Source organism: Rhea pennata, chromosome 5 (assembly GCF_028389875.1).
Source record: "Rhea pennata isolate bPtePen1 chromosome 5, bPtePen1.pri, whole genome shotgun sequence".
NCBI classification, from domain to species: Eukaryota; Metazoa; Chordata; class Aves; order Rheiformes; family Rheidae; genus Rhea; species Rhea pennata.
In genome coordinates, this window is record NC_084667.1 from 7,868,633 (window position 1) to 7,940,721 (window position 72,089).

At 40.7% G+C, this 72,089-nt stretch overlaps 2 protein-coding genes and 1 long non-coding RNA gene across 4 annotated transcripts; all 3 read right to left on the reverse strand.

Annotated features, from left to right (window-relative positions):
- Window positions 1-40,629: 40,629 nt before the first annotated feature.
- GJD2 (gap junction protein delta 2) lies at window positions 40,630-42,212 on the reverse strand. The gene is made up of 2 exons (XM_062577175.1): window positions 42,142-42,212; window positions 40,630-41,473 (listed from the first exon to the last, which is right to left on the reverse strand). The coding sequence occupies exons 1-2, from the start codon at window positions 42,210-42,212 to the stop codon at window positions 40,630-40,632; spliced, it is 915 nt and encodes a 304-aa protein (XP_062433159.1).
- A 9,164-nt stretch (window positions 42,213-51,376) lies between these two features.
- Window positions 51,377-55,209, reverse strand: LOC134141212 (uncharacterized). 2 transcript variants are annotated; one of them, XR_009958557.1, is made up of 3 exons: window positions 54,787-55,209; window positions 52,721-52,968; window positions 51,377-52,594 (listed from the first exon to the last, which is right to left on the reverse strand). It is a non-coding gene; the product is annotated as an uncharacterized LOC134141212 (long non-coding RNA). The 2 variants fall into 2 exon arrangements; XR_009958558.1 differs by lacking the exon at window positions 52,721-52,968.
- A 7,724-nt stretch (window positions 55,210-62,933) lies between these two features.
- ACTC1 (actin alpha cardiac muscle 1) lies at window positions 62,934-67,860 on the reverse strand. Its single transcript, XM_062578024.1, has 7 exons — window positions 67,758-67,860; window positions 67,502-67,650; window positions 66,103-66,427; window positions 65,352-65,513; window positions 65,044-65,235; window positions 63,625-63,806; window positions 62,934-63,266 (listed from the first exon to the last, which is right to left on the reverse strand). Exons 2-7 carry the CDS (start codon window positions 67,628-67,630, stop codon window positions 63,123-63,125), a joined length of 1,134 nt encoding a protein of 377 aa, XP_062434008.1. The 5' UTR covers window positions 67,631-67,650; window positions 67,758-67,860; the 3' UTR covers window positions 62,934-63,122.
- Between the last annotated feature and the right edge of the window lie 4,229 nt (window positions 67,861-72,089).

Genomic DNA, 72,089 nt, shown 5'->3' on the forward strand with positions numbered 1-72,089 from the left:
TCAAAAATGGTAACTTGCTTCTTGCTAACTTGAAAATATGAGTGTGAGTAGGGAGAGACACAAGATCTTACACTGGCTGCCTTCTGGACCATGCAGTGCATTTTGAATTGCCCTATTTAAATTATAAGTTCCTTGAGACTTAAACTATTATTTCTTCTTCATTGTTTTGTGCACGATCAGGCACCTGTCAGTGCTCAGTAAGCAACAGTACATAACACCTACCCTCGGAGAGGGTCAATGTAACAGAAACAACCATAGATATGTCACTGATACATTAGTAAAGCTCTGCCCTGCCATAGGGTAAGTATATCCTTATACATCTGTCAGAGCAACTCCACTCTCAACTTCAGCTTTGTCTTTTTCAAGATTTGGTCGATGAATGAAGCTTGCAGGCTTCACCCTGTGAAATTAAACCTTAAGACCATAAATGAGGTTGGCACACTCACCAGACCCTATTTTACATTTTATTGCTTGCTAGTTAAAGTTATTCCAAGTGCAGAGTTTTTCTTAAGAGGCTAAATTGCAACATATGCCCAAAAAGATACCATGATGAATATTCCAACACAGCATAAACCTGGAAAACTGTAATTTGTCATTAAATGAATTTATTTCTAGGGTGTTACAGTACAAGCAGAGACAAGGACCAAAGGGAGGTCCATCTGGTAACATGACGATTATGTCTTTTAGCTGTAATAACTTATAAGTGACTCTCAGGATCTGTACCATTTGAGTGGTAGAGGCAGAAACAAACATTTCCAAAAACTGGTAGCGCATTCCTGTAGAGCTTTTACATACATACACAGCTGCCATTCTCAAGCTGTAATACATATTTATTTAAATTCTAAAAAAAAAAACAAAACCCAAATAATGTCACTAAATAACTTACAGCAGAGAACAAATTACACTAACCTTTGCACTTGAGAGCTTTTATAGAACTGATATTCTATAAAATATAAAAATTTTCCAATGTTCTGAATATTGTTTGGGTAGATAAAGCTACTTTCTTAAAGAAAGTTTACAAACTGTGTGGAGTTGAGCATGCTTGTTATGTGTATCACATAGCCCTTTGGGAGACAGGCTGCTTAGACAAGGATATCATCTTCAGTAGCATCTAAGTCCTAATTTTAAAATGGGACTAAATCCAGGAAGGACGTAGGGGACAGATATACCATGCAGTGCAGAGATTCTCGAACCAAGATGTAGGGCTTATTAGTTTATTTAAGCTCGGTGCTGTATCTCCAGTTAGACTATGTCTGAGTCCAGAGCTAGGTTGAATTCTGAGTCATGCTGCTATGCAGACCTGCCTATAGGTGCTTAATTTGCAACTTAAGTGAAATTTAGCACTTCAATTCAAAAATGCAATTCTGCAAACCTCCAACTCACCTGCCACTCAGTTTTCAAGGTGCTCAGTCTATCTGCACCCTACTATTCAATGTTTGAGTTCAGCTCACACTCTGAGTTCAACTTCTGTATCAAAACTTCTCCGTTTCTATAGGGACAGAAATCTCAATGCTTATCTGAAATCTGAGCATCCTAAAAGTCCTGAATTTAAATACTCTTCCTCTGGCTTCAAGGGGGAACTTGAGTCAATCATTCCCTGATGCACCTAAGGCATAATTGGTTTTTAGGCTTCTCATAAAATTGCCACCACTTTCTTTTATAAAAAGATGTCCCGCTTTTCCCCCAAAAGACACACTCACTTTGTGACAGAGATTAATTAAATTCTGAGATTATTCAGACTAACATCAGCCCTAAGAGAAAGCCTAAACTACCCCTGTTCTTGGACACAGACCGCTTTCTACTTTTCCTTTGAAGCTAAGCCACTGTTCAGGGTGTATTGCAGAAGCAAGCTGTGATCTATTACCTGTGAAGTATGTAACCAAACTCTACATCTTGCTAGATATTTGTATGAATGGCATCAGCTGTGAATTAACCACAAGTATAAGTGGACAGGCGTTGTGTGCTGTATAGGTGATATTACTACAGAAAAAAATCAATAGCTACCACTTACAGGTTTTCAAGCAATTCAGATTTCAAATAGCATTAGCATTATTTTGTATAAATTCCACGTTTTATTAACAAGACCTGACAGTCCTGACAGCTGGTGCTTTGGAGCACTCTTGCATGGTATTCTTTAGTGACCTTGGTGAACCTTTTAAATCACTTCAGCTCTGTTTTGAAGAACAGATTGTCCACTCTGAATATATAACCTGCACTGCTAATACGACAGCCTTCTTGGCCGGCTTCTCTATCCCAATTTCTGAACATCTGTTGTTGAGAAAATCTAAGTCATCATGAGGATATTGCACAAACTTAAAGGCAACCACTTTCAAAAGAATATAATTTGCCTTATTTCCCATGTAACATATTGAGGAGAAAACATATTTTTTCCTAATTCCTATAGCAGTACATGTTGCAAAATGAAATTATAGCCTGTTCCGGTCAGGCAAATGTATCAACGAAATCAGCACTCTCTGAAACTATTACAGAAACACATCCTAGAAAAAGGAAATTTTGGTTCCTTCACAGTCTTAATTACTTGCTTAATTTCATTGTTGTTTCCATGCCAGCTAGCAGTGTCCCTCCTTGCAGTCTTGTGCTCTTTCCTGAGAATCAGACCCATCTTTGTCTGTTACTATAGAGTTATGATTTTGGGACTACTGCCCAGCCTATCAGCAGACTGTCTTCTCTTCTTTATCTGCCCAGTATATACTAAGTGCTCAAAAATCCCATTAACCAGAATTGAGGCAAAACTACTAACTGAACAAATAATTATGACTGCCAGCAGGGAGAGCAGAGACCTGCTTATAATTGCTTGTTTCACTGAGTACATGGATGTTAACAAGACTCAATCTGGGCCAACTATGTTGTAGCTTCTGACAGGTGTGATACGGGATTGTTGACATTGGCAAATCTCTGTGGTACAACTACTCCAGTCAACCTTGAAAAAGCTGATGTCAGCATTCACTACTGCGACCTTGATATATACCCTTCTCATGTTCCCCGCTCTTCCTTGAGAAGCTGATCTTTAATCACGTCTGCTCATATTCCAGCTAAATCTCTGGCTTACTTGATTTTGTTGATGTTTTTGTTTGCTTCTTTCTCAGTATGACTGTTGATGCAAACTTTTGCTGACTACCTTGGTTTATAACCATTTTTCTGATGTCCACAAGAGACCTGGAGCTTGCCTGAAAAATGATCCATATGTCAGAATTTATCATCCATTTGAAGTATCTCCCCTCCCTTATCCCAAAGATAAGGAAATACAATTTCTCCATTGCTTTAAAGATTCATTTGCTGCCTTTGACAGAGCTGGTGTTGCCATACCTACAGTAGCATTTACATCCGGGCTTTCTGCAGGACCTACACCTGCAGCCAAACCTGTGCAAGCAGAGTGACATAACTTTGGGGTCAAGGTCGCTTCGCCTGACTGTACACCCTTCCGGCACAGTGAGCTTGGGTCTACGTGCAGAAGGCATACACTTAGCAGCCTCGTGACATTTAGAAATGGACTTGGGTTCCCAATGTGTTTAGGTATTTTTGACAAGCATTCTAGATCAGTCTGTCTCCTTAAATTCAGTTTTGTGTCCAGAAAAAATAATACAATAGAGTGGAAAATAAGAGAATATAACTTTTCCTGACATCAGAATCCAATGAATAAAAACATTTCCCACTCTTTTTTTATCACAGGTATTTATGGATTTCTTTGAGAAGATTGCTTTCTGTTTGTTCATGACTGTAAGCACAGTGATTTCCTCAAGAATGATTAATGTTTACAGTAACTCAGGATCTTTGGGGGTGACATTTCATTTCTCTTTATCAAGTCTGAACAATTTCTTGTGAGTACACAAGATCTGGAAGTGTTGGTTAGTTGTGGTTATTGCACAAGGCTATTTCCATTCTCTGGCCTAGTGCCAAGTGGAAATGCTTGTAATCAAAAAATTTAACCCAAAATTTCACAGGAGGATGGTGATTTGGGTGCCAAATATGATCATTTCAAAGTAGACTGGCTCCAAAAAAAAACCAAAAAACAAACAAACAAAAAAACCAGTGTTTAGCATATCTTAAAAATCAAGCACTTTAAATGTATTCCTGTTTGGCACTATATCTACAGCAAATGGAAGTTCATAATCACTTCCTAAAGTATATAACTTGGCTTCAACAGACAGTCATTTCAGGAAAATTCAATTAATCGAATGTCAATAGAAAGCTCTTTCAAATGGGGCATAAATTTGGCTGAAATAAACATGCTTTTCTTACAGAGAAATGTTTGAGGAATATTTCTTCTTCCTTTGCCAAGTTCTGATATTTATTGACCTTCAGGTGAGTGTAGAGTAGAGTGCAGTTAATGCTGCTGCAGTTTTACCATGCAATTGGGACTCCCTGCACTTAAAAAAAAGACAAACGATACATAATGACCAAAGGCATTTTGTGCGGTAAATTCCATAATTTGGAACACACTGGTTTGAACTCCTACACAATATGAAGGACCTATTTCTTCCCTAGTATTTGAAATGTGTCAGGAATGAGACCATTATTACACATAATTAAAAATAATTATTAAAATACACATTGGAAGCTTTAGCAAAGGCAATGAAACTATTCCCCACACCGCTAGCAGATGCGCAAGAAACTTTTACTGTTCAGAGAATGTAGTAAGTGACTTAAGTGAAATACTTGCCTTACACAGCAGTCTTTCATAGCATATTATAGCTAGTAATCTACCCAGGATGAGAGCCAAAGAAGGATTAACCCCTCGCGGAGAGACGTTCTATTTTAGGCGGCAGGCACAAATGCCGAGCGACTGAGCACACGGAGCTTTGTGCAATATGCCGCTGCAGCTTGCTGCCTGGTGAAAAGGAATGCTATAATTTGTCTTAAGCTCATAATACCGTGTTGATGCATCACACCTGTCAAGCTGGCGTTAGCGTAGTAAAACCGGTAAATCAGATGCGTCTTCCAAAATCTGTCTTTGGTGACCCTTGCAGTTAAAAAAAAAAATAGCTACAGCTTTACAGCAGCATTCTTTCAGTGTAGGAAGAATTAGATTACTGTCTCCATAGGTCCTACATTTACAAGAAAGAACCTAGGTTTGCTAACTAATCAAACATTTTATTCCTTTATTAAACTGCCTACTGACAGCAGTGGCTCTGCTCCCCAGGGAACTCTGCTTTAGTCCTTGTACTGGCTGAGACAGAGGTTGGAAAATATTTCTTGTGTCGTGGGTTTGTGTGCAACCCTTTTAAACTGTTTTCTGCAGCAATATTTCTGTCTAATCTTATATACTTTTGATAACACTGCAGATCTTAGAGACACAGGCCACGAGAGCTTTTGTTTTCAGAGCTAGCTTAAAAATTGAAAAGATTAAACTTTCCCAGAAATATAACCCTCCCCCCCCCCCAAGATTGCAGGTCTGTTTAACCAGTTATTCATCAGTAGCACGGCTGATTCTAAACTACCTGAACAAACAGGGTCACGGTGTGTGCCCGTGCGCCCTAAGACCGCGGTCCAGCATAACCACAGGGGCTCAGAAAAGCCACCTAACTACCAAGGGAAATGTGCAGAGTGAGTGGGGAACTATATAGCTCTAAAATTCTTGGTATGCTACCTTAAAAGCATTTTTGATCAGTATTTCTTAGATAGAGTCAGGAAAACTGATTTATAGACCAAAAAAAGTCAGCTTGAGAATAAAGTGTTTTATGGTACTTTGTACATGTGTACTTGATGTACACATCAATCCCTGTTCATTTATTCTGGTTGTACTTTGCTATTATTGATTTTAAAGCTTAGCATAGAGTGTTCTCTGACATGTTAATGATCAGTCAAGGTCCCTGTTTGGTATGAGTTATCCTAATTCCACTGACAGTTTAAATGAGCTGAAAACTTCAGCCTTTATCTGCTTGTGTGTGTCATTAAAATATGCATGGAAATGAATCAGGCTATTTTTAGATACTTTTACATGTTCTTTCATATATTAAATGTATTTTCTATAGAAACATTTCTCCTTTTAGTGCAGCAGAGGAATGAACAGCTATTCCATATTTCCCTTTAACTTCATGAATGAATGTGCGTGCATCTTCATGAATGAATGTCACATTTAGTTCACATCAGTCCTGCTTCTCCATGCTCTGAATACACAATTATTAATGCCTTCACATAGTTTTCTTCTATTTTTCCACCGTTTTATCTCTTCACAAAAGTTAGCGAGTTTACCTTTGTACCACTGCAGTGGGCTTATTCTTACCTTACAGATAAATAAACTGGGTACAGATACATTAATGTCAAAATTTTACACTAATTTGGATACCCAGTTTCAAACAATTTCACAAAGGATTTATCATTCTATGCTATCGTCTGTGTACAAACACAGGCCTTTGCTTTTAATTGCAGCTGTAAATGCCCCACGTGTCCAGTCAGATGCTCAGGAACTTCAGAAATGAATAATCACATGTGGAAACCCAGTTTAAATGTACGTTACCCAGAAACTATGTGAGTTGAATAGATGTAATCCAGATCTTTAGCGTGACCATCCTTATTTTTCTTCTCACTTACCCATTCCACTTTATATTTCTTGCAAAGTCTCCAACAAATGGAACAGTTATCCCACAGACAGCAAACTAGTTCAGCCGCAGCGCAGATCTACCTGGTGCACCGAAATAGGCATGGCTGAGGGGAAAACGGTGTGTGAGCATGTCATTTTAGATCAGAACTCCATAGGTTACAAAACTAGGAGAGCCCATCTAGATCATCTAGCCTGACAACCTTCATAGAAACAGGCCACGGGAACGGCCCGGAATGAATTCTCCTTTCATAATGCATAAGTACAGAGGAATAGAATTAAAAATGTGCAGGCAACTTTCATTCTGAAGTTCCACAATTTTGAATGCTTGTTTTTGCCATGTAGAGCTTTTTAAAAGCAAGAGGAGGGGTGCAACCATTTCATATTTAATTCCTAGTTGTTGGGCTTTTTTAAAGCAATGAGAAATTCCATCAGAATAATCTATAAATACCTTCCCGATTCGATTTCCTTCCCTCTAGGGCGTGTAAAGTAATGGCTCTGCACTGTGGCGGTGAAGGGACTGTGTTGTTCTACTACAGTAGGCGCCAGGAGAGGAAGACTATGGAAGCATTGCACAAGACAGGGAGCTATGTGGCCGGTGGGGCTGTGAATGAGGCTAGGGAATTGCACATGGGGCCATGCTTCCGGCTAGGATAGCGGCAGAGAGCGGGATTTGTTATACTTTCTTCTCTGCATGCCATAGTTTTTGTGGTCTCAGTCTGCGGCACGTGTTCCTTGGAACGATGCCCACCTCCACCATTATTTTGCTATTTTATTTACTTATAGAGTGTTTCTAAGTCACTTACAAGTTCCAGTGGCAAATGCCTACACAATTATAGCATTTATAAGCGATATTACTAGGTTAGTTTCACCTAAGGAGGTATCCGGTAGACAGATTGTTTCCCTGCTGTAGCAAGCACTAAAACTTGGCAATCTCTTCTGCGCGTATTAAATATCAGAACTGTGTGTCAGCGGCGCATCAGCACAGGGCAGGCTGAGCGCGGCGAGCGGCAGGAGGAACCCCTTCTCCTCCGCGCGTCAGCCGAGCGGGCAGCTCTGCAGAGGTCTCTTGGGCCGCGGGCATCGCTCGGGGAACGCGCGCAGCAGCAGGGCATCCGCCCAGCACGGGTATTAGTCACGATATTAAAAGCTTGGAATCGTGGGCCGAGTTCCACGCTCAGGCACGCTTGGATCTGCAATTGAGTAGTTAGATGCTTTTCAGATCTGAGCGTGTGCGTAATCTATTTTTCTCATCCAAATGTCTTTTATTCCAGTCAGCTATGAATTTTGAACTGAGCTATGTAGCTTTGACTTGCAAAAGGTAGAGGCAAGAGAGGGAAAGGGCAGCATAAAACCCCTGGTACCCCAAATATCTTTTTCTCTACGGTCATCGTGCACTTAATTCTGTGGAAGTATCAGCGCTGCACTTGCGGGGTGGGTGACAGCCATGCCTGACTCTTTCTTACCGCTGCTCTGAAGAGATCTTTCTTATTGCTGCTATTAATCTGACAGCAGAGCTGGAGGGACCAATTCAAACTTAAGAGCTAAATTTAACCTGAAATGATCAATACCCTGGAACTTGCCATGTCCCAAATGATTAAGCCGAATAGCGGCCTCACGTATTCTGAGCTTACGTTGCAAACCGCTGTTTACTAATTCTATCAGGGAGAGAGTGTATTTCCTCCTCCTCACCCACTCCTAGTGGATAAGCCCGTGCTAATGATTTTGACATTCAGTGTTCAGAGAAATCAATATTTAGCAATATACGGGGAAAGGCTCTTTAGAGCCAAGCAAGAGAATATTTCGAAACTCTGTGGTAAGAAAAAACCTCTTTTTTTTTTTAATCCAAAAGTGAGATGCCTTTACCACCAGCAAATGAATTTTAAATGTTAGTATTTGCTCCTGACTCATAAATCCTTGAATGGCACAGTGTGCACAGAGCTGTGCGTACTGCAAGCTTAGGGGTCCATCCATCCACACACAGCTTAATGCAAGATCAGGATGTTGGCTATTTTCCAATCACCACCCTAGAATGGATCTAAAAGTCGTCATGTCACTAGTTCTGGCAGCTCATCTTAGGGCAACATTAAAAAATGGGCTTTGGAGTCTAAGCAGTGTGCCAGTCAGTTTGGATGAAGTTTTTTCTATGGGTTAGATTATTTTTTTATATGTTATAGTGGGTTTTGTAATCCTATGTACTTCCTGCATCTGCGTGGCACCTGCTATTAAATGATGGAATTATGCAAGGAAGGGCTGCTTTTTCAGTGTTAGTATAAAACTGGAAGCTAAGAGCAAGCTTGCTTCTATGCTATTCCATGCTGTTTTTACATTATTGACCCCATGGAAACAGATTATTTGAAGAAGTAGTGATTTTTTTTTCATGCTTTATCTCACCTGGCTGTTTGCCTTATCTCAGATCTTGCTGTAAATGTTCATTTCAAATGAACATGTTCAAATGTAACTTTACTGAAGGTAAAGAAAAACTGTGTTGTATCTCATATGTCAATAAAAAAGCCTGTCAATAAAACTCATAGAAAATGAAGAAATAATAGCTCTAATTTAGCTCCTAAATTGGCACTTCTAAAATGGAATAGAAATCGGGTAGCTTTCTGGGCAGTTGTGGATATGTTTTAATACCGTCACAGAGCATTTAGATTCCAAAGGGATAGCCACTGTAATGTTTATACTGTGCACAAAACCAAAGCATCAGACCTCAGGAGAATCACACATCACTAGTTCTTACAATCTGGTGACCTATAATTCTTTTTCTTTCTTAGCTACAAACAGTAGGCCAGACTCTGGTCCAGATAAAGCACTTTTATGTGCAGTGCTGGCACCAATGGTATTAAAAAAAAAATAGGTTTTGATGAAAAGAGATGGTTCTAACTATGTGTTTTTCTGAATCATGGCCATAGGCATGCACTCTTACCCTGCCGAAATCAATCAAAGATGTAGTAATGGCTTCTTTGAAAGACAAATAAGACTGTCCTGTGAACGGAGATGAAGGAAAATTTACTCCTGAATTCAATGAACTGAATTCAATGGAGTTTCAACACTTTCAGAGTATCAGAAATTTTTAAAAATTTTCAGAGTCAGTGTACATGTATATGTATATTCTCCTATCCAAAAAAATAGAAAAAAAATATTTAAATGAAACAATATATAATTGTCTGCTTCTATGTCTGTCTATATAGAAGCAAAAATTCTTCTATAACTTCACACTGAAATTAAAGCAGATGTAACTGTATCTAAATACACTTACAGTAAATGTGTAAAATGCATCATTATTATTATTTTAAATCTAGATCCAGATTGTCAGAAAATTGTAATGCAAATCTGCCTTGGCAGAATGGCATTGGCAGCAATTTTAGCACAAAAACAAGGTTGAACACTATGTGTCTTTGCTGAGAAAACAGAGGCTTTTGTAACAAAAGGGAGAAGCCAAGGATGGACTGGAAGTTCAGCCCCAGCCTTGTTTTTGTCTTCAGTCATTACTTTAACGTGCAGTTGCTGGGCCAACTGCAGTAGCAACTGGCTGGCCTGCTGCCCACTTTTGCTTCTCTTTGTTGTGATATGACTGACGTGGTACTCTGATGCCTCTGTGACAACTGATGTTAGCTATTCTTCCTCTTTGAATAGCTAGTATGGAAACTGTATGGAAGAGACTTTAAATACAACCTAAAAAAGATAGGGAAAAGGCCTGCGGATAAGGACCACCTGTGGACTGTAGCACAGTGAATTCCCCCCCCCAAAAAAAGATTTCCTTGAAACCTTTGCCTCGGCACGTACCAGTGTATTTACAAGAAGGGTGTCCACTTCTGAGCACTGTCACCCTTCAAAGCTGGCAGCCATTTAAATATTTTATTGTACTAGAAAATAATGCTTTCTGCTGAGCTTTCTAACTGGCTTTGTCACATGGCTGCCCGGTGATGAAAGTCCAGCAAGAGCTAAATTCCTCTTTCTGATTTACAAATGAGCAAGCCCTTCAAGATACGACTCTGCTATCTCGGTTTCAGTCGGAGCATGCATAACTTTCATTAGCCAGAGCATCCAGCTCCTGTCCTTCTCTTACTTCACTAAAAGTCAGCACCAGAACTGTGTTAGTGTGAAAGTGCTCAGCTGCTGATGCCTTTAAAACATCCCCACTTGGCTTTTTATATTTGCAGCATAAATAAGAGCTAAAAGCAAGTCCACAACAAGTCACCTCCTTCTGCAGAATCTCACAAAACCTTAATGGTAACATAAATCCAGACCTCTTCCTGCATGCTGAACAGCCCTGAGAGATACTGTGCCTTTCTGAATCAAGGACCATCCTTGAGTTTTCCAGAGTAGCACCTGTACTCAGCCCTCTTTATTTATGCTAGTAATCACCCAGCTTCCTAATTTGACTGACCACCTAAATCTGTATTTCCACAGCTCATAATGCAGAACCTTGCAGAGATATTAGAGCACATCCCACTGAGAAGCGGAGTTCTGCTCAAGCAGAAGCCTTGGCTAATACTGCTATTGAGCTGTGAGCTATTGAGTTAGCTCACAGAGTCACACCATGCCTTGTAAACATAACCTTTAAAAGACCAAATATCACCCTGGTACAGTCAATAGCAAAAAGAACTCTTTCAAACCTAACAAGGCCAGGATCTCACCATAAATATGCCTCAGCCATTTAAGTGGGTGGTAAGCAAGCAAAGTCCTTTCTTAAAGCAAAATCACTATCTTGTGGTGATGCTTAATGTTTTTGCAGGGTCAGCAAAAGATCTGTAGCCTCTAGGCTCTCAGAAATACCTCAGAGAGACATAACCGTGCAAGGCTTTAAAGAAGATTTAGCTAGCACATGCTTGGTATTCTGCACAGAGGTGAGTTTCACCTTGGAGTGCCTAAAGACAGGGATTTAGTTCCCTAAATATAGATAGTCACTACTGAAAAACCGGGTTAATAACAACAGAAGTTTGAAAAAGCATTTGAAATTCGAGTTCTGTTTCTTGGAGTCTGTGTTCCGTGTAAGTGCTCTTAGCCCCACCCCGAACTGGAAGTGCGTCTCCACGAGGAGCGCCGGGAGCCTGCTACAACTTACATCTGTGTCTGCCAGAAGATTCTGACCGAGAGGTTTAACGGCTCGTGGTTCTGCATATGTTTCTGTCAACATGATCCCGGGCTCCAACTGCGTCCTGCAGAGGAATGCTCGAGCACACGAGAGCTGCAGCTGAGCCGCACCGCGACAAAGGCGACGCTGGCACACTGATCCAGTTCTAGAATGGAAACAACATCTTAATTCACCTTCTAGAAAGCAAAATTTCACTGTTTGCATAGAAGGTGTGATTGCAACCAGACTGTTATCATATGTTTTTACATAAGGCAGCAAGTGAATTTAATAGGACTTCACCAATTATTGTTTATTAATCTATTCGAAAGAGTCTGTTGCACAAATTAATGTTCTGGTAGAACTTTCTTTACCGTGTTATTGTTTTACCTGCTCTATCTTTTGGCCAAAATTCCTGTTGTTTTGCTATATGCGGAAGACCCCAATCTCCTTAACAGTTAGCCACGTTAAAACTATGGGAACCTACAATATTCTATAAGGCGTAAAGAGAAATAAACACCCCAGATTTTATGTTCCCTCATCCCATTTGAAGATGTGATATTACAAACTCAGACCTCAGCACAAAGTGCTTGATAGTTTGATAAGACTTTTTAGCCTTTTAATAAGGCCAAGCCAATATCTCAGTCAAAATCAGTCAGAACTCAACAGTTTGGGCTGAGATTTGGGGTTTTTTTTGACTCAAAACCTGGGTTGTAAGTCACTAATAATAAATAAATCCATCTGTCATGCCATTCTGATCCCACTGCCTACTGATAATGAAAAGAGAAGCATCCTCCTGGGCAGAGCAGGTGCTGGTGAAAAAAAAAGCGACCAGTCTGAGCCCCAGCCCATGGTTGTGTCCCGCTGGGTTAAGTTACAAAGTAATCCAAATTATTCACTGTGTGGGTGGGAGGAGGGAGAGGCTCGTGCCTTACTTTCTCCTTAGGCTTCTCATGAGTCTAACGCTGCCTCTCCTTGAATATGAATACGCTGAAGACGCTTATCAGCAAATCTGACTCTAAACAGCAACTGAGAGATATTCATGACGACAGCAGCTGCGAAGTTGTTAAAAATATACAAAATTTCATTGCGAGGGTGGAGAGACTGCCTGTGCTGGACAGAGACAGAAATCCTAGCAGCCCAGTATTTTTGGCCATAGCTTGCTATATTTTGACGGATCCGGTCCAGGAATCAGCTGGTTATCTACACTAAGGAGCTAATCTTTTAAAATAAAAGAAATGATGGGCCACCTTGTTGTTTCTCTTGAACAAGGTTCTCATGTTCAGAGACGAGAAAAGAGAAATTATTTTTTCCACCTGCTATCAATACCCTGGGTAGCTTAAAGAAAAGGCATTCCACGACCGCATGGATTCCAGCGGGCTGCTTAACAGAGCCAAGATTTGAAGCTTTCAGCTGCTACTGCGGGTTGCTGTGGCAAAACACGTAGAAAATGCCCTGCCAGCCATCCCTTCGGAGCAGACGAGGAGAAGCATATTTACCAATCATCACGGAAACGGTGACATACGTTGAAAATCCTCTTCTTAAAATCAACTTCCTTCTTAGTCACTTACTGAACAGCTACAAAGCTCAGTAGTGCTTGACTATATGTCCCAGTTTTTGTTTCTCTTCCAAGATCCAGTCAGGCAATGAATAACAGTGGCCACAACAAGCAGCACTTAGCAGCCCTGTTCTGACAGCTAAAATTGCACAGGATTTTACAGCTTCTGTATTTCTGAAAATAAGGTCATCTATTACTGCTTGTGCAGAATCTAACATCTATAAGTGGAAATATTTTGGCTTAAAATAGCTTTTTCCCTGGTGATAAGCTAACTATAGAAATAATTTCAGACCAAATTAAGAGGTATATCAGGTATATCTGTTGTGACATATCTTGCTTTCTAGCCACATATACAAGTCTTCAATCTGCTCTTGGAAAAGGTCTGCATTCTTCGTCCTCCCTGAAAGCTCCTGAAAACACCTAAAGCAATTTTAAAAATTGCATCCTAAGACCCAATCACCTTTTCCACAGTCAAAGACAGACAATATGTGAAAATACTAATGTATATAAGAGGCATTTTGCCTTGTTCTAAGCCAGAGAGAATGACTGTATGATATGTTCTGGAGGGAGGGAAGAAACTGTTCCTGCATCCTTTCAAAATCACTGTTGTCCTCTGCAGTGATCTTTATCTTCCACCGTAAAATTAATAAACAGATGAGTTAAATTATCAAGCCAAGTAAGAGCACTCCAGATTCTGCAGTTTTACGGTGCCACGGTGCTGGCCCCAGGAGGCAACACTGCAGCATGAGCGAGTGCTCTGTCACTTTATCTCCCTGGTGTCTTCTTGCCCATTATTCAGTCAACACTATTTCTGTTCGTATAGCAGAACCTCAGCATCCCCTGTTGTGTTTTGCTCTTACGCAAAATCACAAGGTTTTGAGACAGCAACAGTCTTTGTGTTCTGTGATTCAACATGATGTAAATCTCTAGGTCCTACTCCTGGCAAGGACTCCTTGCTCCTGCATTACTGTGAGAGTTATCACTAACACCACTTTTCCTAGGTCATTGCAGCTATGCTTTGGTAGGTCCTGAAACACTTGCTCCACTGATTCTTTATATGTCTAATCTCATCTCTGTGTTTCTCTCCAGTTTGAATAAATTCCTTACTTACTGAATTTAATACCATTCATTCTTCTTGCTCTTTCATAAACTGGATCAGACTGTCTTTATTTCATCTATTTGAATTTCCATTCATGTGCATTATCTTCGGTGTGTCCATTGTCTATTGCAAAATTCCATGATATTTCTTAAGGATTCACTTTAAATCAATCAATAAAAATAGCTTAAGACACCATCTTGTGTCCTCAAGAAACATAGTGTCATTTGTTTACAGCTAAGAATCATGACAGCAGCTGCATGCAGTGCAGGATCACACTGGTTATTATGCTGTGTTATCATATGAATGTTATCTCTATTTGTAGCTACAGATATATTAGACCTATCAGCCAGAATGAAAATGTCTGCATGCAATCTCTGATGATTGAAATAGATACTGACACCTAAACTTGGCACCTAAAATTATAAGAGAAATAAGTCACAGAAATAAATCTTTTCTTAGGAAAGACAAGAACCCAAAAAGCAGGAAAGACAATTTGCCCCAGGGCTAGCAGAACTGAGGAAGCTTCGTTTCCAGCAGATTTGTAACTTTTATCCCTATCTCTCTCCCTGCCCCTTGCCTCATTATAATAATTACAGCTCCTTCCATATCCCTTTGACACCCCCACTGGGTGAGAGACAGCATGAGCTGTTGCTAGTTAGTAGCTTCTTTTTTTCCAGTTGGCCATGGATTTGCTCTTAAATAGAGGGTAAGATAGCTGAGCTCTTCTTCAATTAGTGGTCTTACTATGTCTTGCCCTCTTGCTTACTCCCCTTCCCCACTATCAATTTTCTTAAAATTTCTAGGAGCTTAATTTGAGATTTACTTTTCTTTTAGATTTATTTGAAATCACCAGTGGTGCTCAGAAACTATTACGTGAGAGATGAACGGCTAGACAGACAGACAGGTTGACTGTATGAGCTTAGCCTCTTCAGGAAGCCAAGCTAAGAAAGAGTACTATTCTCTGACTAGACTGCGCTACTAATCTGGAACTGGAACTCTCCAGGTGCCATTTCCAGTAGGGTGGCTACCAGCTAGGTGACTATTTTGAAGGGTGCGAAGACAGGCACTGGTTGACAATGTTGGCTTCATTTGCCAGCAGATGTTTGAAAGCATTTAATTTATCAGTATAGATACAGCTAGAAAGTACAATAACTTTGATGGTCATCTTAAAGAAGTAGTAGAGTACTCCCTTTTTTGGGTGTGATGGTACAAGATAAATTAAAATTGAACAGAAATGTAAATAGAAGTGGATGATGCCCCAGGTTACCAGAAGAACTGGAGACTTTTTACCTTCCACCAGAGAGGTGAGAGTGCTTGGGTGTCTTGATTTTCAGCAAGAGCAGAGGACACAAGCTACAGGAGGATCTGATGATGAAGCCAAGTATAATCCACATCTCTTTCTAAGGAGGTGACAGATGTTTTCTTCTGAAGTAGCAAACTCCACTTTTGTTGCTGAAGTCAAGTTATGTTCTAGAGCGAGAGTTAAATTTTAAGTCATGGTCATGGCCCACCAGAAAGCCAAGGCTGTGCCCTAGCTCTGAAGAGCAGTTTACACTGCAAGAGGTTGTTCCAGCCTGTCTCACTTTCTCTTCCTCTTCTCAATAACCGGAAGGAATTTACTTCAGTGCTGAAGTTTGGTCAAAGATGTAGATAATTATTTGAGAGATGCAAGTCTTGGGCTTGAAAGTTACTGTAGCAGCAGATGGCCATATGGAGTGGAGACACTTGTGTAACGGGGTATTGAGAGAAGTGGAATTAGAACGCCAAGGAGCCGGGAATACTTGGAGAGAGAAGCGCAAGTCCTATTACTGTGTCAGGCAGAAACTGTGTCTTGTACAAAGGCCATAGCAGGAACGAAGGGAGTGGGGAAATGGAAAACTGTTTATGTCGTTTTGCACTGCAAAATATTTTATTGGAACAAGATTTATATGTGTGTATATATACATGTATATGTACACATACATATATGTACATATGCACATATATATAAATAAGAGTTCTTAATAAAATAATTGTATTGCCCTAAAACAAAACTCTTATCCCACACATATATCCTTGACTACATGTGCAGGGCAAGAATGAGAGCTATGGCTTCCTGGCATATCCTCTCAACCTCAAGCAGTTTGCAATTTAAAGACATTCAGAACCAAAGGTTACACCAAGACTGTGTTCAAAGCTCCAATCAAATTTTCTTCCATAACTCTGCTAAATTAAGTTGTTTTACACGAATTGTTAAAAACATTTCATAGCAAGTTCTACAGTTTCATGGAGAGCTGTGCAAACTGGTACTTCATTTGCTTGGCTTAAATGTGCTGCTTCTTCACTCAATGCCTTTAATGTGTTGTCAAGATTGCTAAATAATAAATTTCAATTAAATATTCATTTATTTTTATTTTCTGTAAAAAAGTGTTTCCTTATTTATTTCACTTACTACTCTTAAGTTTCCCAGACTAGACTGGGAAAACTACATCATCCGTTTTCAAAAGCTCTCAGGACTGAGGGAAACATGCTTTCAAGAGCAGCATTTTCTCATTTAAAAAATATTTTATTTCAGTTTAGGAAAAACTCTTTTCTGAGGAATATCTAGAATATCTGAGGAATTTCTAGACGTCAAAAGTGTTTACAAAAAATAAAGTTAGTTCCGAGCAAAATTATTTTTCAAATTTTTACAGTATTTCTTTTTGCATCTAGAATCTAGCTGTGATGCCTTAAAAGCGAGAATAGCACAAAATCCTGAGCGAGGAAGGCTAAGACGCGTCAGGAGAATAGTCTTCTGCATATATGGAATTCTTGGCTAAGAGAGGAGAAAGAAAGTGGGAAAAATAAAACCAACAGCTTCTTAAGGGATATCAGAGAGACAGTTGCAGCTATGAGATTGGACAGAGGGCAGAGGTTTGAGAGTCATTTCCTTAGAAATTGTAATTCAAGCCCAGTGAACTGAAAGGGTCAATTGAGGATAAGGTGACTGTAAAGCACCAAATCCAGCCCAAATACTTTGATCCTGTCCTGAGAGATCCCAGACAATGCCCAGATATGGAACAACGAAGAATAAGCAGAAAGCAGCTAGCTACATTTTATGTCCAAATCTTGTTTCTTCCACTTCGATTTAATTATCTCTGCTGTGACTGGTCATTCCTTTGGCCACCACAGGTTGACTTTTGGAGCCTAAACTACCAAAATGGGCATATACATTCTATATTCTATTCTATCTATGGCTATAAAATAGCTCAGTGCCTTGCAGTGTGTGTAAGGCTTCTGACCTATTTAACATTTAGATAGCTCAGCCCCCAGCAAACCTCAGTTACACCATTTTACTTAAATGAGCACAAGCAATCATGTCAATTGAACTTCTGTTTTATCTGCTGCTAAGGAAACATCTACTGTTAGGCAAAAGACTACCACAACGAGACATGCCTACAACTGTGCTGTTTTACGTATGTCGTACCGCCGCAAGAGGAAGGTGGCACATAACCAACTTTCATATCACTGGGGGAGAAGCTGCACTTCATCCAAGCTAAAAGAAACCTGAAAGTGTCACTATCAGCATATGAGAAATCCAGTCCCTAAGCACAGATGATGTATGCAACTGAAAGGCGGGTCAGAGTGGTGATGAAATGATGAGAAAATGTACTTTTCATCCTCCTGCCACACTGTATTCTTCTCAAGAAAGATGCTGGTAAAAAAGTTCGGATTTTTGTCACTTCTTATCTAATCAGCTTCAGCCTCATGGCCAGTGAACCAGGTTCAAAGTAATTCTAGGCACACAATTTCTGCATAAACGGCCATCTATAATACATAACCACTCAAACACATTCTACTAGGCATCCCTGCTACATAACTTCCTCCATCTGATAGAGAGCAGGAAAGGTTCACAGGTTTAGCATATACGCCTTGGTCTGCTCTAGGATAAGCAAATAGGTTGTTAGAATCAGAACAGAGCAAAGAAGTTATTTTAGTTTACTGTAAACCAAGCAGAACATAAAATCTGAGTTCTGCTTTTCCCGCTGGTTGCTGCATTTATTACCAAATACTAAGAGCAGCTGGAGCTTAGTTAACTTGTACTCCAGAACAAATATTTCAAAACCATCAGGAGCAAGATTTTGTATGCTCCTCTCTGCCATTCTTTAGAGCCCCCTCAGAGTTCCCATTTGCTACTACATGAAACTTTTTGTCCTTCTCCAGAGCACAGAACAGGTGGGGTGGGGAGGGCTGAAGGGGGTCTCCTTCAAGAGACTTTCCTTCACCTAAATCAAATTACCACTCACAGAAGATAGACCTGTAGCGCATTAGGAAGGCTGGGATTTGAATTTACCCTTCCCCAGGCAATGGGAGGAGCAAGGGATAGATATAGATGAAAGCTTATTTATTTCTCTTAACCTACTTTTTCCATGAGTAAGTACTGACTTTTTCCATTTCTGGATGCCCAATCTGAGATCTCTCAGGTCTCACTTTGCAGTGTGACAAACATTTCCAACTTAAAAGCTGACTGGAAGACTTACAGCGCTCTAGAAGTGCCAATTGCCCAGCAAGAGGGAAAAACAATAGCCCAGCAAGGCAGAATAGGAATGGCCCTCCAGTAAGCCAAAAATGAAAGTTAAACCTTTTTTCCAAAGTAAAGATGAGCAGAAATATTTCCATGTTATTTGCAGTACTTTTGTTACCACTTTCAGTAGTTATTCTTTTGAACACACGTACACACAATAAATAACAGTATTTGCAGAATGCACAAATACAGTGTTAATTGCATTTATATGCACAACGGAATCTTTGTTTAATCAAAGGCATACATGTGAATACTTCATGCAGAGTGAACCATTTCAAAAGCGGAGGCTACATGAACAAGTTATTTCATGGTTATGGCTTTCCACATCTCTTTATGAAGAAAATAAAACAAGTAAACTCATCAGATTATGAACTGTAAAGTATTATATCTCATCTCTTTGGAGAAGAGCTTAAAGTTTGTTTTTAAATGCAGGTCTAGGTTCCAGCTCCCTCTTGTTCTTCAGTTCCACATCATTGTGACCACAGCTACATCTAATTAGCATTTATTATTCATCAGTAGATCTTGTAAAGCAGAACAGAACAGAAATGTCTTGGTTCCTGACCCTTTGACTGCTATGCAAGGTGCAATAGTTTCACCTTTGAGGCACAGGTAGGCTTGTTCCTGACTAAATCCAGCCCAATGCATAGCATTTTGGGGTTTTCTAGGGTTTACATATCCCACTAGCTAAATAAATTGTACCCTTGACAGTGCTGTGCAAGCCAAAGGCAAGCAGCGCTTTTATTTTCCTGATGATTCCTAGTGAGCCTAATGTGTATGAGCAGCAATGTGGCCCCTATCCGATGTTAGTGAGTTTACTGCACTTGTTAACGAGATATTCAAATCCTAGGATGACTAGAGCTTTTGTCACTGATACCTTGCTATAGAGACAAGGAAATTTCTACTGCACTCAGTCAAATGCTATTACAAGTAAAGGTTCTTACCTGGTCCTGTCCCAGATATATTTCTGTGTGTAGACAAATGCAGAGGAAGAGGAGTTCTTGTGTAATACCTTTGCAAACACTGCATACACACCACTTGATGGGTCCCTAGATGATTTCATGTTCAGTACTAGATGCAAATGAAATCTTCCCTTTGCGTTCTCACCATTTAAAGATTGTCATTTAATGTTAATGAAACGCACTTGCATTCTCTCACTCTTGTTATTTTCTCAGCAAAATGACATGCTGATAGAATTCTTTGCATGGCATTCATGTTCAGATATCAGACATCTCTAGGTGCTTCACCTAGAGGAAGTATCACAGCAAAAGCTCAGAGTGATAGCTACCAGGAACAATTTAAGTGCTAATCAGATGCTCTGTCAGATACAATAGTTCTTAAACTATCAGTTTGTGCTTTTAAAAATTGCAGCAAGATACATATGCCGCTGTTCCATTTTGGCTATGACACTGCCTAAGCAAGGTCATTTCAGGTAATCTATATATAGAGAAAGATCTTAGTCTCTTGAAGACCATAGTGGGGAAAAAAAATATATATAATTGACTGCTACAGGAAGAAGATCCAGCTCATTATTTGAATTACACATCCATCTGTTTCAGTCAGGATGGTTTATAAAGAGATTTTAAGAGTTAGTTGAAATTGTCAAATACCACATAAGATAATTTTAAACTATAAAAGAGATTTAATATGCTCTTGCTTTTGTGAATCAGCATTTTTTTCAAAGAAAAAAATTATTGTGTAATCCAGGGATTTTAAGAAGCTTATGTCGCCCTCTTTTTGGCTCTGGAATATCTGTTATGCTGAGCTGGATTTTATGCACTCCCTGTCCCTCTACTTTCTGATTAATTTACTGTATTCAGTTTAGCCTCTCAGATTATTCTTCAATGGTAAAAATTAAAACAGAAATATTAAATTATAACTAATACAACAAAATATATTTTAAAATATTTTTAGTCTTTCCTTTCTTTAAAGCATTATGAAAAAGAAGAATGGAAATATCTCTATCTACAGACAGCCTCTTGTATTTCACCAACATTCAATTTCTTAACATTTTGGCTACTCAGAGATTAAGCAGATTTTGACTATGCGACTTTAATCAATCTGGTAATGTCATTCACATGTAGAAACTCCAATTCTCTATCTTCTTTCCTTTGTTCTTCATACTGGTTGCTGTAAGCCAAAGACCCCAATATTCCTGCTGCTGATATGCAATCTACAATCCATAACCTCTACAATCCACAGTCTTTCATGAAATCACAATTGAAAACTCATTTTTATGATTTGGAATTTCTTCCTACCTCAACGAGCAGCATTAGTAGCAATTTTCTGCCTGCTTTATTCTTTATTACGTTATATATCCTGTTCCAACCTTGAAGTCACTGATTTCCATAAGCTTTGGGTGCATACAAGGAGCTCGGTTTTACCATTTCAAGTGCAGATGCTAAATTCAGAATGATAGCAGATTTATCGCTTTGAAATCTTTGAGTTTTTCCACAAGACCAGGAAAAGACCTTCGGTTCTTGCTACACTGAAATATATAAATACAAAATACTTGTAAGCTATCTGAATCTTCTCTGTCTCAGACCTCTGGCTGCTGCTACACTCCAGGGGAAGTTCTTTTCACAGAAAATAATTTCTACCATTCCCAACGTATTTCCTATTTTCCTGTAATAGGAAGAATGTCTTTTTGTTGAGTTACTTCATAACTTCAGCTATTGCAGGAGAAGAAATAGATTCATGGAGGTACTATCAAAAATCTAATGCAGTGATTCAAGGTCTCCTTTTTATGCCTGATACTGGCAAGTGGAAAGAGCAAAAATGATTACCAAAAAGACTAAATTTATTCTATCCTAAATATGATTTCAGGGGCATTTGTAGACACTGAAGTGTATCTTTTGATATACCTTAGGTGCCCAGTTAGGGAATAGGTAGTCAGGAAAGGGAATTGGAAAGCAGAGGCAAATTTTCCCAAGTCTATGAAGATCTGAAGGAATCACTACCTCCTCCCACAGAAGGATGTAGTAAAGTGCAGAGAGAGTGAAGAAGTGGAGCCTGTAGTTCCTTACACTAGAGAGCTCAAAAGCAGCTCTTCAGTATATGGCTTTTCTTGCCACTTATGGGAGAATAACTGGAATAAAGAGGAAGCTGAATAATAATTTTCAACTTGGCTTTCAGGATTATAGGAGCAAAGTTGATAAACCCTGAAAAGTCCAAATATTCTTCTTACATCTCCAATTTAAACTGAGCTATTCAAATGATAAATTCATCCTTCATATGTTAGACCTTAATTGTAAAATGTTCTTTTCCATTCTGCTTCCACTATAAACCTTTAATGAAAGTTTGCCATTGTTTTTCTTCATTTTGAGTATGTTACTTTTCCTGGAAGAACTTATCTACCTTGAAAATCCAATTCATTATAAAGGGTGACTTAATCCAATTCATTAAAACAGGCTGACAGGGTACTACTACTTATAAGGACCATTAAACCCACGTCTCCACACTTAATCTTGCTATCTTTATTCACAAAGAAGCAGAACTTCTCCAAACCTACCTCTAGACTTTAGTGTACTTTTGTTTCAGAATATTTTTATGTCTTTTAGATAATGAATGAGGTGGGAATTTCCTAGTAAATGTGCACATAGGTCATCAATTATTAACAATCCACAGAAGCACCAGATTATTTCTATCCAGAAGAGACTGAGATAACAATTAAGAGTTTCTCCTTCTTTAACCACTGAAGATGTGGGAAGGCTAACCTATCAAATACGCCTGTCATTCTTTGGTCTTCTAGGAGTGCATTACCTCAGGAGTTAAATAATGCATCCTTGTTGTTTACACTGAGATGAAGAGTAAGGATAGAGATTACGTAGTCCTCAAATCTGCCAGGATATTGAAGCAGGCTGAGGATAACAAACAGCCTTTTATGAGACTGCCCTGATGTTCTCTAACATCCAAACACTTCAGCCGAGGTTGCCGTTTCCTCTTCAGTTGCCCTTCTTCAGTCACAAGCAGTCACCAGATGAGATCTGCCATATGCCTGCAAGGCCACAGGTCTCCTCATGATTTGGAGGGAACAGTACAACTTGCAATGCCAGATAACGTTAGTAGCTCTCAAATTTCTCAGATATGCCTCTCAAATGCACTTGGGTCTGCTCCCAAGTACTCCACAGAGGTCAGGATCAGAATATATATCCTGAGGTCCAATTTAGACACGCTGGCATCTCAAACGAGCGACTGACCTGGTTGGGATGCTGGCGTGGGTGTGCAAGCAGCGTTCCCTCACTGAGGCAGGAGAAAGATAGGAGACTAAAGAGGAACAGAAAATAAGATTCAGAGTGCCTCACTGCGTCCCGCCGGGCTTTTACTGCTCGCTCAGAAAGAGATCTGTGTCTACCGACCTGCCCCTGCCCTCATCCGCGAGTCCCTTTGTTGTGAATTATTTACACGACTTGCTTGAATAAGCAATGTAATAAGCCTTTAAAACGTCTCACCAAGAACTAACGCAGAGCGCCTCAGCTAGCCAGCCTTCGAGCCTGCAAGGCCACCTGCCCCCGAGACGCGGCAAGGTTAGAGCAGAAACTTTCTCCGCGGGATGGCAGGTTTCCAGGCTGACAGTGTGCCGCAGCTGACAAGGCCTGTTCTCCCAGCTGTGATGAAGGACAAAAAAATGTTCCTGTCACTCCCTCTGGTTTCACATTAAAATGAAACAAGACTAGAATTTAAATAACTGAACTCAGCAGAATCAGGCTTCAGACTGAACAGCCGTGATTTTAACCACAAAAAATGTCAAAACTGGTACAAACTATTTTGCAGATTGGATTTCAGAGGATGTAGAAGGACTGGCGATGTGGAAGCAGTGAATTTCTGCTATCCAATTTTACCTACCAATGCAAAGAGAGGGAAAGACTGCAGCTTCACTTGAATTCTGGGTCAGAAAAATATTGTTATTCGGTGCAACATTTATTCAAGCATTCGTTAAGTTCCGTGCCAAACTAAACTACTATTATTCAGTTGAGAATGGCATGACAATTCATTGATTTATTGCAAAAGTTGGATGGTCATTCTTTGAAATACAGGTATTATAATATCTGGCACACGTGCCATCAATAAAGCTGCTCAGGGAGGGTCAGCCCTGAGAGTATGAGAGAGGGAAAACTTCTGCAATATAGTTTTTCCCTCATCAAAAACAATTTCAGTTGAAGAAAAATGATTTCTCTGGTGACAGAGAAGGGAAATTCAACTAGACTGAGTAATATTTAGGGTTCTGAGAAATGCATATCCAAACCTGATATTTTTTCAGACTTTTGATTTTTCACATTGAACACCTGGAAAACATTGCCATCAGGCAGCAATTCTTGTAAATATTTATGTTATCCTCTGAAAAAATTCCCATTGAACAAAACTGATACATGAAACACATTGTAGCCTTCCACTTCTATTAAGCTTAATAAAACCAGCTAAGTAAATTTCCAGACTCCTAGGCTCCACTACTACAAAGCGCTTACCCATACTTTTAGGAAAGCGTTCCTATTTGGGGGGTTGGACTAGATGATCTCCAAAGGTCCCTTCCAACCTCAATCATTCTGCGATTCTGAGATTCTAAGCAGTCTTTTATGTATTTGATCAGCTTTATATATATATGTATATACACACATACACACACACAGCCAATTACTCCTCCTACACTCAACGCTTCTGGATACAGAACATTTAACCAGGTAGCCCAATAGGCCAGTTCAGGTACTAGAGAAAAGTGTTTTTCTCCTACTTTCCTAATTTGGAAGAAATGTCTCATCTGATTTAAAGGAAAAAGAACATATAGGTTTCAGGCAGATGTTAGATATGAAAAATGGCAACTCATAAGATCACATGATTACAACCACGCTATCCTGCAAACAGTGGAATTTGGTTACATTAGGAACTTTAAAGTAGGCACTCAACAACCCACAGAACTGACCAGGTTGGGGGAAAAAATGTATTTATTTGTGGCACTCTAAAGAGTTTTGCAGAGATACCTGAGCTAACCTGAGGTCTAAGAGGCAGTTTAGTGATGTTAAAAGCCCTAAGTAGCCCAAGGAGGATGTTGGGCTTGTCATCATTGTGCTATTCCTACTACAGCTTCTGCATTATAAACATAACCCCAACCTCCAAACAATGCAAACATAACTTTATGCATGTGTGCAGTTCTTTAAGGTAGCAGAGTTACTGATGCACACAGAATTATGCACAAGCTGTGTAGGACTGGAACCATAATGTTGTATATGTCAGCCGTACTGAAAAAGAAAAGATATTGTTTGTTGTAGTTAGATTTCTTCTTTTAACAGCTCCCTTAGGTACAAAAGTATTTATTATTTATATATAAGCCAGCATGTCAACACATTTTTTGGTGACTCTCAGTGTACTCTTCTCTGTCTAGCAATGGAAACTACGGAATAAACTATTTAGGACTTTTGCAACTATTCTAAGAAAGTTTTTGCACAGCTAGCAATCTACAAATTACATATAAAATTCTATTTGGAAGTAATACTTTTTGGTATGTTATAGATGTTCTTAATTGTTTCATGCCACTATCTATGTGAAATATCAGATGAAATCTACTCAAAATAGCATTCAGTAATCCGATAATATCTGTCCACTGTATGCACTTTCAGATGTCCTGAAGTGGTATGCCAGCTGTTAGGAAGGTTGTATTTTGCTTCAAAACCCACAGGTATAGAGCAAACATATTTTGCTATGCATACCATCTGGTACCTGTTTTTACCAGAGAACAGAGTGTATTTAATCATTAAATCCCATCTTGCAGTACTGTAATCAGATTAATTCATACAGATATACGCATTTTTCTCCCTGTAGATTTTCCAATCAAAATAATTTGGTTACTTTATGTGACAGCAGATGAAGTTACTGGACCAAATTCTACACTAAGATGCACACAGATAACCAACAGGAAGTCAATAGGTTTGTACGGGTGCACATGCTAGAATAATCGGATGTGAATGACAGTTACTTTTAATGTAATAAGTATTACACGTATATATATTTTTTAAAAGTAATGCCTTCTATTTTTATACCAGCATGATCTAATTAGTAAATTAGAATTAATTTTATGTAGATTTTAAAGATAGGTATTCATATTCTGTATTCTATCTATTCCTGTATTACAGCATTTCCTTTGTTTCATAGCCTGTTCTGTCCATTCTTTCCCTTAGTTTTCTGCTATGTCTTTTTCCATTAATAACAAAGTGAAACAGGTATTTAAATTAGATCAGGGCAGATTTTTGTCAAATGAGCTATGAAGAACATCCGTGAAAGTTTCCTGTTAAAGAGGAAAATCTTCCAGTCAGCTCAAACGGGAAGGAATTTTTCCTGGTCTAAACTTAGGTGCTCATGTCATAGAGCATTTTAGTCTTCGTGAGCAGGTTTGTATCCTACGCCAAATTCTAGCTTTGTGCGAACAGTAGGACTCCCTGGTTATCTTAAAACCAAGACCATGTTATTTGGCCATCCCATGATGTTCTGATAGTATTCATGATTTTGTCACAAAAAGATGCTGTTAGTTGTATAGAAAATGAAGCCAGGAAGTCTAAAGAACCTGACTTGTACATCGGTACTAACAGCACGTGCTGGTTGAGAGACAGAGATAAAGGTAAGAGCAACACTGAAAAGAAATAAGGATTACGTTGCACAGCAGCTACACAGAAAAAAAGAGAATTGTTGGGTTTAGCAAGTGTTACTGGAAGTGATTCTGGCGCAATAAGGGCATGCTATGAATTCACAGGCTCATATTTGGCAAGAGCCAGGCATAACCTTCATACTTGTATCACATTGACAAGCCAGAAACATTTGCTCTACAAATACAAAATGGAAAAGTAATGGAAAAGCTAATCACATAGATATGTTTTTGTATGTTATAGTCACTAAATAATCAAGAAAGTGACAGAATGTGATAATGATTCTCCACTCTCTTTGTTAAGTCTCAGAACCATTATAGCAGGGCTGGCCATTGGAATTAGCCTTGCATCAAGACATCATGCAACACTTAGTTTCAATTAGATGGAAGAATAAATACAAGCAGATCAGTTACAAGGTTTTCATATTCTAAAAGGAAATACATAAATTAAGGTAACAGGTTAGTGGAATGAACCAGGCTGACAAATTTGTTACTCGTGGAAGAAGACTGAAGTTTCTTTCAAACAGAGGTGCAACTACATACCTGGAATTTGCATCCTAAACAAGTAGAAAAAAAATGTCAGGGAAGGCTCTATATTCAATTGAATGAATAGTCACTTTGAAAAAAAAAATCTTGATTTTCACACTATTGAATAAAAATCATTGACTGTCATTTTTCACAAAACTTTTTGTTTTTCTACTTTTGATCTAGGATTCAACACAAGTTTACATGTACTTCCATTTTCTGCAAAAATAAAGATAGCGAGTTTTAGATTACAATCCATTCCTCCCTAAGTCAAAACAGAGTTTTATTTTATGGTTAAAAAAGTGGACCCGTAAAGTTGGTAAACAGTAACCTACTGAATTAAATCATTTTTTGGAAGTTAGAAGGCTGCAATTAGATCAGTATCTCACTTTTCTCCCGGATATCAAGTTTCCTCAGGTGTCACGGCACTGCATATGGAGAATACTTTTAGAATCCCTTGTTCTTTCACCTTCAAGTTTTTTGCATAATAAGATTCACTTCTGTTCAACTTTTTTTGCCAAGGATAGCTGATAAATTACACATTACCACCTTATAAGCATCTTAGGGCTGGATTTAAAGAATTAGAGCCTATTAATAAACAGAGACTCCAACCCTTTCTTGTTGTCCTGGGTTGTAGACAGTGATCAGACCCACAATACGTGTAAGATGGCATACCTCCAAGCAGAGTCTGGGCCCTAACTGGAGCAACTTCAGCAGCACCCCATGCTGCCTCCTTGCAGGAAGACCATAGGAAGCTCTGTCCTTCAGCTGCCTCCAGTTAGCACAAGAAAAACATGATCAATGTTACATGTTCTTCAGGGAATTTATACACCTGTCTTCCCCATCAAAAGTTTCTGCAAAGCTCCTCCTTACCTATAGAGCCAATTTCAAGCTATCAGGCCTTGAACTGTGAACAGCTGAGGATCTTCAGCTGTGGCTGATCCTTCACAAGAAACATATCCTGTCCCTCCCTTGCCCTTGTACAGATGTGCAGGCTTAATTAACCCTTAGCTCTTGCTTTATTTTTGCAGAGCGTTTGTAGAGTCATAAGCACCTGACTTGGCATAAAGGATGGAGCTCTAGGTTGAAAGAGTGCAGCTTTTTTTTTTTTTCTGCTCACTCCTTTCTCTGAAACGTTGTAAGACACTTAGCAGGGAAGTATGTGTGAAATCCATTTACTGGCAGGTTCTTGCAACTTGAATAAACTAATTCATAGCACCAGTTTTTAATATAGCAGCTTAACCTAGTCAACAGCATTAGGGAAGTTTTAGAGCTATTTATCCACAAATTTCTTTCTCAAACAGCTTTCAGCTGCTCAGAGACACCAACGGTGACTTAGTCATTTTACTTTGTTACAAGAATGCTACATAGGAGAAGACTTTGGTTTACACTGGTGTGATTTAGGTCATTAACTTTACTTAACTCAACCTTGCCAAGAAAATAAGTTCTTTTTGCTCACCTTTGTAAGCCATGTGTCAGCTAACAATCAAATGGATGCCTGACTAGCTTTCCAATGATTAAGAATAAGGGTTTACACACCATTAAGAGCAGAACACTAATAATTACAGAGTGGAATACTGACCTTTTAAGATAGATTTTTCCACGAGCTTACTGGCCTTGTATTTTCCTATAAGCTATAGGACTTCCTATATAGCTTCCTATATTGACTCTGCTACTGATTTTACTGATCTTATGTAAACTATGTTTGTCATTGTTTTTCTGTCTGTGACCCAGACTGATCACAGTCATTGCTTGTCCATAAGATGTCAAAAGGCAGTCAGTGAAAAAGTTGTATTTAAGAAAAAAAAAAACACCTTCTCATACATTCAAAGATGGAAATGAAGCAAATAAATCATGCAGAAGAGACTAAACATCCACATCTGAACTTCTTCTTATTTTAATTTCTATTGTAACATAGCATACTGTATTTTTTACATAAAGCTTTGATTGAGATCTCTTAGTCTATTATGGGCTTTTAATGTTCCCCCCTTTTCTATCTTGCAATAGAATAACAGTAAGGAAAAGAAGGCTGTTTTTTACCATTCCTTTTTTATGACAGTGTAGCTCCACCAAAGTTTCATGGAAAACCCACAGATCACCGAGGATACAATTCCTAAATTGCCTGCAGTGGAGTATAATGAAACATGAACTAGTTTAAACTTAGGCAATTGAGCCTCAGCACACAGCAAAGTCATTAATATCTTGGGCTGAGTTCTGTGGCACCATGGTCAGGCTCGTAACAGTGCCTGAACCCACCTATATAGAATCATAGAATCAGTAAGGTTGGAAGGGACCTCTGGAGATCATCTAGTCCAACTTCCCCGCTCAGCAGGGTCACCTAGAGCATGGTAGACAGGGCTGCATCCAGGCGGGCCTTGAAGATCTCCAAAGAAGGAGACTCCACAACCTCTCTGGGCAACCTGGTCCAGGGCTGTGTCACTCTCACAGTGAAGAAATTCCACCTCACGGTCAGGCAGAACTTCCTGTGCATATAACTGAAGTATACAAATGTTCCTTGTGATGAATGGCAGCAAGAGATAGAAGAAGGAGATGTGCACATTTCCCAGAGTACAGTCAGGAATAAGAATATATTCTAAATTCAGCAGAAGGAGTTGCACAATATAATCCTTAAATTAAAGGTGACTGCATTTTCTCGCAATATGTTAACATTACGTTCTGTTGTACCATGAGGCTGAGTGACTCATTTTTCTTCATGAGTGTTTCTGTCATTATTTTTTAAAAGTCACCTAATGAAATTAAAATAAGCCCATGGTTAACCAACTACAGAACAGTCCAGATGCAAGTCCATCTTAGTCCAGGCCTAAGACATCTGTGCAATGATAAGAAGCACTGAGAATGTTGCCTTTTGTAAGAGTTGAAAGGGCAGCTTAAACATACTTAGGGAGTCTATAGAATCGCAGATCTTCACAATAAATACAAGGCATTTTGACCTGTATGTGAGTTCCATGCAAAACTAGCAGGCTGACCAAAAACATAACTGAAATAAATAATAAAAAAGATATCAATCTGAAGTTCCATAGTGCTCATATTGACATGATCTAGCTTACTTATAAAAACAGTGCCAAATTCTATTTTCACTTGACGTCACGGAGATGTGAGTCTGGACTGAGTCTACTGTTTCAGTGGAGTTATGCCAGTTGTATACTGATGAAAGGAAGTAAAATCCAGACCACAATATACAACCTATACTGCAAACATTTCTGCATAGTCTTTTCCAGTCAAGTGTTAATGTCCTAATATTTGTTCAGAGCATATTGCAGATAAGAATTTCATTATCTTCGCAAGCAGACAGGCAGCAGTGAGCTGCTGTCTCTTTTGCTGTAGTTAAGCCTCAGACCTGCCATCTGCAAGAAAATAGTGAAAAATTATTCAAGTAGACCATTGTTGAGATTCTAACAAAATATTTATGAGAGGTATTTTATATGCTTTGAGATGTTTTCTTTTGTGCTTGTCAACAGATATCTAACAGATGAGTAAGAATGGAGATACAGGAATAAGGACTGAAATGCAGTCTATTAATTGAACTGACCAGGTTAACAAAATGAGTGAATTAAATCATCATTAAATCACCACAGCCAACAAAATGGGCCTATCCCTTCATGTGTGTAAGACAGTATGAATCAGAGATGGTCAAAATTTTCCAGTTTCTGAGTTTTCGGCACATATGTACTGTCAGTAATACCCTGTAAGGCAGACAAAAAGGTTACATTTTTCTTCTATAAGATGAAAAATTCAGATGAAAATATGGGCTCTATTTATTAGACAGAAACTCCAAATGCTTAGAAAAAAAGCTTGCCTTTATAGAAGCTGTGGCACTCTTCCTGTTGACCTCAGCAACAGCTGTGGATCAGGGCTCATTGCCTGATGCCTCAACCCAGGGAAGCACTTTGGCACAGGCTACTGAAGAGTAGAAGCTGTCTTGCTGACTCAGAATCTGCTCTAAGAGTGGTGAGAGGTGTTGCAGAAAAAATAGCTGAGATGGCTTAAGAAGTCACTGGCCCCGGCTCTTACCTTCACTTCTGTGCTGGAGATGACACAGGGCTGAATTGCAACAGAAACGTGCAGTCAATTCACGCTAAATTGTGGTGAAATTCTGTCACATAGTTGAGGAAAGAAAATGACATCCCAGGTACAAACAGTAACAGATCACTCCTGGCAAAATAAGCCCCAAAAAATCCTAAAACTTTATCTTCTTTTCATTTGAGGATATTTATGTATTTAAGTATGTTCATTTTCACTATGGAACATTTCTGGATCTTTGAGTATGCTGAGTCTTAGAAGGAGGGGTTATAAAAAGTATAACAAGAGGCCAAGTGCATACTCTGCTCATCAGAAGTAAGAAAGGAAGAGGTTTTCTCATCTATACTCTCTGTTCTGTTTTAAAATGAAAAGGAAAGTTTGAGAAAATGTTCCCCTAATTTTTTTACTTGTCACACTATTTTGCACATGACAGCATGTCCTTTCTTCAGATAAGTCTGAGGATTTCTAACTGGCTTGAAGGAAGCAACCTCATGTTTCCTTAGGTAGAATTCACCTTGAAACATAGGTCTCAGTTCTATAATAAATCAGCTTTTCTGGAGGAGTGATCCAAAGTAGAGAGTTTTGTCACGTATATCTCTGAGCGAGTGAGAAATTAAGGTCTGATTTCATTCAATAACCTTCATGTTTTATCAGATCCTATTTTGTGCTATGGATTGAACACATGAATACTCATGCCCAAGGCAAGTCTCCATATTGCAGGCAGCTGTCCTGCATGGGAAAAATGCTTGATGTCTTGCTGAAGATCGGAGAAGCCATCCTAGGCCAAACGCCCGAGTCTTTCGGTTGCTGGGCCCCTCACATGCCCCTCGAGGTGCTGGCAGGCGGGACAGGACAGGCACGGCGGCCAGCTCACCACGGCCACCGAGGCCGGCGAAGGGCTGCTCCTGCAAGGCGATAGCTGCTTCCGAGAAGGGAGGACGGGGCGAAGAGGAGGGCACGCGATAATCACGGCTGCCAATTGTTGCCTCTCCTTAGCAGTCGAAAACCAGCAAGGACAGCTCCTATTCGCTCCCTCCCTTAGCTCTGCGCACGCTGCTGAGTAGCCCTGAGCCAGCTCTGTGATTTCAGCTCCTGTGAGAATATGGTCCATCGTCCTAGGACAGACTGGGAGGAAACACCGTCTCCTGGACGCTTAACTTCACCCCATGTTGGCCGTTGCATGAAGAGTGAAACTGGAAAAAACAAAGTTAGGATTTCTAGCTATTTCTAGTAGGCGTGCAAGTCATACCGCACCTTCAGGATAGGCACTCAAACCAGTGGCTACCTCACATGCTAATGACATTTAAGTATTGCATATCAGACTGCAGCAGCCCTGTAGTAGCAGACACCGCCCCGTAGCGACTCTTACAGCCTTATAGTAGAAAACCTGCATGCCAAGTTTCTGATCTGAAGTCCTGTTTGACTAGGATTGATGTTCTAACCGCAGATCCATTTTTACATTTTCATTTTAGAAACTTACATGTTTGCTAAGGAGGCAGCACTGTCGGGGAGCTTAGCATAGCCAAGTCTCCTGAGCATGCTACTGGCATGAATCTTTCATTTCTTTTTTATTCAAAGCAGAAGGTCATTGGAACAAATAGAGGAAGAATTCATAGGCTTTTTACCACCAAGAGGAATCAAATTTCCAAACAGTGCATAGCTATTTGGCACAATATATCACTATAAAGTGTGTAATATCTGCAAAGCATAAACTGCTATTCCTATGGTGTGACAGTTTCAGTGTATCAAAATTGACACCTTTTCAATAAAATAGGCTAAATTTAGACAACCGTATGCTCATGCTGACAAGCTAACTTCTGCCTGATATATGTTTTCATGAGAGAGTACAGAAGGGCCTCAAAGTTTAATCAGTTTAAAGTGAGCTCAAAATAGTGTATTAATTTACAGTAGAAAGGTCATGTTGTTGAGTAAACAGCATGGCATGAATATATTCCACTTGATACACTAAGATTCAGCTGCATGACTCCCATTAATGTTCAAAGTCATGCTGCCAAATTCATAAAACGTACTAGAAATGTACTTTCTTTCTATGCTCTAACTGCAATGTAATAAAGGTGGTACAGTTAAAGCTCATTTTCTCTATACTGTCAGCAAGACAAAGTTCAAGAGTTTATGCATACAAGCAATATAGTCTTTTATCAACAGAGATGTATTTATTGTTGGTGTTTCAGTAACTTAAATTAAGAAAATGGGGCCAATTTCAAAATTACTCTCAAATCTTTACGTAATGTTCAGAACTTTTTAAACAACCATTCTGAAAATTTAAGAACTAATGATTTTAATACAAAGGCTCTCAGTAGCCACACTGCTGTTTTGTTAGAAAGACTGAGTATGCAGTGCAACGATATCCACTCAGTTATGTGTGACTGAACTATAGATACTGACTTCGTTTAGCATATTCCATTTACAAGACCCATGTCACTCTAAAATTCATGTCCTTTTTGATGTGCCACCAAGGTCTGTGATTCTTCTGGTTGCTCACATATGGTTTTCTTACTGATCTAAAAGTGAGACAAAGCACGCCGCATAGAAGGTCTCTCTATGTGAAGGCAGACAAAATCATTAGTGTCTACTTGCCTACAACCCTGAAGTTTTGATCGAAAGGAGAATGACATGAAGAAACAGAGATTTGATTTCTTAAAATGGAGTGACAATTTAAGTGATAAATAAATCCAGCTACAGAAAGAAGTTGGACTTACCTTTTTTTTAATTAAAAACACAGTTCCGTTGACACACAATTTCTATCTCATGCAAATTTGGTGAAAACGCTGACTATGCTTGAAAGCTGACACTCCTTGAAAATTAAAATACTTGAAAATATATTTAGAGTCTCAAGTAATTGTTATAATTAGAAAAGAAAAAACAATAGGAAAAATATACATCTCTGGAGGTATAATCCAAATAATAACTAATAACTAATAACTAGAATATTAAATTAAAGATTAAGAAGATCAAGAAAATTTGCACTGTGCAGAAAAAACACAGATGCTGTGCAGCTAACGTCAAAAAGTTAAATCTGTTTTCTGAATTGCCCACTTGAGATTTCACATTGAATTTGCTTCTGTCTCTTTCATAAATTGAAAAACTTGTATATTTTCATTAGATAGATATCTGACGTATTTCACTTCTAGGAGATCAGTGCAAATATATAGAAAATACAACAAATTATTTTCTTCTTCTTACAGCTACATACCCCCTTCCATATGAGAAAATGGGGACCGATAGCTGAATGCATTATAAACTGCACGTTGCTTAAGCACACTTGCTTGAGGACATGTAATGATGTCAGATGTGGAATCTTCTCTCTGAGAAACTACAGATCTACTATATATAAATATATACATGGTTACACACCTTCTTACAGAAAGGTCATTGCTAAAGGACCTTTTCGGAGTTTTTAAGGCAAAAATAAAGCAATTTCTAGGACAACCATCCTTCTTCAAAGCACCTAAACCTTTAGTACATCACATTCAGTGCAAATGTGAAAGTTGCTGTATATTTAGGTTCTGCATAGGGACTCTATTCACAATGCATTTTCACCGCAATCGCTCTTTAACGCGACGCTTTACATCTGAGCACCCCATGCAGGTCTGCTAGCCCTGTAACGTCCCGCACGACGCTCTGTTCTCCGAGGGGAGTACGGTTTTCTCTGCAGACCACCGGTGGAGAACGTGGTGCATTCTGAACACTTCCAGATGTGTTAAGTTCGCTGAAGGCTGGGAGAAGCCACAGGGACACTCGTATTCATGATGACTTTGGACACTGTAATGTACCATTTATTCTCTTCAATGAACAAGACGAAAAACGTTTGCTAAATAGCTTCTAAAATTCTTTTTATTACATAAGAGATACTACAGGGTACACTGTGTGTCTTCTCAGGGAAGTGTTTTGAACATGCTTTTATTCCTGAACTGCATAGGTAGAAAAAAGTAAGTCCATAGCCCAGCTGTTTTCTCTTTAATACCTGCAAATCCTTACTTTTCCTCCATCCCCCATTTGCTTCTTTAATCTATATCTCTTCATAACCTGCCATTCTAAAACTTGTTATAAAATCCCTTCCCAACGTACATTTTGCCAGAAAGCTTCTAAGTTTATCAAACAAAGCTTGCGACTGAAAAAGAAACCACCCTCTAGAGAGACAATGCGGCACTGCTGATGCTAAGAACATCTTACTTTAGCACTTCTGCAAAAAAGATTTTGTTAACAGACTTTAAAATCGTGTTAAAAATTAATGACATCTTTTCAAAAATGGAGACTCATTCAATTTCAGACAGAAATTTTTCCCCTTTTCATTGGGAAAAAAAGTTGAAAAAAAGCCTGATCAGAAAGGCAGCAGATACTTCATAAGATATTTCAAAAACCGTAGTTATTTTTAATTATGTACCATAAAATTTATTCCTAGAGAAACTGGATGCAGTAAAATTCTACTCTCGTTGAGAGAGACCAGAAGTCCCAAATTTCTTAATCAATTTAAAATGTATTAATTATTATTTAGGTACTAGTAAACCTTTCTCTGTCCATCTTTCCAGACACACCACATACTGGAAAAATAGATTTACTTTCACATTCTGTTGAATATGGGAGATATTGGGGGGGGGGCTAAAGAAGGTAACTGTATATGTGGGTTTCCAGAAGCTAGAGATCTGATTCCTCCTGTATTTCTGTCACTGTTAAAAAAAGCTGATAGATTTTAATGCTATGAATTGCATGGCTCCCTTTGACTACAGCTTAGCTAGCCAGTTAAACTTGCTATAGCAATTTGTGTAGCCCATAGCCCCAGAATTGCACAGGAAAAGGGTCTTCATGGCTATATTTATACATCAAATGGCCGGTCAGAACACTGCAGAGAACATGCACAGGTTATGCGTATGGTTTTTAATGGTCTCTTTGGATATGGGACTTGCACTATATCCATCTCTGAGGTTCAATTCACGGCATAGCAATATAATTTAGATACATCTTGCATCTATTTGCATATAACATTATGTTTATATATTATTTTTATATGTGGTTATATGGTTATTTTATATATTGTGTGGTTACGATGTGTTATTATATGCTTATATATATAAAATATATATGGGGGGTGGCTTATTATTAATGCATTTCTATGAAATTCTCTTTATCATCTGACTGCACTTACTTCATACTCCCGACTGACTGCTAAAACGCAAGTTAACAGAGAGAATATGAAGTACTTCCCAACGCAGTTTTCCTTCACAGATATCATTAGTGTTTCGATGTGGAGGAAAGCGGGCTTAGAATCTGGCTTTAGGCTTACTAGCTGATACTAACTTTGCAAAGCTTATAAACAAGTAAAACATCTGGAAAAAGTACAACAAAATTTCCAGGAATGGGTGGGCAGTACAGAAATAAGATAATCTCCCCTGTTAATACCATGAAATAATGGAGCTGAGTTTCTCCTCCGCTGGGAATTGACTTGGTGCTACAAAAGACAAAGTCTCATCATTGATGAAAGAACATCATCAGACCCCAAATGAAGAAATTTATGCCTGTTTTCTCCTTCATGCCTCTCCATTTTTTAATCCCATTTCTATATTTTCAGATCAAACCAAAGACTCTAACAGGTTTCATTGAAGGAGTAAAGGGGAAGGGAACATCTGCATTCAAATAAAATAAAGGCAGAAAGATGCAAGGACAGTATACATCTTTTTAATCCTCTTGCCCTAACATAAATATGACTATACCCTTAGTCGTAGATGAAAAAAATCTTCCTCACATTTATCCTTAACATTTCACGTACTTCTTTTTCTACAGCCCTGCACATCAATGGCTCTGTCCTCCCCTGTTAGGTATAATGCAGGACAAGTGTTGAGCCCTCTCGGGAGTTTCTGAACCTTTCTGACTTCTGACTTCTCCAGCGAAAAGCAGCTCTAGATCTATCTCACCACTGCCTTGATTTGTTTGTCTCCCTTGATCTTCTTATTCTGCAGATTTTCTTTAAGAAACACATAAGTCTTTATATTTCTTCAAAGTCAATGGTCAATAAAGCTGAACTAATTACAGGAACAGTCAGTTCAGCTTACCCGTGCCAAACGTAGTGTTTATCATGAAAAGCAATTGCTAAGTATTTTTAACCTTTCTACAATATGCCTTTGCAACTTATACACATCTCGTAAAATGGTTCAAAAACACTACGTAAATTATTTTTGAAATTCCCATTGGTTTGAAAAACACGAGATAAGGACTACATATAAATTAAATAATCATCATTATTTTACATGAGATAATATTAAAGTTCCACAGAATCAATATTGCATTAGATTTTCTTACAGCCTTCCATAAAAGCTTAGCGATCATAATTTTTCTGTTTGCATTTATCAAGAAATGCACTACTGCCTACTAGCAGAAAACAGGATATGCAATGAATTAAACAAATGTAAACTGAATGTTCATAGCTAATGTCTGATTCTTCCGTAGATATCAGTGACAAAACTCTAATTGATTTCGGTAAGGCGGGATCAAGGCCGGAGTAGGCAGTAATGTTCCATTCAGCTTCATGGTCACTCAGTTCTGTTCAGTTAACACACTTTTCCATTGCTGTGATAATTTTAAAGCATTTATTCTGTAAATGAATAAATAGTCTGCTCTCGTGCAAACAGTCCATTAGCATTAATCATATGACTGACATAATACATCGACAAAAAAAAAGAGTTTGCACTATTTCTCTTGTTCATGACAAGTAGTCAGTAAGAAATGAAAAATAATAATCGAAAAGGAGGACTGAAACAACTGCTCCCTTGACACCATTTCACTTCTCTTCTGAAATAAGAAAAGCCACATTCTGTTTAGTGAAAATATTGAGGATTGCATTTCTGTTGATCAAAATATGAGTCTTTGCCTAGGTTATCACTGATTCTGCTGCAAAAATTAACATTTGTATTTCCTTATATATTTCTCTTACAAAATTCTGAATACTCCCAACTTACTGCAGTAAAAAATGTGCAACTGTATGAAATAATGAACTGTGTCTCTGAAACTCACTTTTATAAACAGAGCATTTCTTCATCTTATCTACAGGATTTTAAGGAACTAATAGCTATCAGGCATGCACCTTCAAGACTAGTTCTGACTAAATACTGCTTTGAACTACTGGAAATTACTCACATTAGGGCTTCTGCATAACAGGAAATTATGCTGAACCTGATCCAAAGCCCAAAGAAGTCAGTAGGAATTTTTTCCTCCAACTTTAATTGGCTTTGAATCAAGCCCTTTGCACAAAATATCCTATTTCTTTAACATTATAACAATGCTTATTACTGTCAAACAACATTTTTCCCTTCAAATTCCACTCAAAAGGAGATTTTGTAAAACATCCCAGGACTCTGCAAAATGAAAATCAGACTTGGATTTGCATGTCAAATACTAATCTTTAGAAGCTTGTTATATTGCAGATGGAGATTTTTAGCTGCCATGTTGTACTTCTAAAAATAACATGCAGTTTTTCACAGTGAGCATGCAGTCAACTAGCAATATCAATGTGTTTTTCTATCACAAAGAATCACTTGAGAAATCCATTTTTGTGGGTTTCTATAATCAAACTGGAAAAACTATTCATTTTTTTACATAAAGAAAATTATTTTTAAAATATTTAAAAATATGGCAAAACTCAGTCTTTTCATGTTTCAGAGTGGAAGGAAAAAATCCACAGATGAACGTGATAATACATTATGTAAGCATTAATCGACATTTTTTAAGTGACAATGCTCACAAATAGCAAGAATAAAATGTTAACATATCCACTGTAAGCCAAGAGGAAAAGATTTGTATGCATGGTCTTCAGGCAAAAATACTGTAAAATCTATTGTCTGGCCAAAATAAAATACAATCAAGAGCTCATTTGCAGTTCTGAGCCCCTGTCTCCCTGTCATATTTATAAAGTATCCCCATATTTTCCGACATCATTTTGGCCCTTTTCTTTTAAGATACCATTTACTTAACACTTGTATTGTTTCTGAGTCCTGATCCAACTCCTACTGTTGCCACTGTGATATTTTGTCTTGACTGCAATGGTGGTTAAACAAGGTCCTTAAGCAAAACTTTGTGTCCTATGGTAAAACGGCCACTATTAATAGAGATTCATTTGTGACTACCTTAGTGGCTTACTATTAAGTTGACGGGACATGAACTGTGTGATTTTTGAACTAGTCAGAAGGCAGAAAAGCTCCAGTTGCTATTTGGATTCTCTGATGAAGAGCTGCAGTTGTTTCAGTTATAGGTGAATGTACTCTGGCTATTCCCAGAGTGACCTTGGCAGCCAACTATGTCGCCCTTAGCATCAGCAGGAAGAAGGCTGTTGGTATCAGTGGGCTTTGGATCAGGCTTTAAAGACAGAGAAGGCTTGTTTAAGGAGGAATACAGACATAAGGGATAGTCCTGATTTCCCAAGTTTTGTCACTTAGTGTTCAGGATATCAACAAGACACCTTAAACCCTGAAGAATTATTGTAAGTCAATTATTTCAACCTCTATGCAATAATAAAGAAGAGCAAATCTCTCTGACTTACAAAAAAAGGCAAGTACTTTATTTATCATTAGAGATTTTAGCTGCTTTTTACACCATTGCAATGACTGAACAAATAGCATAAAATAAACAAAGGAGAGTATAAAATCACTTTACTCCAGCTGGTATCCCAAGACAACCTTTTGACTAAGTACAGAGTTAGATGTTTCAAGTATGGCACTTATATAAATAAGAGCAGAGAGAAGGTGATATATTCACAGTTAAAAGCAATGAACTCTGTTCCTTTGGTATGTGTGTCATCATAGGTAATTGTAGGTAAATACATAACTTCTCTGACACAAACCAGCTCCATCTTATTTATGCACGTATTAGGGAATAAATTGAAATGTACTGACGCGTTCTGTAGGTCACAACTAGTGTAGGATGATTAAGGTCTCTGGTGTGTGTGTGGACAGGCAAACAAAAAAAATGGCGAAATTATATTCTGCATTTATTGTTTAGCATTACTAATTGTTGTACAAACTATGTTAGAAAATAGCTAGTAATACATACCAGGAATAAATGCTGTGATTTGGACAAAGAAAATAATATCAGACATCTGTGAAATAGGTGTGCACAGATATCCTGATCAAGCTGTGGTCAGATTCCTAACAGTGCAATTACCCTCCTTTTAAAACATGCTTACATTTGCACATTGCAACAGTTTCCCCCACCCCACCCCACCCCATATAGAGTATCCTTGCAGATTTTTAATAGGAACATTCTACACATTTACGACAATTAGACAATCCAAACTGTAGTTTCATCCTAATGATGACCAAAAAGCTGCTCCATCGAAAGATAACACCCAGTCATTAGAAAGAAAAAGAATAATAATAGTAACTGTGCTGTAAGGCTAGATCAAGCATGGTTTTATAGGTGTTTTTTCAGTCTTTTACATAGCACTGCATTTTGCATCTAGTTCAGTAAGTGCAGATCCAATACCTTAATGGCTTTCTTGGTGGTTTGATAAAATGCTTGCCTAAGCAATGTACCTTTCTCTAATGGTGTCTGGGTCTGTTCCACCTGGCACAGTGTTTCAGTTCTGTCACAGCCTCACACATAAGCTGAGTCACTTGACTGAGTCCTGCCAAAGTTAGGCATGCTCATTCTTGGCAGGTCCTTATTTCTGATTTCGTATATGGATTTCCTTTTTGCCTGTACTCCTCTCACTGCCATTTTGATCTTTCTCCAGCCCAAGTGGTTCAGTTCTGCCAAATTGAGCACCACACAAATCCCACTGACAGCAAACATGAATACCAAGAATACAGTCTTCTCAGTGGGTCTAGAGACATAGCACTCTACTTCTTTAATGCAAGGGTATCTGTCACATTCGTACATGGAAGGGACATTGAATCCATACAGAAAATACTGTCCCACTAAGAATCCGATCTCTAAGGCATTTCGAAAGACCACTTGGATGATATAAAATCGAGAAATGCCTTCTTGCCTCCTCATCTTTGACTTTGTAGTTCTGATAGCAGGATTGGGGATTTCCTTCACTTCTAAGCAGTCTGGTTCTGCCTCTTTGGTGGAGTTCTCGGTGTTCTGCAGCACCCCATTGACAATGGTGTTCTTGATTTTCTTACTGTCCTCACGCTTCATCGAGTCCTGGTCCCTCTCCAGGGTGAGGAAGACAGTGGAGTACCTCCGTTCCCTCTGCTTAGCAGACTGGTGAACAGAGTACGTTATGAAGCAGAGGCTGGGAGTGCACACCATGATGATCTGGAACACCCAGTACCTTATATGAGAGATAGGGAAAGCCTGGTCGTAACAAGCCTGATTGCAGCCTGGCTGCAGCGTGTTACACACAAACATAGTTTGCTCGTCATCGTACACCGTCTCCCCTACAATGGCCACAATGAGGATCCTGAAGATCACCACCACGGTCAGCAGGATCCTGGAACAGAGAAGCCGGTCAGAGCGCGCCGCCGCGCCGCGGCCGGGCGCTGTCCGGTGCTGACCGCGCCGCGGCCGGGCGCTGTCCGCGCTGACCGCGCCGCCCCGCGCAGGGGGCCGCGGCCGGGGGGCCGGGGCCGGGGCCGGGGCCGCGGCCGGGGGGCCGGGGCCGGGGCCGGGGCCGCACGGGGCGCCGCGGGCGCGGCAGGGCTAAATCCCGGCGGCGGCGAGCGCGGGGCGCGCACTGGGCACGGCATCGCCTCGGCGCGCTCGCGTGCGTCCGTGCGGATCATCCGCCGTTAAAAAGCTCCCCCCCTCCCACCCCGGCTTTGGAGGAAAGGCGATCACCTGCACCGCGTGGGCCCCCGAAAGCGCGGAAATCCACGGCACCGGGCTGCCCCGGCGGCGGAGGAGAGCCGCCAACTTCTCCCCCAAGGTTGCCCACCGCCCCCCGGCTCCTCGGAGACGGGGCGGGCGGTGTTGACGCGAGCCCCTCGCCTCGGCGACCTGAGCCGCGTACACACACATCCCACGCAGGCACAGAGAGAGGGAGAGAGCCCCGGGGGAGCGGTGCCCCGCGCGGCAGGGAACCCTCCCGGCCGGCCCCGCCGCCCCAGCCCTCCCGGCCAGGGGAGGCGAGCCCCCCGGAGCCCCTCCTGCAGCCCTTACCTCCCTATCATAGTAGAGTGCTGCTGCACGGCAGCTTCCAGTAGCCTCTCTAGAATAGTCCATTCCCCCATCGCTGTTCATCCGGAGACAAAGACTTTTGCAAGCGGCGGGGATCTCTTCACTTCTTCCTTTTTTTCCCCTCCTTTTCCTTTGGGAGGTGGGGGAGGGAACAAACAAACCGGCAACCCCCTCCTGCCGTCAGCAGTCCAGTGACGGGGAGGTGGCTGGGCCCGGCAGCTCTCCTGAGGACGCCCGGCCCGGCCCGGCCCGGCCCGGCCCGGCTCGGCTCGGCTCGGCTCGGCTCGGGGCCCCGCGGCCGCCGCTCGTGGCGCGGCCCCGCGCCGCGCCGGGGAGGGAGGAAGGTTGGCTTTTAATGTCTTGCTGCCTCTAATCTGCCTTTAAGTAGTCCCCGCTTGCGTCACTGACAGGTTGGTGGAGAGCAGCCAAATGCAGCGCTCGGATTTTCTCATTTTTATTGTTCTGGTGAAAATAAATAAATAAACACAATAAAATGGGGGGGGATAAATACATGAGGAGGAAGAGGAGGAGGAGGAGGAGGAAGAGGAAGGGGGGAGGAAGGGGGAAGAGCTGCCCGCGCTGGCACGAGGCTTATTTCACTGCCGAGCCGAGCCGGAGCAGGCAGCGCCGCGCTCCCGGCCAGGCGCCCGCCACCGCCGCGCCGGGCCGCCGGGCCGCGCACCGGCCCCGCGCACCGCCCGCCACGCACCGGCCCCGTGCACCGGCCCCGCGCACCGGCCCCGCGCGCCGGCCCCACGCACCGCCCGCCACGCACCGGCCCCACGCACCGGCCCCGCGCACCGGCCCCACGCACCGCCCGCCACGCACCGCCCACCGCGCACCGGCCCCACGCACCGGCCCCGCGCACCGCCCGCCGCGCATCGGCCCCGCGCACTGCCCGCCACGCACCGGCCCCGTGCACCGGCTCCGCGCACCGGCCCCACGCACCGCCCACCACGCACCGGCCCCGCGCACCGGCCCCGGGCAGTCCGGCGGGGAGCAGGCGCTGCCCCTCGGATGCTGCTTTGCGGAGCTGCTCTGGGGTGCGACTGTGACCCGCCGGCCTGTGCAGCTAGGAGCACCTGCCTTCCCGGGGGCTGCCAGGCGTTGCTGCCCTCCCAAAGCGTGAGCGCGTGTTCTGCCGCTCACCAAGCAGCGGTGTCGTGGAGCGATAACCTTGCCTGTTAGCACTGCTTACCCTTGGAAGATACCGGGCTTAAAACTGCGTGTTCATTCTCACCTAATTACCAATATGTGCACAATATAAATATCACTGGGGAGAAATAAAATATGTGTATAGCTGTTCCAGAGAATTTGGAGATTGAGAGTGCATGCATGCTAGGAAGGGCACCAAACCTTCACATAAATCATCCACAAACTGTGCAAGAATAAAGTTTTCTGGATAAATCCTTGCATTGTATTCAGTCTACATATTTTATTCCCCTGAATTATTATATTGTGTTTAAAATTGTATTTTCTATTTTGTGTGTGCCTTCAGGGACTGAACCAGAGGCACTGCAAAACAATCCCATATGAACCATTGACGCCAATTGGAATCAGCTACTTTACTCTAAAGTGGTGAACCTTATATATTCTGTATTTTTCCATAAACATCAACTACAGCTTCATACTTGCTGTTCACTTTCCCATACTAATCTCATCAAAAAGAAATATAGGAAAAATTCTAGTGAGCTGGACCGTAATGTTCCCCCAGCCAAACTCAGTAAAATCAGACTGTTTCGGTGGCAGAACTGCTCAGACCACTGTGAACAGTGTAGTCCTTTGTTTTGCTCACATTTCTTTCATGAATCAATTCTAGCCTGTGTTAATGACATTAAGAGTCATATTGGGAATATTGGGACTAAGCTTCATCTGTGTAGAAGACATCTGTGTGTGTTTTAGACACTCCAAGGTTGGGGCCTTTTCAGTTGGAGAGTGCAGATGGATCTCTGAGTCGCAGGACACTAAGTCGGTTGCTTGATTGGATCCTCAAATCTTTGAACTAGGAAGCTCTCAAATAAGAGAAGAGCAATGCACATACCTCTGCACAGAAATAGGTAGATTTTTCTTCTCTCCCCATCAGTGATCTATGAAGAAGCATTCAATAATCTGAATTGTTTCCTTCCCACACTGTGGGGAATTACTGAATTATCACTGTCTTCTTATTGTATTTTCCCTGAAAGCTGGTTCTCACACTTCCTGCATTTGCTTTTTGTTTGTCCTTTGAAAAATCTCCAGCTGCCTGTAATACCATAACTGAAAGAAAGAGGTTATTTCTCTTTCTTTCAAGGGGAATCTAGTATCTAGCTAAGTACCCTGACGGTTAAGTGTGTCATATGGATCCCAAAGCATCTGTTTGGAGATGGATCTGAAAAAGAGAAATCAAAATAGTAAAGGGAGCAGTAATGCATGTATAAAAGGAGAGATGGTGGGGAATATAACAAGAAGCTAATGGTGGTAATCCTGTTTAGCAAGACCAATCAGTGAGGGAAAGCCCATGGTTGAAACTACTGAAGAGAGGAGAAGAATTCCTACAAATGCTGTTCTCTAGCATTAGATTAGACCATTTATCTGAGCTTTCATGACCAGTAAGAAAAGAAGTAACCAAATTTTGATCAGATCAAATGCTGGACTTCTAATGAACAGTCAGTACTTGCTGTGTGTAATCAGTTATGCTTTAAGTTGGTAACTCAGCTGTGGAAACGTGGAGGAAAAATATCATCAGTGAAAATCTACATTATCATCAATGTTACAAGCCTGTAAGCACTACTTAAAATAGCTTTTGATGTAAATAGAGTTTAAAGTTAAATATTTTCAGGCATGTTCTTGCAGGAGCTGGATCTCACTCCAAAGTAGATGATGTCTCTTTTCTAACAGTAATCTCGTATGCTCCACTACAATCATATTCATATGCAAGATATTTGGCCTTAGACTTGGGAATATTCACTGGGTTAAAGGCCTTAGTGACTTTGGGGAAAAAGAAAAAAATCAGTGAGGAAATCTTTTTCATAATGCCAGGGTACATTGAAGATGACTGGAAAGCTCGAAGGAGTTTGGGCTTTCACAAACTCACCTGTGCAGTTTCTAGAACCGCGAAGTGCTGTCCTTAGTTAGAGCTCTGATGAACAGACTTGATAAGAACCAGCAGTGATGTTCTCAGAGTTAGTGTAGCACTCAAAGGTGTATGAAAACTGCAATTATTTGCACTTCCATTATTAATCGCATGTGTACCAGCAACCAGTGGACTTACCTGACAAGTTATCTAAGCCAGAGAGTGTTCGAACTAATCATAGTCATGACTGCAAGAGAGAGCTGTAGATATAAGAAGATTTTGAACTCCTGGAGGTTTATCTTAGGTTTTACACTGTTCCCCTGAACGCGTCAGTCTGTGGTAGAGCCAGGATTTGAACAGCAGCAGGCTGCCAAAAGATGCTACAGATGTATGTTGTGCTGCATACGGTCTTCATATTAGAAAATCATGCCCACATTTCATTCACAAGCATCCAGGATTACCAAAGCTTTGCCTCTCCCAGCTTACCAACTGCTTCCTAGTGAAGCAGCAATATTGATCTGCAGCAAGGCTCAGCCTGTCCACCTCAATATTTTGTGAGCTGAATACAAAAAAATCAAAACCAGTTTCACACCCTATCTAAGGATATGCTTTTGGAGAGAGGGGGTATTTTTGTTCATTTTGCTGTGTACTTAAAGAAAATGAGTGTGTCACTGCAGACAAAATTCAGTATAAATTCTGTTGTTTCTAACAGGAGCTCAACAACCTTTTCAAAAAGATATCAGGTCTTCAGAGTCTGCGTATGTTCAGAGATGACACTGCCTCAATATTAATTCATGTTAAAATAATATCACCAAGTTGATTTTGGATTAAGTTTGAAGAATTAGACTGTGTATCTCCCAAGCTTAGATGCCAAACTGAGGATAATCTGTCTCTAAGAAGCCATAGGCCCGACCCCCTCTGAGAAATCCAGCCCTTTTGCCCTGCTCTGGCTTTGCAAAGGGTCCAGAAAGCAGCCAGACCTCTCAGGCTGCACATCTCAGGTGCAGAGCTGATCACACCGGGAACAGAGGTGACCGCGGTTGACTCCCACATCGGGCTCCCTCCAGCCGTAGATGTGGGTGGCATCCCCGGGGCAGGCCAGCGGCTGCCTGGCTAGTTTCAGACCCGCTGGTGGACAGCTCTAAATCACACGTCCTCCCTCAGCTTTGCTATTTTCCACGTCCAGGTGAACCGATGTAAAAACAGAATCCAGATCCTGCAAAAACATCCCTCACATAGTATCTCCTATTAAAAGTATACGTTTACCCCAAATTTTTTCCAAGTGTTTTATCTTGAAATAAGGCTACTTGCTTTTACTGCTTTCCCAAGGACCTTTCTTCACAACTTGTGTTTGTAGTTGTTTGCAGTGAATGTATACCTGCAGAAAATAAATAAATGCTATATTCAGCTTTGAAAACTACATGGCAAGTTACTGTATTTCATTATTATATTAAAAAATCTATTTCCATCAATTGCGGGAAAAATTTCAGAGATCTCAGAGATGAGCATTAGCTTGGAGCAAAGAAAGAGCTTTTAATTAAGAACTGCAAGTTTTTACTCAGATTATAGAAAATAATAGGCTTTTCTGTTAGAAGTTTTTGTGAAATGTGTTGCTCCACTTCTACTTTCTGACTGCACTTTCTAGTTATTGCCACAAAAGACAGCCTTTTCAGCATTACTTTTATAAAACAGTAGAAAATTCTTTGAACACTGGTATGACGAGTGCTTCCTTTCTGAAAATATTTGGTATAATCCACAAAATCTAAGTAGTTAGCTGCGAAACTGAAAATACCCATTTAAGACCTCTCACTGCCATCTGCTACACTCAGTTTTCGTTTGGCGCCATGTGCGTATTAATGAAATGATTGCATCAGATTATATCTTTTATTCATAAAATCATCTAGGTCAGCTGCCTCCACCTCCGCTTTCTCTCTCATTAAACGAACATCTGTGTGTGTGTTGTCCCCTCAGTGTGTGAGCACAATCTTATATGTGTGTCTTAAAAAAAAGAAATCCTTTTCTGTGCTTTTTCTTAAATGAAATTTCTTCAAAAGATAGAGCTTATTTTCACACCTCACCCCAGAGAGTGCATTTTTCCTACAGTTTAAAGGGTAAAGACTTCCTAAAAGGTACAAGACCTGGATGCACTTATGACCCTTGTCCTTCACAAGAGAAAGCAACAATTCAAGAGCACTCTGGCATTTTGCTGCTAAGAGAAAGGCAGCATGTTCTTCACATCCAGTCAACAGCGTTTGCATCAAAACTGTAACCGACGGAGCAAGCGTTCCTGCTCCTTCTCGCGCGAGTGGCCTGCAGCCTGCGTTCGTACACTTCATGCTTGACAACAGTGAGGCATCGGGCTCACAGGGTCCAGGGCTTCGTGTAATGCATAAACGGACCAAAAAAAAAAATCTAGTTACAGAATATTTTATGCTTTGACAGACAAACTCACTGAGGTTTTGTGGAAGCTTTATCACTGTTCACAAGGGACTTCTCATGAACAAATTAACAGCTCGAGTCAATTTCCTTAGAAATAATTTGGACATATAATATTGAATCACAGCTGCATTTACTTCTGGCACATATATAGCTTCCAGTACAGCAGGGTCTGTGCTCCTTGCAAACTAATGAGAGTAAACTCCAATTTGTCTGGCTGCAGCCAGAAGGAAAACTTCATTGAAAACTTCGTCCTTATGAATTGGCAGGTTCTGGAAGGAAGCACTGAAGAAGTAACAAAGTCTGGGGGGTAAATCGTCAGCTGCCAGTGTCCTGATTTTCTCTTCTTTCTCTCACCAGTGTCAAAAGAGCATTCACATTCTGCTAAAGCACCCATTAATATAGCTTCATGGATTGTGACGGATTTGTATTTGCTACTATTATACAGAGTAGGTGTTAATTTGTGAGCCAATCTAATGTGGATTCCCACTACATTAAGGTTCCGTACTCACCGGAGGAAGAGAGCCTTTCAAAAATGCTTTGGACACAGACTAGCCTGAGAGATTCTAGACCATCACATTTAGTGGCTACGATGCTCATTGTAAAGATACAGAGAAATATGCACATACTAATGTAATAATAAATTCAATATGGGAATGAAAACTATCTTTCACGGATAAAAATTGATTTTTTCCTAGAGTCTACTCTTTCAAAGATGCATAGTCAGAAAGACATGCCGCACTATGTGACTGATTATTGTACAGTAAAATACCAGCCAATTGCACAGCCGCTGTGCCAAAACTGATACAGAACATTGGCTTCACTCAGTTTGGCAAACCTTATATTCCTCTTTTCTTTATGAATCAAAAGGAGTTATAATTGGTAATCACAAGAAACTAAACTTTACTTTTAATTTACATTATAATACCTCAGTCCCACTCTAGTGTATATGGTACTAACAGAAATTCCCACTGATTAGTGCAGCCAGAGTTGAAAAACCTTTAAGATATGATTTACCTCAGAATATTTTAAAATCTCTAATGGCAAAATACTAATGATGAAAAAGTTAGCGAGAGTTTCAAAATACTCAGAATAGCAAAAAAATACGATCAAATAATAAGGACAGATCCTGTTTATTGTAACTCTAAGTAGCATTTTGAGGCTTTTCTTTCCCACAGGAAAAAGTATCATTATTTATGAGAAACCATTCTTCAGTATTTCAGTATGAATGTGCTCATATGAAGCACTTTTTTTTTTTCCAGACCTACTGCATGGCTTTGCCTTGTCTGCATTTGTCTTCATCCACAAGCTGAATCTCTGCCCTCCCAGCTGCTCTCGATCCAGTGACGTGACTTCTGGCAGAACTGCTCGCCTTCGCTGCGACTGGTTCACCACCACGTGTCTTCAGCATTCCTGGCGCCCCTCGGTCCCTTCCCCTCCCTCCCCGTCTCACCAGTTTCGGAAGAGAATCCCCATTACATCAGAGCACCCCTTTGGAGGAGGCTGGGCTGAAACAGGCCCTTGAAATAAGTAGGGCAGTGCAATGATATTGATTTGAAAGTAAACTACTTTAGTGAATGGGAGTGAAAAGCAGGAGCACAGTAAGAAATGCAGAGGTTTTTTAATCCTTCTGTCATTCAAAGATTCCACAGTTACAATAAAAAGGGGATAAAAATATTTGATATGCAATCTATTATACACATATAGTATGTGCATGCACACGCACGCACATGCATATGTGCATAAATGCATGTGTAAGTGTGTGTGTTATAGAGTCTATTTGCATGATGGACTTGTCCAGAAAAAAAAAAAAAAAAAAGGAAGTAATGTTTAATGGATAATTCTGTAGGAATCCCTAGCCTATAGGATTGTGTGAGACAATTTAAAAGGCACATGTGGGGACAATATAATTAAATTCCATATGATTTTAGATTTGTTCACAAGTAAGGCCGTAGGTAAAAGCTATCGAGTTATGCTTTCACTGACTTAGGTGTGTTGGATTAGGATTATATAGTAGTGGGTTTGAGAAAAGAATATCCGATGTATTCTCCAGAGTTTACTCACAGAGTATTTAAAATTATTGTCTTCAAATGAATTTTAATTTTATAAAAGATTCAAAAGTGTCAATTCTTTGCTCTAGATTGTCTATAAATCTCTACAGTTTCATGGGAAAGCACTGACTGGTAGACCCATGCACATCTGGAATTTCACAGGTGGTGATTTAAATTAGCGATTTTGTCAGTTCCACAACTGTTACTAGCAAACAGCATCTGCTCAGTTCTGAGGAGCATATTTTGTTTTTGAAAGACCATTTGTTATCCTTTCCTAAGCAAAGAGTTTTCCACGATGTGTAAATTTTTGTAATGTTTCTGTTCCAAATGGAGCAAAAACAAATTTAGAAATCAAAACTTTCTCTGAATCAAAAATACTGAGTTTTATAAAGTTGTGGTTATGATGTTCTCTTTCTTTTATCCCACAGAAAATTGAAATGGTATGTATTGATTTTGCAGTAATCTTTATGTTGTGAAGTGTCAGTTAGACGAGGGGACAGTGAGGTGGATTGAGAACCGGCTGAAAGGCAGAGCTCAGAGGGTCGTCATCAGTGGCGTGGAGTCCAGTTGGAGACCTGTGGCTAGTGGCGTCCCCCAGGGCTCAGTACTGGGTCCCATCCTGTTCAACTTCTTCACCAATGACCTGGATGAGGGGACAGAGTGCCTCCTCAGCAAGTTTGCCGATGATACCAAGCTGAGAGGAGTGGTTGACACACCTGAGGGCTGTGCTGCCATCCAGAGAGACCTGGACAGGCTGGAGAGCTGGGCGGAGAGGAACCTCCTGAGGTTCAACAAGGGCAAGTGCAGAGTCCTGCACCTAGGGAGGAATAACCCCAGGCACCAGTACAAGCTGGGGGCTGACCTTCTCTGAGCAGCTCAGCAGAGAAGGACATGGGAGTGCTGGTGGATGACAAGTTGACCATGAGCCAGCAATGTGCCCTTGTGGCCAAGACAGCCAATGGTCTCCTGGGGAGCATTGGGAAGAGTGTTGCCAGCAGGTCGAGGGAGGTGATCCTGCCCCTCTGCTCAGCCCTGGGGAGGCCTCATCTCGAGTACTGTGCCCAGTTCTGGGCTCCCCAGTACAAGAGAGACATGGTGCTACTGCAGAGAGTCCAGCGTAGGGCTACAAAGATGATCAGAGGGCTGGAGCATCTGCCCTACGAGGAACGGCTGTGAGAGCTGGGCCTCTTCAGCCTGGGGAAAAGACTGAGGGGGGATCTGATCAATGTGTACAAGCACCTGAAGGGTGTCAAGGGGACGGGGACAAACTCTTTTCCGTTGTCCCATGTGACAGGACAAGAGACAATGGCAGAAATTGAAGCACAGGAAGTTCTGCCGGACCGTGAGGGGGAATTTCTTCCCTGTGAGAGTGACAGAGCACTGGACTAGGTTGCCCAGAGAGGTTGTGGAGTCTCCTTCTCTGGAGATCTTCAAGGCCCACCTGGATGCAACCCTGTCTACCATGCTCTAGGTGACCCTGCTGAGCGGGGAGGTTGGACTAGATGATCTCCAGAGGTCCCTTCCAGCCTTACTGATTCTATGAAATCTTTGATTCACAATTATGTTTTTCAGAATCTGTCAGAGACCATATATTTTTGACTACGCTGCAGAACAGTTCTGACATAAGCAAGAGGGAAAAATAAATTCATTCATTAATAAAACTTCACAGAACACACACAATTGTGCATTATTTATTTCTGTGCTTTTCCTAAAGAAATTCAGTACTATGCATAATGTTGCTGTGGTACTGGAAATTACACTTCATTTTTCTAGTTAACAGAGAAACCCACATAATTTCTCACATAGGTCACAGTTGCTCTAGGGCTACACTGCTTTACACACATTCCATGCAAATCTGTCCTCATTTTTAGCTAGTTACTTACTTTACATTTTAGATTTAGAAATTCTGCTGTGCGGATGGTTGCAATCCTTTTCCCACTTTTCTGTACCAAAGTGGGGGCTGTTTTCCTATTCCGAGCTTAACATAAGGTTATATTTGATACCTTGCTCCATAATCTAATCTTTGCTTCTTGATCTGTGTCTGTCTCGGGAAATTTCACAAATATTGAGTCTGCCCTACTGAGTGGGAAACAGAGCAGGCAAAGAGATTCCTTCCTCTGCTCTGCCCACATGTCCGGTAGGTCTCTCCTCGGAGGCCCTGACCTGCCCTGATCCGGGCAGAACGGTCCCTGCGGTGGTGCCAGCCAGCTCTTGCAATAATTCCTGGGAACCATTTCTGCTTGTGCTTGGCCAGCTCCACATCTAGCTAAAAATCAAAGGAGAAACTGGAAGAGCCCATTACCCATCTCTCCAGATTCAGCACCTAAAGCAGATCCTGAACCATAGGATCTTTCACTTAAGTGAAACTTAAGTGAAGTCAACTGAACTTTAAAAGGCACAGTAGTGTGAGAACAGTGTAATAAGCTTACAGTTACATGCAAGAGGTAAGTATTTTCTGTGTACGTTCTTATCAAGTATTATTTCATATCTATTCATTAATAAGATGTGCTACAAATATGACACTGAGCTTTAGCTTCATTTTCTGTGTTCCAGGGTTTTAACGCCTCTTGCATTTGTGCATCTGTATCTGCTTGGTGTACAATTAAAAAAAAAAAAAAGAAGAAAGAAAAAAGCTTTTCTTCAGTCACCTCCTCCAGAAGATCTCTATTGTGCACACAACTTCCTCAAGGTAGAATTGCTCCCCTTGTTCAAACTAATAAGGTGGCCACACTTCCCAGTGTGGGTCAGAAAGCCGCCCTTTCCCCATCCCGATGATGCCACTTGCTGTCACTTTCCTTGTTCAGCACAGGGCTGTGATGGGACCCAGATTTTCTCGTGGAGGCTTCACAGAATTGCTGCGTGGACAGCTTGTCTCATCCCATAGGCTTCACTCTGCCTAAAAAGAGGAAACGGGTTGCAGCGAGCCAACACAGCAGAAGGACCAGGGCGTCAGCGGGGAGTCCTGCTGGCAGATACGCCGTGCGCGAGCCCTGCACAGCCTCGAGCGAGCGAGCGCATTTACCTTCAGAGTCAGAAACCGGTTCAGCTTCCAGCCCTGGTGTGAACCGTGTGGAGTCCGGGGGCTGAATTTTAAGGCAGGCGCAAGGGAGATCCTAACTATAAGAAGCGAGGGCAGCTGCTCGAATTTGTTTTCAGTCAATCAGTATTGACTAGTCTGATCTGGGCATCAGATTAAATAATTGCTCTGTCATGAAACACTTGCCTTGCGGATATCTGGGCTGGCCCCAGGTTCTTTCTTGAGCTTTACACCTACAGTTAAAATAGGTGAAGATAAATTATTTCCCCCACCATTTCCAGACAGTGATTTTAAGGCCTCATATTGAGACACAGATATCCAGTGTTTTCTAAAAATACGGAGAACACTTCTGATGCTGAGGAAATGAAATCAGTGGGTTTCCAGCCCTGATTTTGCTGTGTAAGTATATCCATCCTATAGTTTCTTTGGACAAAAAACGGGAAGTGACTTCAAATATTAGTTTATAAGCACTTTATCTGTTAACATGTCAATAAGTAATATGTCAGTAAGATGTGGATATTACGTGGATATATATGTGTGGATTAATCACCTGATTCATTTACCAGCATTCTTTAATACATTTCATTATTTCATGTACTTTCTCTGAAACACATTTAGGGCAGAGATTATTTTAAAAGGGGAAAAAGCTTACAGGAAAGCTAGTGTAGAGAGAAAAAAAAATGACAGTCAATTCCCCACAGGGCTTTAATAAATATTTGTGAAGCATAGTTAGTTAAATTACAGCAGCCAGTTATCAAAGTCCAGTGTCATGCTACCTGAAATGTCAGTGCTAAATGTTCCTTGAGCTTGAAGGCAACAAATATGGCAAATATGAAAGTGTGAGATGCAAATATGACTGCCACAAAGACAAACAAGGCATGAGAGAAAACATGAGCTCAAAGAAAGATCAATTAATTCAAAAAACACCAACTAGACAGATGGATGAGTCATCCAGACCATGCAGACAGCGTTCCCATTGAATGCATTTAATCCAGCATGTTTCATTGTGAAAAGACGACGTGGTTGACAAGCTGGACTAAATTCGGTGGCAAGTCTCTTATCTGTGCCACGATTACAGAAACGTCTTCAAGCAGAGACCAGGAACAGGGTTTTCCCCTTTTTATAAGATTTCTCCTCATAGGATCATCCCTTCCCAAATCAACTAATGTGGATTTCTTCAGCTTTTCAGGGATGTTGGAAAAAAAGATGTATAGTGTATAGTAAGACATTATCTTGGACACATGGTAAATAAGTGCTATCCTTCCTTTTCACTGGGGGGGGGGGGTTTGGTCAGATAAATACATCAATTGGAACCAAATAATTAAATAAAAAATATTTAATTGTTCTCTTATCTGGCTGCAGGAAAAAGAGTCTTTCCAGAACTAGGAAGTTCTTATATACTTTTAGCACTGGATTGAAATGAGGGGCCAGCAGTGCTGATATCAAAACTAACTCTGAGGGAAATGAAGTGCACTGCTACAAAGGCTATAAATAGCTTGCTAAGATATTTTTATTTTTAATTAAGTACAAATAGAAAAAAAATGAAACATACTATATATAGAAAAAGCAAAATTAAAATAGAACATTACTAAAATTCACTCCTATGAGCACCTAGCATTGTATTCTTGCTTAACAGAATACAAAAGTTTTTTCTATATTTGTTATCTAGAATAAAGATGATATTTTCATTTCAGAAAATAGAAGTTGAAAAGTACACTCAGAAGTATACAGTTATATTTAATATGACACATAAAACCTCCAGCATTTTGGTGGGTGTAATAAACAATTCAGAAGTTGCACATGCCAGCAGTTATGCTAACTCTCAGTGCCTGCAGCAGGTTGCACTAGAATCTAGCCCAAGACATGCAATTAAAAAAAAAATCCATACTGAGTAATATAAGTGCTCTTGTGCAAAAAACAAAATTAGAGAACATCTCCACTTGACTCTTCTCCGACCCTACATTTAATGGTTAATTAGAAGCATGCACAGGAGATTTACAACATGGGAAGAAAAAAATACATATATTCAGAAAAAACAGCCATGCCCTCACCGGATTTTGGCAGTCCTAGTATCATTGCCTTCAAAACAAGAGCAGTATTCAGAATTATCCAAGCCGAGAATTTGGCCCTTAGATTTTGTTGTGATCCTAAGAGTGTGGTGGAGCATTTCACCTTTAAGTTGTGCCTGAATTTCTAGTCCTCCAAAAGTAGTATTTATTGAAGCAAAACACATTCCACTCTTCAAAAGAATTTTTAAAATGTCAGCCTGCCTATGATTTGGGGAAAATTTAAATGATTATAGAAACGACTGAAGTCGGCCACAATCCCCTCTTTCCCTAGTATACTTCCCTCCATTGCTTTCCCCATGTGGATTAGAGGTGTGGAAATAGCAGGGAATTTTAAGGAGAATGCCAAGTGAATGTGAAGCATTCATATTTAGGATTAAGAGGGGAAAACCATTGGTAATACACAAGTTTTAGCCACAGCCCAGGAATTTCATTACACACTCTTCAGTGCCCTCTGCAGCATCCAGACGCACTCACAGTAGGCGAGAACTTAAAAGCTAGTGAAAGCCCCAACCTCAGCAGCTCATGGCAGGGAAGGTGGCAAACGCTGGGGTTGGGTCTGTCCAGCAGGGACAGTATCTCCCCAAGGATCATGTCCCCAAAACCCCGTTTGCCTGTGCGAGTGATACGACCTGGTCTGTTTTCTATTAGCTCTTGGACACCCAGACTCTGATGGGGTCTTCACTGCTCCAGAGGCTGCAAACGCGCAGACAGAAATATTTACTCTACTAAAGAGTTCTCAGGCTAAATGGACAAGATAAAGGATAAGAAAGGCACAAGAAGCTCGCTCCTTTTCCGTGCGAGAAGCTCCCTGCCGGTAGCTGCCTGCAGTGCATTGCCAAACGTAGAGCGCTGCGCGTTCGGTAAGGCACCACCAGCACTTTGCCATTTTTGCACAGCAGTATTTATCTGTTCTGTGCTATTTGCCTCTATACTTAGATTAGGGAATGCCACAAATACCGTGGTAAATTTAACTACTGCGAGTGATAAATGTCAAGCTTTTAATAGCACCCACCGCCTCCTTGTCACCGCACGACCCTATTTGGAGTTTGCACAATGGCCATCTCTGCACTACTGCTCGGAAAAGGAGGAGGGGTTTTAGCACTTTAATTCACATTTTTTTTCTACTTTGATATTTTATATAGTGGACATGAATAGACCCGGCAAAGCTGTATATCTTCTGACAGAAACAAGCATCTGATCATTTCTTATGTTGTCTGTTTACAAAAATAAGCTCTGAAAATAATTTCCCTTTTCTACCAGCTATCGGCACAATGGGCAGAATTCACGATCTCAGCTGAAATGATGGAGAAGAAACACATTTTTCCATCCACTTAATGACAGTGGATGAGATCATGTTTGATCAGAAAGACTACAAAGCTGTCGCTGCAACCTTTAAAATACTGCATGTTACACCAGACACTGCAAACTTACTCTCTACATGACTTTTTACACTTCTAGCAGTAAGTACTGCATTCAGGCTATGTCTGAGGAACATACTTCTATGGCACTTTGTCTGAAGGTTATAATAAAGAAAAAGTATTCCATATTATCATTAAAATACTTCAATTCTGGTCTTTTCTCAAAATCCCGAAGTTCTGAAGTTTTTGCTTGAGCAGAAAACTAAAACAGGAATTAAATACTGTATTAGAAACTAGGCTACAAAATGTCCACAATTTAGTTATAGTCAGACATCTCAGTGATGTTCTGGCGTGAAATATTTGTCTTTCAATTTTCAACTATGCTAGCTTTCCAGAGGGGATACTCGTATCCTGTGTCATACAGCCATGGACTCTGAAATTCATTAGCATGTCATAAACACTCTTCTGTTACAAAATTAAAGACAAGTCTTAGGGCAAATATTTGTAAATGCATATATATATATATATTTATATGTATATATACATAAAAAATGTATGTATGTGTATATACACACACACACACATATATATATAAATAAAAATAATATATATATATAAAAATATGTGTGTGTGTGTGTGCATGGATATATATATATATATATATATATATATATATATATAATACAGCAAATACATTAGAGAACCCAGAACAGACTATCACCAAAAATAATCTCTCATTTTCCCATATACAGTGAAATTATCAGCACTACCTAATGCTTTTTCAAAGTTTAGCTGCCAAAATATACAGGCAAAAGATCAAAAGCTACTGCATTACTGCAGTTCGTATGGTCACACACAGAGCAGAGCGACATGGGAGAGCCCTAATGCAACTAAAAAATAATCTGAAATCACTCGCACACTAGTAAGATAAGTAAGTCATAAAACCATTTCTGTAAACCTGTTCACCACATATTAAAAGTTTTGCTTTTTATAATACAAGAAGTTAGAATTTAAAGGTATAGCTGGGCAACTGGTAATGTCTCATTGTAATCGATCATGACATTTAGTAAGCCTTAATACATATTAAGTTCCTACTGTATACCCATTCCCACAAACTGGTGATTTTTTTAATATACATCAAAAAAAAAAAAAAAAAAAAAAAAAAAAAAAAACTAAGCATTTGTAAGACTCTAATGACAGACTAAATTTCTCACAACTTACACTCCTCCTAAGAAACATTTTCTAGATTTCAATGATCTCAGAAAACAATTTGTTAATTTTATTTCTCCATATTTTAAGTTTTGCATCCTCTTTTACAAGATACATAGCTTTTTGAGAGTCAAAGATATTAAAATACACAACAAGAGAAACTGCCTTTCAAGTACTTGCATTATGGAGTATTATAACTCCCTTATTGCAGGAGTTATTGGCCTGTATCACAGTTAAAAGAATAATATGATCCTATATATTTTGTATTGTTTATATCATCAAGAATAAAGGAGGAAATATAAAAACTGTGTATAAACACAGGCTATCTGCTATAAGTTCAGTATATTAACTATAAAAGAAACAGTACAATAATAAAGTTGAATTCATAACTAGTGCTGAACCAGTAATTCAATTTCTTTATATTAATTTAGATCATCAATTATGCAAATTGTCAGATTAATATAGCACATAATGAAGTCGTAAACTTAACACAAGAAAGCTGTTCCTGTTAAAGCTGTAATAGAAAATTGAGGAGGATATGATTCCCTTTAATCTTCAACCTCAACTATAGTTACAGGCAGAAAAATGATCTTGATTTAACTGATGAAAAGCAAGTTTAGCTTCTAGATGTAGTCCCTGACAAGGAGGGATTGCCTATTGTAGAGGATTAAAAAAAAGACTAAAAGTAGACAATTTTCTTGCTTAAGACTGACATATTCTCATTCTAACTTTGAATTTTAATAAAAATAGAGACCTGGCTTTTGAAGATAAAAGTCTGTCTCCTGGAAATATTTTTTAAGGAAAATAAAAAAAGAACTTGTGTGAAATTCAGTGCCAAAACTCATCTTCTACACAGGCATGAGGATATGTCTCACTCCCCCTAAACTTCTCCTTCTCTTGATTGCAATCTTATTCTAAAATCCCTGAACTCCCGGGTGCTGCGGGAGATCTTTCCACACCGCCTGTCGCAGTAATTTGTGGTTCCCAGGCCCCTTCCTCCTCGACCTTCTGCGTGGTGCCTTCGTGCCAAGCTCACAAGGCATTTGTTTGGGATCCGCTGGAAAGCAAGCTAGCGCCGTCCTCACTGTCATTGGGCCATATTCTTTCTTGGGATCTACACTAAAAAGGCTCAGAGATTCAAAACTAATCTTTGCAGTCTTCCATACTGCTTTGATACCTAGATTTTATCGGGTACCTTCCCAGCCTGACTATATTGTTTACACATCAGGTAAATTCATGCCAAATCCATGTCAGTATAGCTCTACACCCTCCCACATCCACTTTTCCCCTACATATCTACATATGTTGTCTGACAAAAAAAAGGTAAAATATATTTCTAAAATTTGGAGAGAATTTGCTCTCCTCTAAGATACTCCATATTTGGTAGACCTAAGATTATTACTGAATTTGCTAAATTATTGCTTTAGAGTGAAAACCAAGATTGCTACCAGGTACATTAACTTTGGCTAATGTCTGCTGCATTCATTTCCTGCAGCATTATTCACATAGGACAGCCTAATCACACACTCGGGCTATCCTTTAATTCCAGAGCAGCATAATAAGCTTTTTCCAACAGTCAACATTTCTGTATGCCGAGTTTGCAAATTTCAGGAATCATGGTCATCCTCAGGAGAAAATGCAAAGATAATTGGGGATATGTTAACTGCCCGAACTGCTTCTTTCTTGAGTATAATGAGTGAGATTTACTAATCACTTTGCAAATGACTCTTTTGTTCCTTTATCTTTTGTCTTGTTAATGACAGAGGCTTCCGCCACCAGATGCTTCAGGGTGTAACTGGGTTGAGCTGTTCCTAGAAGAAAGCAATAATCTTTTTCTATCTGGGGCCTGGTATTCAGTTTATCCAATCATCAGAGAAGAGGTTTTCTCTGTTTTGTCTATTTTCATATTATTATTGTGGGTTAAGCTGATTGTCACATATACTTACGGTCACCTAGCGTTCTTAAGCAAAAAGCCCTCTTATCCTACGTTGAAAAACTCTGCCAGAATTCAATTGTTCAAGCTGAAAGTTTCCATATTAGGGCTTCGCCTCAGGTGGACTTTTAAGGCTTTAGCTAAAACAGTACATCCTTTTTAGAGAAGATTAGTACAAAGTAGACAATTCCATCAAATTTAAAATGACTGTTTTGCCATTGCTCTGGAAGAGCCTTGAAGCAGTAATACAACTCCTGAAACGTCTCCGTATTTCCTGTGAAAAAAGCCGTCCGTTCAAGCAGAACTGTAGGCTTTCCAGGCTCTTAGCACATACCTGGTAGAGATGTTACAAGCTTTCTCTTCTGATCATAATTCCATCCCTCAGTGTTCCTCACGCAACATGCCCCAAGATCTACAAAGTTTTGTGTAAGATTTGTGGATCAGGCTCCAGTGGTAAAACCCTAATAACCTTGAGCCCAGAGCAGAGGTACTGGCCTGCATTGCTCTGTCTGCCAGGACAGATCGCCAGGTTTTGTCTCACCTCTTACTGATGTGTATTAGCATTTCCTAACACTTTTTAGCCCTTATTACTGAATAAAGCCTCTTCACCCAGCTTAAAAAATCAAGTCAAAATGATTTCCATGATATATTACATATACAGCAACAAGGAGCTGCTAAATCAAATAGCAGAACGCACTTCTTTTTGGTGTGCCAGGTTGAAGTTTTAGCAGGTTTCCACACTGCCTTCCAAAAACACATGTGCCAGACCTGTAAGTCTGGCCGTAATATCGAGTTTCTCCCCTCCATCCAAACGCAATCCCATCAAGAGCAAGGAAGGGTAACTACAGTCCTGTACTGTATCGTACATCCGCACCTCTGTGCCTGGGGATGATCGGCGCAGAAAGCAACAGCCTCTCGTTTTATGACAACGTTCTCATTAGCCGAGGTGTTCCAGAGCTAAAGATTGGTGGTGCACCTACAGTGCCACAAATGACCTCAGCGGAGTCTTGATACAGTTTCCCAGAGTATCTTAACTTCTGTATTCTGTATTCTTTTCTTGAAAAACCCATTTAATGACACACAAAATTTCTGCATTGTGAGAATATTAAGGTACCGATGTCAAGGCACAAAAATAAATGCCAAAATTACAGATTCTTTTTTTAAAAATGCCCTTTTCAAGCACGTATCTGCAATAATCTCACAGATTATCACATAGGTGCTCTCCAGTAAATTCCTTCATCTCATTCTACAATCCTCATTTGCCACACAAAGTGGAAGCAACTCTAATTAAGACTTCTTATAAGTGGAAATAGAGCCTGAATTGAAGGAGTGGCAGTGATTATCAGTTTTGATTACACTCTTACATAACTTTACACCCAAACTCCTCTCAAACAAACTGATGAATTGCATTATCTAAAGATCTAAAATTTTCTCAGGTTTTGTCTCCATAAATAACCGTCATACTTGCCATCCCACTGAAGGTAGCACTGCACTGAACCTATTTTATAATGGTAAAATCTGAGATTATTGCATTAAAATTAAATACGTTTGCACACACATGCTAGAAGAAGAGAGAAAGGGTCGGGCAGTGCTACTTTTTCTAACATATCCTATATGTGCTCAAGCCTGCCACACTTTTGCACAACTTTTGCTGTTCATATCCATCTCCATAAACAGTAAATTACAAAGCAAAAAGTGACTGTGGAAAGAATTTTTTTGAGTAGTCATGCAGCCGATGGCTTCCTGCAGTTTCCTCCTCATACTCACACGCTCAAGCGCGAACTCCTCATCAGACCCAGTCAGGAATCCACTGGGTTTTACTTAACATTTCCTTTGCATGCTTTTGGGCATAACATTTTGAGCTTCAATTCATTGCAACTTACATACCATATCACTCCACTAATTCGCAATAATACTTGGGATAACCTTTTTGACCAGGAAAATCTTTCAAATCAGCAAGCAAGACAAAGCAAAAAAAAGTGCAGTGAGTCTGAACAACAAAATGTAAATTGAACAAACATCATTTGAGTTTGAAAAAATAAATTTGAGTTGTTCAGAAATCTAACATTCCCATATTTTTAATGTTCTTATATTTTCAAAACATGCAGAATTTCTCCATAGCATGAACTTCAGAGTGATGCCTTCTTCCAAAACTTTCTTGAGAACGGTGGAAACTGTTGATCTCACCTTAAGAGAATCACCAACTAATCAACTTCTATTGCATTGTGAAAAGGCATTATTTGTAGAATTTCAGTAATACTGTATATGGTGTGAGGATAATTATCTTCTTTTTGTGGTTAATTTTTATTTATATTTAACAACTCCATCCATCTCCTTTCTGCTCAAGAGAAAAAACATCTAGAAATATGCTGAATATTTAAATAGTTGCATTCACGGCTGATGGTGTATAATTAGAATGGTGCCTTGGAAAACTCTTCTAATGGTAAATTAGAGACAGATACTAAAAATGTCTTTATGTATTTGATGGGTAAAATCAGCTCTGCTTAACCACAGATCACATCAAATAGCCAGTTTCAAGGTATTTTCAGAATATGAAAGGTGGAAGCAATGGAAAAAAAATTGCCTGTGCAAACTGCCAGTTGTTGTGTTTATTACTTTTGTAAATCAGCATTTGAATATAGAATTTTCACATAAATCTTAATACCTGTGTAAGTCCTCAGTTGAACATATACCTAACCATGTGCATAAGAATTGGTATCTGCCTTAAACAAATTCTTGTATCAAATTTAGTTGAAGTCTAGTATCCACGTATTTCAAATTATGATACTGTTCATTATTTTTGAGGAAGTGTCACAGGTCACTTTATACTTCATCTTTTAGTTAATCTTTTTTAAAAAAATCAAAAGAGCAAAGTTAAAGAGTCAGAGTTAGGAACAGAAAAACCCATGAAAAATAGGCAATTTTTGATTGTAGTATCTGGGTCAAATGGAAACAAAGAATAGTAAAGATTAAGAGTTAAAAAGTGCCTAAAAACATAATGAATGATGATGTGAAAGGAATTGTAAGAATATATTTATACAGCAAAAGTTTGGTTCCTGTGCATTAGTGTAATAAAGGCTTCACTTCTTTGTCCCTGGCTTTGATGAGATGGGGGAGGTGAGCAAACTGTCAGTTTGAATTAATGTTTTGTCATAAATATTTATAGCCTACAGAAAACAATTATATGACTCTTCAGGATTAAGCTAATTAGTTATAAATAGTATTCTAAACATATTAACATAGTTCTCTTTCAGATAGCTGTGCTTTCAATAAGTTGGTATTAAAATACTTGGGTTATAATTAATGCAACAGAGAAATCATTTCTAAATCCAGTGAGTGAATGCGAGAGGTTTCCTTCCACTTGTCCCACTTACTGGAGAGTAACCCTTCAGGCTACTTCTTTACAAGCCTTAATATGTGATGCTTCTTTCGTTTCAAGTTTCAGAATTAAAACTATAAATTCTTAATAACAGTAAACCATGACCTGATGCCTAAATCAATTAGGAGGACATGCATGCAGTGAAGGCACAAATGGGTTTGATGGAGCTTCCAAATCCCAGTGTGTTTGCAGGGTAATTTCTGTAATGGAAGAATACCATTTCTTTAAAAAACAAAATAAGACAAAATCATTTGTAGGTTGCAAGTCCCAGATCTTGTTTATTTATAAAGCAATAAATATTAGAAGAAGCACAAATAAATTGCACGGGTGTGTAAACAAACTGTACAATGACTGAACAGAGTTCGGGAAGGGTTGCCAGAAGACTCCAAGAAGCATATTGTCGTCATCCTGAGTGGGAGGTAAATTGAAGGAAAGGTGCTTAGAAGCACTTGCGGTGGACAATGGATGGACCAGCTTCATCATACTCCTGTTTGCTGATCCACATTTGCTGGAAGGTGGACAGAGATGCTAGAATGGAGCCACCAATCCAAACAGAGTATTTGCGCTCTGGTGGGGCAATGATCTAGGATAAAGGGAAACAACCAAATTCTCATCAGTTTAACTGAACAATTAATCCACACTACCGACATACCAAATAGCTCGGTAGCAGCTATAGCACACACACCCACACATTTCTCCAGTATCAGTACAAATAATCTTCAGCAGCTGGTACAAAATATGTAGCATTTTCCAGGAAAATCTATAGCACAATCTTCCTCTAAGTTTACTTCTAATCAATGTAATTATGCTGATTAAATGCATTTTCTCCTAATCTGTCCATCAGTTGCTGATGCCACTTCTGAGTAGTTCCTGTGTCCCAGTTTAATGATATAGACATTTTCCCCATCCTTATCTATCTGTTTATAGTACAAATTCCTTACCTTGATCTTCATAGTACTAGGAGCAAGTGCAGTGATTTCTTTCTGCATGCGATCAGCAATACCAGGGTACATTGTTGTGCCACCTGAAAGGACGTTGTTAGCATACAGGTCCTTACGAATATCAATATCGCACTTCATGATACTGTTGTAGGTAGTTTCATGAATACCAGCAGATTCCATACCTAGAGAAGAAAGAATATGGCACATCAGTAAATTATACAAGAGGTCTTATTGACAAAAAACCCTCAGCATTTCTCCCCGTTACTAATATGAACGTCTAGATTTCTGCAGAAGTGCATTGTAAAACACAGGTTCCCTGTCCTGAAGGACTGAAGCTAGACAGAATATTAATCTGTGATCCTGGTAAATAGGTAGTATTGAAGACTTTTGTTGTAAAATTACTTACTGATAATTAAATGTTATAGAAAAAGCATTTTAAAAGGATTACAAGATTAGCTTAGAAAACAAAAATCGATAGAAAAAGATAATGTAACACGTGCACAAGAGGCGCACAAGAAGTGCAGTAAGATGTGGACACACAAGATAAAGTTCTATTTATTACATGGGGATATGAGGAAATTGCACAGAATAGAAGATATGAGTGTCAGGTTATGCCAGAGTCTCACAAGCACCATTAGTTTAATCCAGAAAAGAAAACAATAAAGATGGTGAAAACAGCCAAAGTAGAACTAAATACATTAGTAAATGCATGTTGGTCAGACTGAAGAAGAAATGAAGAGTCTAGACTGTTTACAGTCATCAAGGCAAGATGTAACGGACAGGGGTATTAGCATTGGGTGGTAAGAAAAAAGAAATCAAGAGCAAATGTTCATAGGTTGCATTCCAATCTATTAATTTTAACAGGTGCTTCCTGGAAGGGTTGACACTAAATCCACAGTAAGATGTCAGCTGATGAACAACTGCATTTAATGCTCAGGACTTACACTATAAGCCTTTGTTATATCCATCAGCTGTGTCCGCTATAGCGGACAACAAACTTACCATCTTGGTCATGGCAATGTTAAACCACAGCGCACATAAGCTACACATTAATATCTTATTTTCTTTTTCCTCACACACTTTATTTCTTAGTGGAGTCAGATACTGTTTCAGACAAGAGCTGTGCACATACAGCTCTGAAAACTGTTCTTACCAGTGACATAATGTTCTAACTGTAATTTTAGTCATTGAAAATTGCAACCTAAAACCTGCTCTAGGACTTTTATCAAGAGCCCAGGGCTCAGCTAATTCCCAACTGAGCTCACATTCAGTAGAGTTTATAGGGACCAGAGGCTGTAACCCATTATTTATGTTTGCTTTTATGCCAAATTTAGATCATCAGGGGGACTGGGACACTTTCTAGATCTTCTGATTCATTCAGTCCTCTTACTGTAAGAGAAATTTTCCAAAAACACTCACCAATGAAGGATGGCTGGAATAAGGTTTCAGGGCAGCGAAAACGTTCATTACCAATTGTGATGACTTGGCCATCAGGCAATTCATAGCTCTTTTCCAGAGAGGAGGAAGAGGCAGCAGTGGCCATTTCATTCTCAAAGTCCAGTGCAACATAGCACAATTTCTCTTTGATGTCACGAACAATCTCACGTTCAGCTGCACATATAAAGAAACCAAGTCAAGGTCTGGAAAAGCAAAACACTAACGAAGAAGATCCATGAACCAAGGGAGACATGAGGATATACACAGGAAGTCAAAGCTGAAGAACTGACCTGTTGTCACAAAGGAATAGCCACGCTCAGTGAGAATCTTCATGAGGTAGTCAGTCAGGTCTCTGCCAGCCAGATCCAGACGCATGATAGCATGAGGCAGAGCATAACCTTCGTAAATAGGTACGTTGTGGGTGACACCATCGCCAGAGTCAAGAACAATACCTGGGAGAGAATTGTTAGAGAGCAGCTGAAATCACCGAACAAATGTATGAAACATGACAAGCAGTAACACAGACAATAAAACATGTAGGATTTTTCATGGCATGTAAATCAGTGTCATTCTATTTAAGTCAATTACTAAAAATAGGCCTTGTCCATTCCTTCTGCCTTTGCCTGCATGGATATTCCTGTTTGGTGTAGGCATTCACATGAAACAGTTGTCTCGCATGTATTTTAAGCTAGATCCATCTGAACAGCATTCTACTACTATGTGTGTGTACGTGAGATGGTGATTGCCCTGATCTGAAAATGCACATCTCTGGGGCCCAAGAGTTCAACTCTTACACAAGCTTCACACCAGTGTCTGCAGTATCTTCACAGTAATCATTCCTCACTTGTATCATGACAAGCAGGAGAATCAGTTCCACAGTGTCTCCCTTTTAAAGCAGGGCAAACAAATCCACATTGTTCAACAGATTGCGTGTTCACTTTTCTGTTGACATCATCAGTAACTATAATCAAGAAAACTTCCCTATACTTTTCTGTAAATTGAATGAGTTACTTTTTTGGACTGGTTATCTGTTTATTTTACCTGTTGTACGACCAGAGGCATAAAGGGACAGGACAGCCTGGATTGCCACATACATGGCAGGTACATTGAAGGTCTCAAACATTATCTGGGTCATCTTTTCACGATTTGCTTTAGGGTTCAAGGGGGCTTCTGTGAGCAAGGTGGGGTGTTCCTCAGGAGCCACACGCAGTTCATTGTAGAAAGTATGGTGCCAAATCTTTTCCATATCATCCCAGTTGGTGATGATGCCATGTTCAATGGGATATTTCAAAGTAAGGATACCTCTTTTGCTCTGAGCTTCATCGCCTACGTAAGAGTCTTTTTGACCCATACCAACCATAACACCCTAGAAGAAGAAAATGCAGGAAACCATTATTTGTGGAAAATAGCATCAAAGAGCCCAAACAATTATGCCACATTATGCTATTCTGAAGAATGATACAACCAGCAATGCCAGAAAAAGGTCATTTAGGAAAAGAAATTTGTATTATCTGCATGTTAATTTTACATTTTTTAATAAAATAATTCTCCCTTTAATCAGATGAAAGGATCCATTTCTTCCCCTTTTCTAAATATGACATTGGTTTTCAATTACCTTTTCTTTCTGGTCCAACAGTTTGACTGAAAGTAAACTACACAATTTAATGAGCAAGGGAAGATACAGAGAGAGATTGGGAAGAGCGGTTTATAAACCAAAAGCTATGGAGAAAATAAGTCTTCTTGTGAAGAAGAGGATACTGCCAAAGTTAACCTGGTGACAGAACCTATAGCTATGGAGTCTCAGTGGTAACATTTTCATAAAAACAAAATGGCAATAGCAAATTATTTTAGCTAAAAAGAAAAAGCACTGCAAACTTTTTAGCTTGGAAATTTTAGAAGTACTGTCTTCTCCGTACGCTGATTTAATCGTGACAAAGTAAGAGGGCAAAGTGGGGACGAGCAAAGGGAGGCTTGAAGAGATCAGGCAGATCTTGAGAAGGCTGGGCCGCAGAGCAAGTGAGAGCGAACTCAAGCGCGCGGTTTGGCGTGTGAGCGGGCAGACGGGCCGGGTGGGGCGGGAAGGGCCCCGAACGAGCTGCGCCCGCGGTGAGTTCTGCCCGGCGAGCTGCGTCCGGGCGGCGGGCGGCGGCAGGCCTGGCCTAGCGCGAAGCGGCTCCGGAGGGAGCTGCGTTTGGCCCAGGTTCTCCGTCAGGAGCCTGGGTGTGGAGAGAGCGAAGAGGAACTGGAGATCGCTGGGGGAGAGGGAGAAGCTCATGGAAGCCCACAGAAGGGACCCAAACAGGGGGCCTGAGAGGACCAAGAAAGCATCGCCACAAGCAGCGGGGCAGGTGGCGGCGGCGGCGGGTCAGGAGCGGGCTCAGAGGCAGGAGCCCGCGCGAGGGCAGCGGGGGAAGCCCGGCGGCGCCGGCATCCTCTCTACCTGGTGCCTCGGGCGGCCGACGATGGATGGAAACACGGCCCTGGGGGCGTCGTCGCCGGCGAAGCCCGCCTTGACGAGCCCGGAGCCGTTGTCGCACACGAGCGCGGTGGTCTCCTCGTCGTCGCACATCTTCGGGCGGAGGCGCGGACCTGCAAAAGAGCGCGGCGGCTCCAGAGACTGCGGCAGCGCCGCGGGGCTCCCCCGCTCTCGCCCCGTCCCGTCCCGGCCCCGCGCGGGCTGCGGCTGCCCTACTCACCGGAGCGGCGCGGGGGAGGGAAAGCGCGGCGAACCGAGGCGAGGCGAGGCGCGGTGAGGCGGGGTAGCGGCCGGCGCCGCTTTATACCCGGCGGCGGCTGCCGCGGCCGCGGCGGGCCGGGGCAGCCGCCGCCTCCTTATTTGGGCGGCGGCGCGGCTTGGCGGCGCGGCGCGGCCATGAATGGCGCGGGGCGCGGCGCGGCCGCCCGGCCCATGTAAGGCAGCGCGGGCCCGGCCCGCCGCCCGGCCAAATAGGGAGGCGGCGGCGGCAGCGGCGCGCCGCCATCTTGCGGGCCGGGGGGGACGGTGCCCGCGGAGCGCGGGGGCGGTTTGTGCGGCGGCATGTGCCGGGGCGGCGGCTGGGGCTGCGGCGCGGAGCGCGGCCTCTTGTTTCTGCATTAGCTGGCGTGGATTTTAGGCTCCCCGCTTTTGCCCTTCTACTGGGTCAGTAATGTGGAGCAATAAGGGCCGAGGAGAAGGAGGGATGGGGACAGCTTGGGCAAAAAAACCTCTCTGTGTTAATGTGATGTGGCAGTTGTTTTCCTGCTCAGTTGCTGAAACACCTGCACTGATGTTTTGTTGCAGCGGTGAAACCCAGAAAATCCATATACCTTAAAGATCTTTTTTTTCCTTCCTTTGTTTTTTTCCCAGTTAAAAATGGAACCACTGGAGCAGCATCCCTCAAGCGGGCTTGGCCCGGCTGCGGAGGCCGAGCCCCCCGGGCGCGTCCTAGGGCAGCTGCGGCACCGTGCCGTGCGGCTTACAGCCCCCCGCGCTGCCGCCCGCCTGCGGCAGCGCCGCGCTGGGCCTGGGGGCGGACGGGGAGGGTGGGATGCGGGGGCCAGGAGGCCCAGACTCAACTGGATCAGCTGCCGAGGCACCGGTCGAGTGTATTAGCTGCTGCAGGTGGGCTGATGTGGCGTTACCTACATGTTGAGTGAGGGGGAAGGAGGGAGCTTGTGAAAGCTGCCTGGCCTGTGACTTTTTGGCTCCATGGGAGGTTTAAACACATCTTTGAGGCTCATACAGCAATATACCTCTTGGCCACTGTTAGCTCCTGCTTTTCCTTAAATGCCTTGAGGAGAGAGAGTCTGTTTCTGATGAGGTGCTATTTGTATATAAAGGTGTGTGTGTGTGTGTACATATATGTATGTATATATATGTATATATGTGTGCACACACAAATATATGCAAAATGCTTGCATGTTTGTATAAAACACCTATTTCTGCGCTCTGTGGGAAATGATTGTGAAGTGCAGTGGCCTAAAAAGGTTGCAGGAGGGAAAGGCTGTGCTTCTGTCAGAGCCTCTGCCTCAGGGAAGCAGTGGCAAACATAATCAACTTTCCTGCTGCTGCTGAAAAATCATCCAGAATCAGTACTGGTGGGATAAGGACTTACCTAAAGCCTTCAGGCACAGGTAGCAGGGTTGGTGACAGCAACATATACTTCCATATGCCTGTTTATACAAGGATTCATATATATGCATGTCTAGCATGCACTATGTGTGCACAGAGTAGCATCTCAAAGGAAAAGTATATTATTGTACCCTGTTTTTCACTTCTAAAAAATCAGTACATTTTACTCTGTAGTAAGTTGCCACGTACAATTTAGATTTGCTTCTTTTTTCCCTACCAGCTTTTTTCTGCAGAAGCCATATACTGGGAGGGATTGGCCAGCTTCACTGGCACTAGAGATTAGCTTTCAGTGTTATCTCAGCTGTTGCTCCGCTCAGAGGTGTTACAGTATTTACATAGAAGCCAGTTGCTGATAGCCGCCTTGAATTCCTCCCCAATCAGACCTTCCCTGTCACATCCTACATTCCCCGGGGCTGCAGAGAGAGGAACTGCTGGCGAAACTGAAACAGGCAGAGCCAGCTCTTGCGTGTAAAATCTGTACAAGGCAGTCTATGTTTTCTTCTGTTTCCTTCATAAGTAAATACCGGCTTTCTCTACCCTTTCCTCAAGTTCTAAGTTTCTAATCCAGTAGGATTCATATCTGGGATCCTGATACACTTCTTCAGTCTCTTTCTTCTCCCTCTCTGCTTGCTGTGTATTGCAAGGTCAAACATACAGGGCACCACACCGTGTGCATACATCCAGAAAAGCATCTGCTCCCTCATAGCCCTTCCTAAAAGTACCCAGATTAAGTCATTCCTTTGGCCAACATTGTCCTGCCCTCTTCAATAAAGTGATATTACAGCCTCAAGTACACAAAACAAGCAAACAAATGAAAATGTACCACCCTGTTACATAAGGTTAGCCAGCAGAAAAAATATTCCAGTTTCTAAATGACCAAGGTCCCTAACTGCTGTATGCATTTCCCATGACTTAGCCACTGGGAGGCAGAGGCAAAGGAAAAGCAAGCAAGTGGACGTGCAAGTGGGCATGATCTGCACACACCCCAAGAGAGCTTGAACGCGGAGGACTATGAAGGCTTAATGTGTAGGCAGAGTTAACACAGTCCCACAAACGATACATATGTAATAGGGTAGCACAAATAATACATTTATCTGACACGTGCACATAGGCAAAATAGGATGTGTTATTCAACTAATGTGACTAGAGCCAAAACAGAACGCAGCTAGTGAATTATTAGTTCTTGTTGCTGTGTACTTAAAAATTCCAAAAAAGAAATCACACTGTGATCTTATGATGCCCAGAAATCCTCAAATCTCCTATTCCTATTCAGCTTATGAGTGTAGAAAACATGTAGTTTAAGAATAAAGCCTTGATTCAAGCATTGAACACTTATTATTCCAGACTTCAGATTATTTACAGATTATTTATTTATGATTGCATTTAGACAATTAAAATATGTAGGATCAGGCCCTCCTTGTGTGTATTTTTTGATCTTTCTGATTATTTCTGATTTTTCTTTTTTATTATCTATGGATGCTCCAAAAATAGCAGTGAACACCAAACTCTATCATTATGTTGATTTCAAAGTATAGTATATCCTGACCTAATACATCTTGGAAGACCTCTCTTTCCTCACTAGCTAAAATCTGCTATTTCTAAGTCCAATGGACTGGGACATAAAGTTTGTCCTGGCTCAGAGCTGTTACCTTTCCTGAGCCTCAGGCCAGTGTAATATTTGGAACAAATTTTACCTTTGCAAGAGTAAGTAGCAAAGTCCTTTGGGACAGTCCTTTTGTCCTGGGACAGCTGTTCAGAGCTGTATGTGCTTTAGGAACATAAAAAGCATTGCAGAGTCTTAGCAATGGGCAGGAGTCCTGATGCAGTGAGGATGCTGAAGGTACACTGCAATGTATCATACGAATATCACCCTCATGGTTGCCATGGTTGGTTGCGTGTGTGCAGTTATGTCTGGTTATGTTTGTGTGTGCGCAGATAGAGAAGCCAGAAAAGGCAACTCCATGGTCACCACCAAGCTAGAGGCATTCCCTATGAAACATTCCCTTATGCTTTTCCCAGTCTGATTTTGAAAGTCCCAAGTGAGGAATCTTTCTCCTGTTCTGCTAAAAGATAGTCTCTCAAGTTAATAATCACACTTCTCCAGATAGTTCATCAGATGTCTCCCTTTCTTAGTGCCACTTGCCCTGGTTATAGCCCATGTATCTTGCTTTATACATTCCCTGTCTGCTCAGCATTTAAACCCTTCACATAGCTGCAGGCTGTTATCATTTCTCTCCCTCTTTCTCTCACTCACTCATGTGCTGCTGCACATCTATAATTAACTTAAAACATCTTAAGTGTGCATGGTAATGATAGAATAATGAGGTGGGCACTAGGAGTTAGAGATGCAGCTAAAACATCTTGTTATGAGGCTGAGAGAAGCAGGGACAGGCAATACTTGGAGGTGAGTGGTAGTGAAACGAATTTATGTTTCTGAGCCTGAAGCATCATTATTTGCAACGTCACTTACAGAGATCAAGACTCTCACTCCCGTTACACTCTTTGCAGCAGGCAGACGGGCACAGGGACTGGTGAGAGTTTCTAAGAACAAGAAGCCTGCATGGGAGGAATTTCTATTTTCTTCCACAAGCCATAGCATGGCAGGTGGGATGGATAAGACTCCAGTATTTAGCACTGGGAAGACTACAGGCTGCTCTGAAATGAAATGCAACCCAGGGAAATTGCTACAGCTTCAGACAGGCTGCTCAGGCCATGTTACACCCCGAAGGAGACAGAGTAATTCAGGAGAATGGAAGTAGGTCCTGACCACTTCAGCTGTGTTTCTAGCATGTATGTTGGGTGGTAATCCTGTGCTGAATCTCTGAGAGACATCAGCTTCACATGAGACTATTGACAGACAGTTTTTCTAACAGATTTTGAATCTCATTTTGACTGTTTAGTTATTAAAAAAAAAAAT

Coding starts and splice junctions, on each gene's coding strand:
- GJD2 (XM_062577175.1), bottom strand. CDS start 42,212: ATGGGGGAATGGACTATTCTAGAGAGGCTACTGGAAGCTGCCGTGCAG. Junction 41,474..42,141: donor CACTCTACTATGATAGGGAG/GTAAGGGCTGCA, acceptor TCTCTGTTCCAG/GATCCTGCTGACCGTGGTGG.
- ACTC1 (XM_062578024.1), bottom strand. CDS start 67,630: ATGTGCGACGACGAGGAGACCACCGCGCTCGTGTGCGACAACGGCTCC. Junction 65,514..66,102: donor TGCCTCTGGTCGTACAACAG/GTAAAATAAACA, acceptor ATTCTCTCCCAG/GTATTGTTCTTGACTCTGGC. Junction 63,807..65,043: donor ATTCCAGCCATCCTTCATTG/GTGAGTGTTTTT, acceptor TTTCTTCTCTAG/GTATGGAATCTGCTGGTATT.